Source organism: Bidens hawaiensis, unplaced genomic scaffold (genome assembly GCF_021521415.1).
Source record: "Bidens hawaiensis isolate Kalapana, Puna unplaced genomic scaffold, B.hawaiensis_p1.1 tig00014981_1, whole genome shotgun sequence".
NCBI lineage: Eukaryota > Viridiplantae > Streptophyta > Magnoliopsida > Asterales > Asteraceae > Bidens > Bidens hawaiensis.
Genome location: NW_027492330.1, coordinates 252220 through 323900, shown reverse-complemented (window position 1 = coordinate 323900; position 71681 = coordinate 252220). Strand labels below are relative to the sequence as shown.

The 71681-nt window shown below is 40.6% G+C and overlaps 4 protein-coding genes and 2 pseudogenes across 5 annotated transcripts; 3 read left to right on the top strand and 3 right to left on the bottom strand.

Moving 5' to 3' along the window:
* Positions 1-291: 291 nt before the first annotated feature.
* LOC143548238 (protein TRAUCO pseudogene) lies at positions 292-3420 on the top strand (annotated as a pseudogene). The gene is made up of 3 exons (XR_013137916.1): positions 292-303; positions 1357-2451; positions 2978-3420. The product of XR_013137916.1 is annotated as a protein TRAUCO pseudogene (transcript).
* A 22127-nt stretch (positions 3421-25547) lies between these two features.
* On the top strand, positions 25548-26506 carry LOC143548222 (glucan endo-1,3-beta-glucosidase A-like; annotated as a pseudogene).
* A 2356-nt stretch (positions 26507-28862) lies between these two features.
* On the top strand, positions 28863-30570 carry LOC143548237 (putative transcription factor PosF21). Its single transcript, XM_077039461.1, has 4 exons — positions 28863-29320; positions 29891-30023; positions 30119-30203; positions 30284-30570. The coding sequence occupies exons 1-4, from the start codon at positions 28863-28865 to the stop codon at positions 30568-30570; spliced, it is 963 nt and encodes a 320-aa protein (XP_076895576.1).
* A 175-nt stretch (positions 30571-30745) lies between these two features.
* On the bottom strand, positions 30746-35692 carry LOC143548236 (electron transfer flavoprotein-ubiquinone oxidoreductase, mitochondrial-like). The gene is made up of 17 exons (XM_077039460.1): positions 35455-35692; positions 34590-34773; positions 34375-34456; positions 33759-33867; positions 33633-33679; positions 33468-33542; positions 33272-33388; positions 33119-33187; positions 32892-32984; positions 32702-32804; positions 32499-32623; positions 32373-32422; positions 32200-32266; positions 32030-32109; positions 31817-31945; positions 31667-31733; positions 30746-30855 (listed from the first exon to the last, which is right to left on the bottom strand). The coding sequence occupies exons 1-17, from the start codon at positions 35690-35692 to the stop codon at positions 30772-30774; spliced, it is 1719 nt and encodes a 572-aa protein (XP_076895575.1). The 3' UTR covers positions 30746-30771.
* Positions 35693-39079: 3387 nt separating this feature from the next.
* Positions 39080-41648, bottom strand: LOC143548220 (protein STRICTOSIDINE SYNTHASE-LIKE 13-like). The gene is made up of 4 exons (XM_077039446.1): positions 41276-41648; positions 40904-41188; positions 40644-40811; positions 39080-39614 (listed from the first exon to the last, which is right to left on the bottom strand). The coding sequence occupies exons 1-4, from the start codon at positions 41644-41646 to the stop codon at positions 39215-39217; spliced, it is 1224 nt and encodes a 407-aa protein (XP_076895561.1). The 5' UTR covers positions 41647-41648; the 3' UTR covers positions 39080-39214.
* A 13158-nt stretch (positions 41649-54806) lies between these two features.
* Positions 54807-56158, bottom strand: LOC143548219 (B-box zinc finger protein 24-like). The gene is made up of 2 exons (XM_077039445.1): positions 55670-56158; positions 54807-55079 (listed from the first exon to the last, which is right to left on the bottom strand). Exons 1-2 carry the CDS (start codon positions 56156-56158, stop codon positions 54849-54851), a joined length of 720 nt encoding a protein of 239 aa, XP_076895560.1. The 3' UTR covers positions 54807-54848.
* Between the last annotated feature and the right edge of the window lie 15523 nt (positions 56159-71681).

Below are 71681 nucleotides of genomic sequence, written 5' to 3'. Positions count from 1 at the left end.
GTAACTGCACAACATCTGAAATCTCTGTTCATAAGACCCCCAAGAACCGGGCTATTACTTGTTCCTCTTCCTCATTGGCTCCACATCTCATTTGAAGCCGATCAAATTCTGCAATAAGTTCTTCCACTGTTAGCGATTGTTGTTTTAGATTGTGGTAGTCAAGGTAAGCATCTTGACGGTAATTAACAGGTAAAAACTTGGCTTGTAAGAGTTTCTTCATTTTCCCCCATGATTATACCTTTGACTTGCCCTCTTGGACTCTCTTTTTTCGTACATGATCCCACCATAACGATGCATATTTACGTAACTTAATGGCAACAATTTTTACCTTCATCTTGTCGGGGATGTGGCGGAGTTCAAACACCTGTTCGACAGTACTAAGCCAATCGATAAATTCATTAGGTTGAGTGTGACCTTCGAATTCTAGAATCTCCATCCGAATCCCCAGATTCCGAAGTGGACGGTTTGCTGTTGTTGTGCTTCTCGGTGGCGAGGCCGATGAGCAAAAGGGTTCCGGTTATCGATGTAACCGTCATCCTAAATGTTGGAATATGTTTCAGTTTCCGCCTGGCAATCTTCATGTTGAAATTCTAACTCTCGGATCCGTTATTGCAAACGTTCAATTTCTTCGATGTCTCGTGGATCTCGATAACGATCTTCGTTGCCTCAGTCGGCGTCTCTACGGAGATGAAAGCGATGATCTCTTCCACTACCTGCCATCGAACAACCGTGCTCTGAATACCACTTGAAACAGACTATGGTGGAGAAAACCCAAACTTGATAAAATTCAAATAAAAATCCAAAACTAATCCCCCTTCACACGATTACAATAGTTATTAAACAAAACAAAACAACCAAAAGAAAATAAAACAAACCAAGCTAAAAAGTCCACAAACTAAGGAATTCAAAATTTGAATAAAGATGACTTGATAACGTCAATCGGGTGGGTCGAGCTGGCTCACGGGTCTTCCTTTGGATCATAAGACGGATTCGGGTCAGGCTCGAGATCGGCATCAAACGTGCTTAAATGTGTGATTTCCTACCTATTCTGCATATATCTTTTGCACTACTAAAAATGCTTGAACTTCTTGCTACCCCCTTCAGGAGTTAGATCCACTCCTCATGAAAAGACAAAACAATAACCCACTATCATAAATATGGAGACTGGTTCTCGGGCTACGAAGACGTCACAAAACGCTTACCCTACAATAAATTCACCGTTACACCCCATGCTGTCTCGCCAACAATCTAACACGGACCCAAGAGGGCTCAGGTTGTGGGGTCCACCCTCTTTCAACCAATTAAGTATTTAACTTGCTGTATTTTATTTATTCATCTCCTCCACTGCAACTTTAGCCCCAAAAACCCCTTTTCCTCTTTACCCACCAAATCCACCTTCAAGCAACCTACAAAGAAGATCAAGATCAAGACGAAGATAATATTAATAATAATAATAACAACCCAACCGACCTTCAACCCGACATGTCGGATCCACAACCCGAACCCACCGTGGACGAAACCCTAATCATCCCAACAACCACCACCACATCGACAACCTCGGCAACTCCCGACACCGACTCCGGCAACCCTATTCCCTCCGAAGAACTCTCCGACGACATCGAACCAAACCCTAAAAACTCACCCAATTTCACCAAAATCATATCCTCAGACGACGATATCGAAATTGAAGATAACCCACAACCCCCATCCAAGAAGCTTAAAAGCATCTCCTCAATCGAAGAATCCCCACTACAAGCCCTCGAATCGACACCCGTCACACCGATGCCACCGCCCACCGAAAAACCCACCGGAAAAAAATCAACCAACAGCTTGAAGAAGAAGAAAACCAAAGGAAACAATGTATGGACCAAACCCACATCCCGAAAGGGGAAAAAACGCACGAAAAGCACCACCCGCCACCACCGCCCAACCCGAAGACTCGGTTTTGATCACTCCCATTCATCGGTACCCCCGATAAAACCGACGACAGTCCCGATATGACCGTCTGTCTTTCGAAGGTGTACAAGGCGGAGAAAGTTGAGTTAAGTGAGGACCGGTTGAGTGCGGGGAGTTGTAAAGGGTACCGAATGGTGAGGGCGACTCGAGGTGTGACGGACAGAGCGTGGTATTACGAAATTAAGGTTGTGCGTTTAGGGGAAACGGGGCATACGAGACTCGGCTGGTCGACGGAAAAGGGGGACTTGCAGGCGCCGGTTGGGTATGATGGGAATAGTTACGGGTACCGGGATGTTGACGGGAGTAAGGTGCATAAGGCTTTAAGGGAGAAGTATGGGGAAGAAGGGTATGCCGAAGGTGATGTTATCGGGTTTTATATTAATCTGCCAGATGGGAATTTGTATGCTCCGAAGGCACCGCAGTTGGTTTTGTATAAGGGGCAGAAGTATGCTTATGCTACCGATGCGAAAGAAGACCCTCCGAAAGTTGTTCCAGGTTTGTTGCTGTTTATCTGACTTGACTGTTTATTAATGATATATGTTTAGTGCATAGAAACTAGATGAGTTGACAATTAACATACGGAATTATCGAATAAGGTTCACGAACGTTAGGATCCTTATAATTTTAAAGGCAGGCGTGTTAGTTAAGTGCTTAACCAATCCATGTATGTGTAAAGGTTAAAGCTTTTTACTTTGGTTGTGAATGTGAACTAACATTGTATATTCAACTAGGATTTTTCATGTTTTCACGATGATTGAAACTTAATGTTAACGTGCAGTCGCACATGTAAGCTACTGTTTGTTTAGTACGGTTTTGATCATTGTATGGCTTACATATGAATTTCTACAGATGTGAACCAGTCGAGTTTATATGTTAACTAAAGTTGTGTATTCGACTAAGTGTATCATATTTGACAACAAATTAGTTACTTCCCTAGTTGCCACAATAGTTGAATTTAGAGCAAATAAGTATTACTCTTTATTACGATTATTCTGATTTATATATTATTATCGTCGTGCAGGAAGTGCAATATGCTTTTTTAAAAACGGAATATGTCAAGGGTCTGCTTTTAAGGATCTCCACGGTGGGCGTTATTACCCTGCTGCTTCAATGTATACGCTACCTCATCAGAGTAACTGTGTTGTAAAGTTCAACTTCGGTCCTGATTTTGAAGCCTTTCCACAAGACTTTGGCCAACGCTCGATCCCCAAACCAATGATTGAAGTTCCGTATCATGGCTTTGATGGCACTGTTCAAAATGGTGTGTCCAATGAAAAGCAATAGGCAATAACAATAACCACCAAGTTTACAATTGGGGTTCATTTGAGTTTTATTTTAATTGTAGTGTCGTTTCTTTTATTGGTGTACGCTTGGCAAAATTTTGAACTGCAGACTTACATAACTCATTTAATTGACCTTTCATTTGTTGTGATGCTTTTGACTTTTCAAATGCTGGCTCTTAATTCTTTTTGTGCAATGCTCATTTAGATAGTCGTAACTTTATTTATTTTATATATTTGTCATTTTTATTGTAATCTGACTGGGCAACACGGCTTCTCACACTAGTTTTTGTGATAAAGGTCGTTTTCTTATTGCAGGAAATCCTTTGGGTCCGACTGGATTGTGCCCTATGCTGAAAGTGGTTCAAGAGAATGAATCTTGACAAGACATCTAAACTGAAGTAGATGAAGTGTCAAGTGATCCTTAAGCAAGAGTTTCAGGTTGGTTACTTTAATCAATGAAAAAGATCTGTATAAAAGGTACACAATCTTGTATCCTTTATTATCATCTTCTGTTGGTGACGGACTTTTAAGGGGTGCAACTAGCTCTATGTTAGCTATATATGCGTATTATCCCCTGTATAATTAAATCTAAGTCAATGTTCTAAGATATGCCATCTTATTAAGCCCATATGTTTGCATTTGTGTGTTGCCGGAAGCTTGAAATGTCGGTTTTGGATATGGCATGTTAGGTTGGTTAAATTGAGTTAGTGGTTAATTTTTTAGTTAATGGGGTTGATGAAATCCGAGGGACTTTTTTCGAAGGAGAGATTGCTTGGCTCTTAAGTTATCAACCATTCACAGTATGGCAAGATTTACAAGTCTTGTAATGGTTTTTTAAGGTTTAGGAACAGAGCAACTTGTTTTGCAACTCTTTTGCCCAAACGTAAGTGTGACTTTGAGATTGTGGTAACCAAGAGGTGTTAAGGTATGTGTTTAATCTTTACCTTAGATGATACATGATATGAAACTCACTGAACAAGCAAGGGCTATTTGAAGAACATTTTACACGGTGTGAGATAGGGAAATAGTCAAGGTGATAACTGCTGTAATAATAGGGACTAGTCAGCTGTCAGCCCCTAGTCGACAATTGATCGTTGGTCAGCCGGTGACTTAATAGTTTTTGGGTAATCAGCCAAAATATCTGTAGTCGGACTTTAACTTCGGCTTTAATTCAGGCCGATTTCCAGAAATTACGGCAGTTTTCGGCCTCAATTTCTGGCGCCTCCAGCAGTTTTCGGCCAATTTATGTTGATTCCATATATGCATATATGCGCCAATTTATGTTGATTCCATATATGCATAAAATTGCGGGTGCGTGTGCGTGTGTGTGTATAAATTAAATATGAAAATGCATGTATATATAAAAGTTACATATAATAGTTTGTGTGTGTGTGTGTGTGTATATATATTACATATAAAATGCATGTATATATATAGAAAATAAAAAATTTATATATAAAATTCGTATCCGATTAATCCCGACTAATCTCGATTAACCACCAGTCCCCACCCCACAACCCGACTACTCGACTAGCGAGTTCTACAACACTGAATGCATCGTCAGGAGTCATGAAAACCTTAAAACTCGTGCCTGAAATTCAACATTAACATGTATACACGCACTTACACGTATACACATAAGACATTTGCATACACACACATGAACATGTATCATGCGCATGTCAAGGACTCATAACACTATTAAAGGTTAGTTAGCTAATTTAGTAACTTTTTTTTTTAACTTAAATGTTTGTGAGGACATGATAAGAGATAGGAGCTCTTGGAGATGCCAGATTAAGGTTATGTACTTTTAGTGGAGTTTATGGATCTGCTTAGTTTTGTTATGGGGTCTTGAAGTATAACTTCTACACACAGAAAACTAGACAAGCGTTTGTGTGTGTGTGTATATATATTGTTGTGCTTTTTTGAAAATCAAGTATGTTTGCATGTATCAATTTACACATGTTTATATATGCAAGTATACATGATTACCTTGTACACACAAGGACAACTAGACAAGCACTTGTATATACACACACAAATATGAGTGCGCACATATACAACAACCATATATGTATATATGTAGGTGTGTATATATAAATTTACACAGGGAGGGGCTCCGATAAGAACTAAAATATTGGTAGCAAGCATTAGAGCTAACCGGAATTTGATATTCTCATACACATCAAACCAATTCATAGTTATACATCTTCACTGAAGTGTTTGCTATATTTTTGAAACTTTGTTCATTTGGAAGTCTTTCACAAATTCACATTTTCATTTTTGTGCGTCTTGATGCCCAAAAACAATCCTGAGAATTTGTTTGTCTTGAATGCTTAAAAACATTACAAACGCTTCAACAAAGATTTAAAAGTGTGAATTGATGACTTGTAGTCTTGTATGAGTCAAGTAACAAAATTTGGTTGCTCTTGCCAATTTTAGTTTTTTAATTGATTTCAGACACATGGAGATGCATATGTACCTATCAGAGTATCTGTTTATAGGTACAACACTTATTTGTAATTTGTGTACACATTAGTATACCTATTTGTTATTTGTACATATACATTAATTAGCCGTATATATATGCACCTATAGCTATCAATATATATGGGTGTCCACCTATACGTACGTATATGTATACGTATTAGTACACATGCTCGGATATATGATGTATGTGGGTATATTTTGTTGAAAAAACGGTGTGTGTTTTGCGCTTTGCTGCTCGGCATCCTCAGTGTGTCCCTTGCTTTTTAGTGCCAAGGATGAATGGATGTGGATTGGTGGGATATACTGAGTACGATGATGATGATGATGATGATGATGATGAATGGATGTGGATATATTATTTGGATATATTCAGGATAATCTTACACATAAACGAATGGAGAGTCCGTCTGGGGACGGATTATGGCAACTTTTAAAGAATAGTGCCGGTGTGAAAACTAGAGGTGAGTGTTTCAGCCTGTTTACTTATAAACAAGCCGATTTGACTTTTGTTTATGTAAAGCTTATGAGGGCTAAACAAACTGAAAGTCGTCTGAATTACACTTTTAGTGCACACCGATTCTTAAATCCTGTTACTTTCTAAACTTAGATTATTATTGTATGTAAAGGGTTGTTTGGCAACCTCTGCATCATTAAAGTGTAAGAGTCCTGAATGGTTAAAAGACTCTAAGCCAGAGTAAGTACTGCGTTAGTGCTGAGTACGCTGATGTGGTGGTGGATCGAGGAGGAGGTGCGTGGAGGGTTATGAACACGTGTGAATGGACAAATGGGTAACATTTTCATTCAACGTCATTATAACAATGGGTAAGAAATTCTTTCGGTGAACCGAACACACTTAATTCTGACCGGTTCAGATTAGTTACATTTAAGAAAATAACATAAAGTTGTTTGTTGGTCAATGTTCTAACTCGTACGATAGTGATCCGCTTCAATTTGCTCAAACTCAAATTAGCTTTACAAATATACCCATGTACATTATCATCTTTCCAAGAGTGAAAATACTACACCCTCGACAGCTGATTACTTGTTTAACTATTTACTGAGCCGGCCTCACTAGCTGCTAGTTCACTCATCTGATCGGTTGAGCCCCTTTTAAAGTCATATGAGTGAAAATTGGTCACTTGTACAAGTTGCAACGCTGGCCCTTTAGTGCCCCTATCACATCACCATAGACACATTGAAGTTTACCTTAGAAAGATATTATACTTTAAACTAATAGTTACAATCAAGTAAACTCAATTGTGTATTCTATCCGTCACTCCTGAAATGGAATAAGCCGGTATAGGTGGATGACGTATTCTCAGTCAAATTCTGGGCTGAGCCATTAACTATGGTTGGGTTGTGGACAAGTCTGCCATACGGCCGTTTTTTAACAGTATCATGGTTTGAACTGTAAAAAAATTCAAATTTTGTTTCAAATCATTAGTTTGTATTAAAGATTTTAAAGGACTGGTTTGAAGTTAAAACCAGACAGTTAACAAACCGTCAAAAGTCAAACCTGAATGGTTTGGATCTCAACTGACCAAAGCGGACTACGTGCTTCGGTTATAACGGTTTGATCTATTCAGGTAAGTCCCTTAAGTTGAGCTTCCAAAACTGTAATTTCTATTAAGCGATGCTTTCAATAAGCATTTAAAATATTATATAAATTCTAGTGCTACATTAATTTAAGATTTACTGCTGATATTTCTACAACAGATTAATTTAACGTGGTGGAATGATCACTAAATTTAGAATGATTACATATTGCTGTTAGCAGTCTATTCTAGAAAAAAAATCTTATTGACTAACACGTTTTTTAGAATGCCTGGGGTCCTCAGATCAAGTATTATACTATACGTGCACATTTATGTATGCATGTAGAGACAGGATCATGATATAACTCATTCTGTGAGAAAATAAAAAAAAAACTAGACTAGCACGTATACGGTGTATTGCATACATGCATTGTGTACACTCAGTTATATGCATGTATGTAGTATATATACTGTTGTGTACTACATATATGTAGCATAAAGTTTTGAAGTTTTTCCCATAATCACCCCCCCCCCCCCCCTCTTCTTCTTTTGAATGCATGTGTATGTATGTCTCTATGCATGCATATCTATCTATAAGTAAATAGAAGGGGGTTAGAAAAAAGTACTAAAATTGCAAGTTTTAGAAAAGTGAGGTAACCATTTGCAATAAATTCAAAGACGGTACTAAAGTTGCGTAATTGACCAAATCATAGGTACTAAAATGACACTTAACTCATATTAACATGTGATACAATATATAGAAACAAACACATACATACTACAACTAGGAATACCATATACATGTATGTCTATATGTACTTTATGTTTAGGATATTGGTGCTTCCACTTGCCATTGAGGATTTAGATTTTTCATTCCTTCGCTTTCTAGTTTGGTGTTTCCACTTTCCATTGACCTTGGTCGTGAAGTCTTTGTGGATTCTTCACTCATTTGCTTGTATAATACTAAACTAGACGGGTGCTCGCGTGATGCGGTGTGAAAGGCAAATCTTGGTAATCACATAACACCTTGTTATAGTGGCGAATCTAGAACATAATTTTAAGGGTAGCGTAAATTTTTTTGACCGTACATTAAAGAAAAAATTGTTTTACCGTTTTGCACGTATGGGTAGCAGGTTTCTCGTTTCGCACGTATGGGGGCCCGGTAACGCGTTTCGCACTTCCCCAGTCTAGTTACGCGCTGCATGTACCGGCGTTAGATTACTTGTTTCGCATGTACTGGCCCCAGCTACCAGTTTCGTCGCGGGTCTGATAGTGCATTTTGAGTGTCCCTGCGCCCGGTGACGCGTTTCACTCATACAACCACCTTGATATGTGTTTCACACATCCCAGGCCTAGTTTAGCATTACGCACATTTCCACGCCCGGTCACATGTTTAGCGCATACAGGTGCCTGGTTATGCGTTCGTACCGGCGCACGGTAACCTGTTTCATGCCTACCTTTACCCGATTATTTAAGTTGGGCATTTAAGTTTTAATTAAATGGTAGGCTTTTAAAACTTTAAAAGGTAAAGTTTTGGGCTTTTCAAAATTGTTGAGGGGTAACGTAATACATAAAACGTAAAAATTTCCACTTTGCTGGAAAAGTTGAGGGGTAGCGTGTGCTACACCTCCTTACAAGCTACGTCCGCCACTGCCTTGTTATGATTTCTTCTATTTCTTACATCAAGATTTATCATTATGTGACCAAATTTATCATTTTCATTAATAACATCCTCTTAAGTTACTAACGTGCTCAATTGGTGCTTAGTTGTAAGTGAACATATAGATAGATTAATAATTCTTATTTTAAACTCAATATATTATCGAATCACAAACCAAACTAGAACCTAACCATTGGCAATAGCGTGGGGTGGGGGGGTGGGGGGGTTATTATATATCTTTTTGCTAACTTGGATGAATAAAATTTGATTTTTAGCGACCAGGACATGGTGAGGGTGGTAATTTTGTCTTAATTTTTTCACATTCCAATTCTTTTTATAAATTTACCGACCAGACAAATTTATAATTTTAGAGGGAATTAATTCTAATTCCATCTGAATTTCAATTCCTTTACTCTTTAAGGTAAATTTAATTTAGCCTTCCAGCATATTGTATATACCATATAATTTTCTTAAATCAAGTAAATTAATGATCCTTATATAATTTTTATATTGTGTTATTTTTTTCAATTGCAAGTGGTGCATATATGATATTGGTGCTTCCACTTGCCCTCGACCTTAAGTTGATTGACTTGTGGAAATTTTCATATCAATGTCATCTGTCATGGCCGCAAACAGTTAGGGTGGGGTGATATTGAGCAGACCGTTCTACATGTTTATCGAACGCAATTTATGTATGATTGAGTGGTAGAAACCAACCTCTCCTGCTTGTTTACATTTTGGAAAATGAAACCCATACACCACCGAATGACCTTTATGTGTGCATTATGATGTTACGGTAACGAAGGTGGTGTGCATATGTTCGAGTGAGAGCGGGAGATGGCTTATGTTTAATTAGCCTGCATCTTCAACTATCTTTCAACAAGATTGAAAAAGAGTTCCAAGTTTTATGTTTAGAAATAAACCTTGCTATATGTTCAGATAGTAAACAAAACCAATATTGGTTTATTTATTCAAGTATTAAATACGTAACTTAGGTACCATGATGTTAGATAAAACTTTGCATTTTCAAATGTTGAGAGTTCAAGTCGCATGATTGTTAAAAAAATTTAATTTAGGGGTGACATGGCGTCGTCCATCTGAGTTGGGTATCAGGCCGATAGTTTTTCCGTTTAAAGGTTAGTTCAGTCTTAAAAACCAGTCAGCATAGGAAATATGGAAGTATCAGTAGCTTGCTTCCGGTTCTACCATCCATTTTACCAAACTTTTTCTAATAAGCGCAAAGCGGGCCAGTTGGCTAACTTGTAACCAAACCTATTGACACATTGACCTTCTTCCAACAAAATTTTCTGATCATAGAGTTGAGATTTTAAAATATATAATTTGTTAATTTTTGTGAGATTCACCAAAACAGTTACTTGAAGTTTTTATCCATATAAATAATTTACCCTTCACTATTTTGAGTATAACTAGACAACTATTTGAGCCTTTTATTTTAAAGAGACAAATAGTACTAACCAACTTTTAGAATGTTCCAATTAGTTCACTTAAATTTTAAAAAGTGTTTCAATTAGGCCACTCAACTTTCATGTTTGATTAAATTAAAGGTTTTAACATGTTTTTTAGCCATTTTTTTTTCACATGGGAAATCTTTTTATTTTTTTTAAGTTGGCGGAGTGACGATGTGAATTTTATTTTTAATTTTAATATAATTAACGTTTTTTAAAATGTTTTAAATTTAACTACATATATTGCAAATTTTACACCCACATCTTATCCTTCATTTCTTTCTTGACGCACAAAAAAATCGGTGAGACTTGATTTGAAGATTTAGTGACCCGATTTGAAGTAAATATGAATCAGTAACCTAGTTTGTTACTATTATAAAAGATTTTTTTTTATTTTAAATAGCTAGACCATTCACAGCATGCCGGTGTTTGCAATGCTTCATTTTTTTTTTTTTTTTTTAAATGTTAATGCTTTCCTCCTACTATTTACAATATACCACTATTTGCAATGCTTCATGGAGCAGGAGAATGCATCTGTTGCTCCAAATATTTTTATATTAATTATTTAAATTTCAATTTTACAAATAACTTTATTATACTAATTTTTTATTTACAAATAATGCTTGTATACTATAAGTTTATTTTAAAGATAATTTTAATACTAGTTATTTGTCTTTTACTCAGGGCCGGCCCTTAGGGGTGGCAGGGTGGTCGACGGCCACAGGCCCGACACCCCGTTAGGCTCGAATTTTTTTTTTTTGAAAATTTTTTATGTATTTTTATTAAAAACAATTTGTATATTTAATGTTTAAACACATATACATGAACACTAGCTTGGTCTAGTGGCAAATAAGTATTAATTACAACTAAAAGGTTGTGGGTTCTAGCCTCATTTAAGACATGTTTAATCCTTTTATTATTCAAAAGTTTTTTACACAATCCAAATTATAACCAATTAAGCTTATATAAAAATTAAACTGTTTAAACCCAACAAACTACTCCTTTTACTTAAAGCCTAAAAATTTTTTCGCCTTCGGCCTAAAAGTTTTTTGGCTTTCTTGAAGCCGGCCCTGCTTTTACTAATAATGTTTTGTATTAGATATTTTTATATTACCAGTAGTGTAAATGTAATTTGAGTTTTACAAATAATGCTTTTATATTAGTTTTATAACTTTACAAATGACATTTTTTATGTCAGTTAGTTTTAAATTTACGAGTAATTATTTTTAGAGTTAAGTGCCTTTTTGGTACATGTGGTTTGACCAACTATATAACTTTAGTATATATATTTTATTTTATGAAAATGACTACCACAGTTTCAAAAAACTTACACTTTTAGTACTTTTTTTAGCTCCGTCTATTTTATTAGTTAAGTCAAGGGTACTTTGGTAATTTTGTAATTGTAATAATTTTTTCTTTTCTTTTAAATGCCGGCGACATTCACCCCCACCGGAAGTCCACTGCCGGAAACTACTTCAGCTCGTCAGCGAACGCACCAGGTTTGCCGGAAATGTTCGTGAACTCCATCATCGTCGTCACTTCGTATTGAACCATCATAAGCCTAATCCGTCACTGCTCGTTCTTCCAAGGTCACCAGTGATGGCGGTTAGGAAGGCCGATGGCTGCTGCCATATCTCCGGCAGTAGCAGCATCAGCGGCGACAATCTGGTTCAATTGGTGGCGATGACGATGACGATGGCGATGACTATAGCAGCTAGGGTTCCGCCACAGTATCCGACAATGGTGGAGAAGAACGAGCAGCGACGGATTAGACTTATGATGGTTCAATACGAAGCGACAACGACGATGGAGTTCACGAACATTTCTGGCAAACCTGGTGCGTTCGCTGACGAGCTGAAGTAGTTTCCGGCGGTGGACTTCCGGTGGGGGTGAACGTCGCTAGCATTTAAAACGGGGGAAGGCATTTAAAAGAAAAGAAAAAATTAAGAAAATTACAAAATTACCAAAGTACACTTGACTTAACTGATAAAATAAACAAAGTTAAAAAAAGTACTAAGAATGCAAATTTTTTTGAAACTAGGGTAGTCATTTGCATAAAATCATATAGGTACTAAAGTTGCATAGTTGGTCAAACCACATATACAAAATGACACTTAACTCTTATTTTTATTTACAGTTAATATCTTTTAATAGTAATTTTTTACAGTATTATTTTTATTTTAGTCATAACTTTTCCATTAATTATTTTTATTTAAAAAACATTATTTTTTGTATTAACTATTTTCTTTAAGTTATTATTTTTAGTGCGCTTTGTTTTACAAATAAGTTTTAATATTAAAAATAGTTTTATCTGTAGGACAGGTGTAACTGCTGCAAAACATAATATTTGTTGTTACAAATTGTAATTTTTTGTTTCAGATTGAAATATGTTGCCTTAAGAGCTTCTTCAAAGGTAGAAGGTCTCAAACAACCTAGCCAACACCATCAACTTCTCTTTCCTCTATTGAAGAAACACTAATAGGACCCCGGGCAGATTACGGGTAACCTGGGGGTTGAATAGATGTTTCCCACGAGGGGTTAGACCCGGCAAAGATGGTTCTTCTGATAACCTGCAAAACAGACACCGTGAGCTCGTCACTGAGAAGGGGGGGGGGTTCCTTCTTGTGACCACCCTCCGGCGTGAGAATCAGACTAGATTGCTCTTGAATATAAATGTATATTAAGAGATTGCTAGAGCAGATATCCGGTATAATATGTAATACGAGATAGTATATGATGATAAGATGATAAGATGAGATGATCATACCATTTGGGATAGTTATAGCCGAAGGTAGGTTTCCAAGAAGGTATGGCCGGCTGAATAGTATTCCTGTTCTACCAACTGTGGCCTACGCACGTGTCATGCTGGTAGTTGGTGGGTAGGCAGCGGCTGACAGTGACCAGGCCTGCTGTGTACTATTCCTTTTCCACCAACTGCCGGCTATGCACGTGGTATGACAGGAGTTGGTGAGTAGGCAGCGGCTAATAGTGACATACAGTACAAGAGCATGCTGCTCGCCATACTGTTGTCAATGAGCTGTCGTATCTTTGGTCAGATCTTTTGCCCATACCTCGTCAGGTACAGTACAGAAGATCTTCACGTATCGTACGGACTGGCTTATTTGGGCGGGAGTATTCCCCCTCCCGCCTTTGTGCGGGATTGTTCCCGGCTTTGCTCATTCCTTCAGGTGACAACTGAATTATTGAGAGCTAAGTGCCTTGTGCGTGTAGCCTTGCTGCGCGGGTGGCCTTCCCTGATGGCTTGTATCCGCAGCTGCGGGAACAGGCGGAATACTTCACCATTGGGAGGCATTTCCTGCGGTAACAGCTTGCGTACTGCGCGTAAGGACGTCACGTCTCTGAGCATGGTGGGTCCTGCGGATCCAGTTGGTTTCTGCGCAGACGTCTCTCTTCAAGGTGAGTCCTGCGGGTCCAACTGGGCTCTGCTGGGACCTACCTCTTCAAGTCCCCCCAGTCCAATGTTCTTCTCATGAATGTTTAATTAAGTGAGGTGAACTTTTGGACTTAAGCAAAGGGTTTTGAAAAGGGTTTAGTTTTAAGGTTTTCCATGGGGATTCTTCCCGCGGAAGTCCTTATGTCACTTGTAGAAATTCCCGACTTTCCTGCTTGATCTTTGGGTATGATGCGGGTAGGTCTGTAACCTCCTCGCAAGTCAGGAGCGTTGAGTCCCACTTGTGTGGATTCTCCATGAGGTTTTGGTAGTTTTGAACATAGTGGTCAATTATGTTAAAACCACCAATTCCATCCTGGAGCTTCGAACAATGTAGTTCTCGACGTTCCCGCTATGCGGGGATGTTATTCCCGTTTCCGCAAACATTGCCCAGAAGATCCTTCTTGGTTTCAATTCCCTGCGGAGCGCTAGGTATGTGAAGGGTTTTGCCTTAACACTGTACCCGCACTCGTCTTACGGTTACTTTACTTCCAAGGTATTCCTGGCGTCAATTCCCTGCGGGTGCTAAGTATGTGAAGGGTTTTGCCTTGACACTGTACCCGCACCCGTCTTATAGTTACTTGGTTGCCGAGGTGTTCTTGGCTTCAATTCCCTGCAGGTGCTAAGTATGTGAAGGGTTTGCCTTAACACGGTACCCGCACCTGTCTTACAGTTACTTGGTTGCCAAGGTAAGGGGTATTTTCCCGCTTACTTTTGAATCTTTTTGAAATTTTTTGAAATTCGAAGAGTTGGTGAAAGGATAAGAACAGTCCAAACTGCTGAAACGTCGTGCGACGGTTTCTTCTGACTGTGTCAGGACGTGCAGGAAGTTATGGCGACGTGACAGTACCTGGTCATTCCAGACGCTTTTTCAGGCGCGTGGGCGCGATTTTTCGGGCGCGTGGCCGCGAAATTAATGGCACGCGTCCTTTCAACAGCTGTTGCCAGCTTGCTTTTTGCCACGTGTCATAGTTTCATTGCACCTTCGATTTCTCTCTCTTCCGCATTAAATTCATCGCATTAATTGCGATTAGTATATAAAGGGGGAGAGGGTTCTTTGTAATCCACACTTTCACTTCTCTTCATCTTCAAAACAATTTCCGGCGAATAATCACCTTTTCAGTCGAGCATTCTCTTGAAATCGTTTTCTTCTTTCATATCTGCAAGATGTCGTCTCACGATCTTGAGGCTACAGCCCAGGAGGCTGGGGTGTACGCCGATGACAAGAGTACTGCTGGCGAGTGCCAGTGTGCTCTGCCTGTCGATCTATATCAGTACATCGTCAGGAAGTTCATGCTCGAGTCTCTCGAGCCTGAGTTTCCTGAACCCCATCAGACGGTGTATGATGCCCCCAGAGGCAAGATCAGGGTATATGCTGCATTCTTTGTCTATGGGAATCTTAGGTTCCCGTTGACAAAGTTTGTGTACCGTGTCCTAGAGAGGCACGGTGTACACCTGACCGAGGTGCACCCGATGGCGATCGCGAAGATTCGCCACTTCGAGTGGGTGTGCCGGATTCTGGGCATTGAGCCCTTTGTCGACCGCCTGATGACCTTCTACACTTGGAGGTGCATCCAGGGGTGGTATACCCTGATAACCCGGATCAAGGGTTTGAATATTTGCGCAACCGAGCGCAGTCTGCGTTCATGGAAGCGGGAGTTCTTTTTCATCTCCGCTCGCGCCATCCCCCTTGCCATGAAGTTCAAGAATGGGCAAGCACTTCCCAGCCTTCACGCCTCCAACTACCAGGAGGCGGAATGGTTTTCGAAGATATCCCGAGTCCAATCTCCGGTTTACCGCTTTGCGGAGTCCCGGGATGGTGATGCTCGGGATGAGCCGGGTGTGGAAGGATGCGGATGCGCAAAAGATACCGATCGTCCTCGAATACGGTTTGAACTCTGTTCCTTACGGTATGCTCTGTTTCTTTTTGTTGATTTAGAATCTCTTCTAACTTCTTTCCTGTTTATTTCAGAGGGGAACGACTTGCAGTCGCTCCTATATCCGCGGGAGGCTGACTGTCCCGCTCGGATGGGTACTCGTGCTCTAGATGAGAACGAGTTGCCCATCCTTGAACAGACGGCGGATCGGTTCGTGGAGGTCTACCCGCTAGGCCACGAGATCCTGAGCGCCAGGCGGCCAGGTAAGGCGTTATTCAACCCTCGACCCCTCAATGCTGAAACCTCTGCTGGAATTCCTCTAATCTTATGTTCTGATGAGGAATCCGCAGATGGTCCTCCGTTGGTGCGGAAGAAGAAGGCTGCCGGCGGGAAGGGGAAGGAGAAGGTGGCCTCCACTGCCGATCCGGTGCCTCGGTCTGACTCAGAGGCCGAGAGCGAGGAGGTGGCGGGGAACCCCGGTGGTGATAAGACCACTGCTCCGGAGGCTGCGACGATTGTCACCTCCGGAGGACCCAGGATGACAACGGTGAGCGGCGTGAAGAGGCCGGCTCCATCGGGTTCATCCCCGCCTGTCCGCACTTTTAGGCTTAAGAAAACCCGTAAGTACAAACTTTATTTTTAACTTCATAGTTTTCCATCATTAATACTTATCTTCTTTGTGCAGGCGTGGATGTTGACGCATTCCAGGGTGGAGCTGGGAGGAGTACCTCCCCGCCCATGACGGTAGGCTTGGTCAGCCTACCTGAGGCGACGAACCAGGCGGCTGCGCCTACGCCTGCTTCCGCTGGTTCAGTTGCTCACTCCGTTGAGCCAACTGTTCCAGCTGTGATGACATCACCGCCGGCCGTCAGTGCCATATTTACCGCATCTTTCACTGAGCCGGCGGTTACTTTTGCTGCGGACTCCGCAGCGGCGACCGCGGCGGCCTTCACCATGCCTCCTCCGTCATCGGCAACGACGGCCGATCCTTCAGGTATGCATGGGGCTTCTCGCCAACCTCTGCCTCCTTCCCATCTACCTGACCTTTTGGACGGATTTCCCTTGGGTTCAGGTGATGGGTTTGGCGGCTATCGGCCTGTTATTGACCCTACAGGTGCGTAGGGTTCTCTTGGCCTATTTTTTTTTTCTTTTTTTTTTTTCATATTTTCCTAACTGCTTTTTGTTTTTTGCAGTGTCGGATTCCAATGAAGTGTATGTTCCACGATGGAACATCCGCCGAGGAACAACCCTTCGCACACCTGTGGAGTGCGTGGAGTGGGCTCGTCACGCAGCTCCCAGTGGTGCGTTGGGGGAAGCCATGGCTAGCTACCAGGAGGGTAGGCTAACCAATGAGCTTCGGGTTCTCCTGGCCCGGAAGCAGCCGCGCGTCGAGCTGCTTTGTCGTGAAAACGACAAGTTAAAAGCGGCTCGCATTCAAGAAGTAGCTCAGGCGCGGGCTGTCCGGGAGGAGAATAGGAGGCTCTCCGCCGCGGCTGCGGAGAAGGAGAAGGCGTTCAAGGCCCTTGAATTTGAGGTTCAGGCCCGTCTCGAGGCCCGTTCCAAGGCTGCCCAAGCTGTTAACGAACAGCTTCGGCTGGCTAAGGAAACTGCTAGGAACGCAACTGAAAGGGCCACCAAGGCTGAAGCTGTTGCCGAGCCTCTACGCCTCGAGAATGAGGAACTTAAAGCTAAATTAGAGGCGCTCCAACAGGCTCATGATGCCTTGGCGATGGAGGACGCGGAGAAGCTCCAAGAGATCCTGGACCAAAGGGGCGTGCTTGACCACACTGAGCGGAAGCTAAAGGGCGTCGAAGAGGCTGCTGCAAAGGAAGTGTTGCTTGCCAACCTCAATAAAAGTGAAGCCGAACGCGCCTGTAACCAAGCTCAAGCCGCCCTCCAAGAAGCTCTGGTTGCCAAGGAATGGCTTCTTCGAGAAGCGTTGTCTCAGGTATGTTTAGCTTCATGTCTTCACGCTTTTCTTTGTAAATAGAAAAGGTTTTGATACTTGTATTTTTTTTTCTTTTTGTAGGTTGTGCATCGGGTCTTCACGGAGACGTCTTATGACGATGCTATGAGCGCAGCCCTCAACGCTTCTCATGAGGATGGGGAAAAGGCCGGTTTCCTGCTTGGTCTAGGGTTCGTTGAGAAAGGCATCCCGCCTTCCAACTTCCCTTTATTTGATGTAGATACTGAAGCTGTGTACGACCAAGCAGTGAATCAGTATGCCGCCTTCCCGCATCCGGTGGTGGAGAAGGTGAACGAAGTTGCTGCTGCTGATGATGGGCTAGCTATCCTTAAAGCTTTCATTGAACCGCCACACTCTACTGATGGTGCTGGTCCAAGTGGAAGTGGACCTGAAGCTTGATCCTGAAGATCCCTTCCCACTGCTAGGATAGATTTAGCTTGTATAGATTTATATTCTTGTAGGCGGGTAGTTACCCGGCCATTCTTGTAATGAATATTATGAAATATAAATCTTTGTGCGGGTAAGACCGCTACTTTCACTGGATTCCTTGCTTTATAAACGTTATATGACTTGCATACTTTAGTTTAAATTAGCAATTTTCCAAGTGTTTAGAATAAGTTAACCTTTGAACGTGGTAGATAATAGGTTGAAGTTTTGCTTCCTCTTTCGTGATTGTGCGGGTAGGACCGTCACTTGCACTTAGTAGGATGGCTAAACTTTACCTACATCTGACCTGCGTGGAGGTTTTCCTCATCTTTTTAGAAATTTCTAAGTGTTTAGGATAAGTTAACCTTTGAACGTGGTAGATAATAGGTTGAAGTTTTGCTTCCTCTTTCGTGATTGTGCGGGTAGGACCGTCACTTGCACTTAGTAGGATGGCTAAACTTTACCTACATCTGACCTGCGTGGAGGTTTTCCTCATCCTGTTAGAAATTTTTATAAGTATTTTGAATAAGTTAACCGTTCGACGCGCGGTTGTCAATAGGTTCGGTTTCCTCTCATGATTTGTGCGGTTAGGACCGGCACTTTCATTTAGTTGGATGACCAAAGTTTACCTATGACTGACCTACGTGAAGGTTTGCCGTTTTTTGGGTTTATGCGGGTTTTGCCACCTTCCCCACGCAACGACTTTCACACTTATGTATGCGGTGAAAACCGGCATCAGTGTTGAATAAATTAACCGTTCGACGCGCGGTTGTTAATAGGTTAGTGTTCAGTTTCCTCTATCATGATTCATGCGGATAGACCGGCACTTTCATTTGGGATGACTGAACTTTACCTTTAACTGACCTGCGTGAAGGTTTGCCATTTTTTGGGTTTATGCGGGTTTTGCCGCCTTCCCCACGCAACGACTTTCACACTTATGTATGCGGTGAAAACCGGCATCAGTGTTGGAAGTTCATAAAAGTATAAATGTAAAATCATCAGCGTCGATGTTCTAAGGAGAATCATTTCCATTAGAAGTGGCTCTGGGCCTTTTCTTTACAAATTTGGAATTGATCTACATGCAAACTGTGTAATTGAGCTCCCTTCCATGTTGTTGGGATGGGAGTGCCATCGAGCCGATATGCATCTGGTTCGGGATCTCGTTGTTTACGCAGTATGTAGTCTCCAACATTGAAGCTGTAATTTTATTCGTGTTTTCCCCAACTGGGGTTCTACACTCATCTGCTTGCTCAGCGTTCATTGCGCCACGAGGTGCGCGAGCGTCCCATCTCTGACAAATGCTTCGACCATGTCCTTTACGTCTGTGCATTCTTCAGTGTTGTGGCCTTTTGTCCTGTGAAAGTCACTGTATTTGCTCCGATCAGCATTGTGACGATGTCGGATTATTGGAGCCTTTGGCCATGGGAGCTCCTCAGTGGCGAATATCTCGGTGACGCTTTTGGTGAGCAGCGTCCATCTGGAGTTCTGGTTTGACTGTACGTTATCTCTTCCGCCTAACCGATGTTGCAAGCCGGATGAGGTGTCAAAGTTTACCCCTGACTGCCAAATTCCTAGCTTCCGCTTTTTGTTTAATCGGGCGGTAAGGACGTTGTCTTCTCTTGTTTTCTGGGTGTAGAGGTTTGTGCTCTGGGGGAGATCTCTACCCAGTTGCTTCTCCGTTTCCGCAAAGCGTTTAGCCGCTGTCATGATGGCATCCCATGTGGATGGCATGCCATCTTTACCCGTTAAGGTGCGGATGAGCTCTGGGTCGTTCGCGCCCTGGATGAAAGCAGCGCGAACAAGATCTTCGCTAATATTACCCAAACTTAGCTTCTTTGAGTTGAAGCGAGTGATGAAGTTTGGCAAAGATTCATCTTCCTCTCGAATGCATTTGAGGATTGTCCATTGTTCCTCGGTATACTTTCTTTGCTGGCTGAAGTGTTGGCTAAACTTTTGCTGGAAGTCTTCCCAACCGTAGATGTGGTGGACCGGTAGACGATCGAACCACGCTCTAGCAGCCCCAACAAGCGTCATTTGGAACATGTAACACCACGTAGGTTCCGTCCAACTACTGACGGTTGCCCCAGCTATGAACCTGTTCAAATGATCGTCTGGATCAGATATACCATCGTAAGTGCCGATGTTGGACATCTGTTTGGCACTTTTCGGGACGATTGCTTCCGCAATGTCCCTTGCAAATTTGGACGTTCCCGCATTTGCCACAGTTGGTCTGAATGTTTTGGAGAAGTCACGTGGGTTTCCACCCGCGTTTTTTGGTTTGAAGCGTTCATCCGAATTCCTCCGAATCATTGTCCCAGTACTCTCCGAATTCCTCAGGCTGTTGGAGTGAACGTAAGCGTTCATCCAACTCGGCTTGGAATTCTTTTTGACGTGCTTCCGCCCACGCTTTAACTTCATCGAGTGTTTGGCGGGGGAGCCTCGTTCGTTGTCTCTCTAACTGGGTATCGGTGAATCCCAGTGAGCGATTATTTACTGCACTTGCCCCAGCTTGGGTAACTGGGGTAGTGTTCGTAAAAACTGTGTAGTCGCCGGTATCCCCCTGAGTAGCTGGGGTTGTGGTTACCGGAGTTTCTTTAACCATCTTTCCAGAAGTTTGAAAAAACTGAAAAGAAATGAAGTTCTAGCTTTTATGCACGGATGGCGCCAATGAAGAAACACTAATCGGACCCCGGGCAGATTACGGGTAACCTGGGGGTTGAATAGATGTTTCCCACGAGGGGTTAGACCCGGCAAAGATGGTTATTCTGATAACCTGCAAAACAGACACCGTGAGCTCGTCACTGAGAAGGGGGGGGGTTCCTTCTTGTGACCACCCTCCGGCGTGAGAATCAGACTAGATTGCTCTTGAATATAAATGTATATTAAGAGATTGCTAGAGCAGATATCCGGTATAATATGTAATACGAGATAGTATATGATGATAAGATGATAAGATGAGATGATCATACCATTTGGGATAGTTATAGCCGAAGGTAGGTTTCCAAGAAGGTATGGCCGGCTGAATAGTATTCCTGTTCTACCAACTGTGGCCTACGCACGTGTCATGCTGGTAGTTGGTGGGTAGGCAGCGGCTGACAGTGACCAGGCCTGCTGTGTACTATTCCTTTTCCACCAACTGCCGGCTATGCACGTGGTATGACAGGAGTTGGTGAGTAGGCAGCGGCTAATGGTGACATACAGTACAAGAGCATGCTGCTCGCCATACTGTTGTCAATGAGCTGTCGTATCTTTGGTCAGATCTTTTGCCCATACCTCGTCAGGTACAGTACAGAAGATCTTCACGTATCGTACGGACTGGCTTATTTGGACTGGCTTATTTGGGCGGGAGTATTCCTAGCTTCCGCTTTTTGTTTAATCGGGCGGTAAGGACGTTGTCTTCTCTTGTTTTCTGGGTGTAGAGGTTTGTGCTCTGGGGGAGATCTCTACCCAGTTGCTTCTCCGTTTCCGCAAAGCGTTTAGCCGCTGTCATGATGGCATCCCATGTGGATGGCATGCCATCTTTACCCGTTAAGGTGCGGATGAGCTCTGGGTCGTTCGCGCCCTGGATGAAAGCAGCGCGAACAAAATCTTCGCTAATATTACCCAAACTTAGCTTCTTTGAGTTGAAGCGAGTGATGAAGTTTGGCAAAGATTCATCTTCCTCTCGAATGCATTTGAGGATTGTCCATTGTTCCTCGGTATACTTTCTTTGCTGGCTGAAGTGTTGGCTAAACTTTTGCTGGAAGTCTTCCCAACCGTAGATGTGGTGGACCGGTAGACGATCGAACCACGCTCTAGCAGCCCCAACAAGCGTCATTTGGAACATGTAACACCACGTAGGTTCCGTCCAACTACTGACGGTTGCCCCAGCTATGAACCTGTTCAAATGATCGTCTGGATCAGATATACCATCGTAAGTGCCGATGTTGGACATCTGTTTGGCACTTTTCGGGACGATTGCTTCCGCAATGTCCCTTGCAAATTTGGACGTTCCCGCATTTGCCACAGTTGGTCTGAATGTTTTGGAGAAGTCACGTGGGTTTCCACCCGCGTTTTTTGGTTTGAAGCGTTCATCCGAATTCCTCCGAATCATTGTCCCAGTACTCTCCGAATTCCTCAGGCTGTTGGAGTGAACGTAAGCGTTCATCCAACTCGGCTTGGAATTCTTTTTGACGTGCTTCCGCCCACGCTTTAACTTCATCGAGTGTTTGGCGGGGGAGCCTCGTTCGTTGTCTCTCTAACTGGGTATCGGTGAATCCCAGTGAGCGATTATTTACTGCACTTGCCCCAGCTTGGGTAACTGGGGTAGTGTTCGTAAAAACTGTGTAGTCGCCGGTATCCCCCTGAGTAGCTGGGGTTGTGGTTACCGGAGTTTCTTTAACCATCTTTCCAGAAGTTTGAAAAAACTGAAAAGAAATGAAATTCTAGCTTTTATGCACGGATGGCGCCAATGAAGAAACACTAATCGGACCCCGGGCAGATTACGGGTAACCTGGGGGTTGAATAGATGTTTCCCACGAGGGGTTAGACCCGGCAAAGATGGTTATTCTGATAACCTGTAAAACAGACACCGTGAGCTCGTCACTGAGAAGGGGGGGTTCCTTCTTGTGACCACCCTCCGGCGTGAGAATCAGACTAGATTGCTCTTGAATATAAATGTATATTAAGAGATTGCTAGAGCAGATATCCGGTATAATATGTAATACGAGATAGTATATGATGATAAGATGATAAGATGAGATGATCATACCATTTGGGATAGTTATAGCCGAAGGTAGGTTTCCAAGAAGGTATGGCCGGCTGAATAGTATTCCTGTTCTACCAACTGTGGCCTACGCACGTGTCATGCTGGTAGTTGGTGGGTAGGCAGCGGCTGACAGTGACCAGGCCTGCTGTGTACTATTCCTTTTCCACCAACTGCCGGCTATGCACGTGGTATGACAGGAGTTGGTGAGTAGGCAGCGGCTAATGGTGACATACAGTACAAGAGCATGCTGCTCGCCATACTGTTGTCAATGAGCTGTCGTATCTTTGGTCAGATCTTTTGCCCATACCTCGTCAGGTACAGTACAGAAGATCTTCACGTATCGTACGGACTGGCTTATTTGGGCGGGAGTATTCCCCCTCCCGCCTTTGTGCGGGATTGTTCCCGGCTTTGCTCATTCCTTCAGGTGACAACTGAATTATTGAGAGCTAAGTGCCTTGTGCGTGTAGCCTTGCTGCGCGGGTGGCCTTCCCTGATGGCTTGTATCCGCAGCTGCGGGAACAGGCGGAATACTTCACCATTGGGAGGCATTTCCTGCGGTAACAGCTTGCGTACTGCGCGTAAGGACGTCACGTCTCTGAGCATGGTGGGTCCTGCGGATCCAGTTGGTTTCTACGCAGACGTCTCTCTTCAAGGTGAGTCATGCGGGTCCAACTGGGCTCTGCTGGGACCTACCTCTTCATCTATGCAAATTTTGCTTTCACACACTCCCCGGACTGTCCGCACTCTCTCTCTCTTCCTTCCAGTGCGGGTCCAATTGTGATTGGACCATCCGCACACACACACTCTCTCTATCTCTCTCTGTTCCTTCCAGTGAGAAAATGGAAATGATGGATTACTTATTTTACCTCCTTATGACTTATACAATTATAATTTTTAATTTTATCAAACACCTTGCAACTTATAACCTATAAGCTATAAATTATAGGGAGATAAAATAAGCAATTCCAAACACCCCATAAATATACGTATCAAAAGGTGTTTAAACCTCAATTAAAAGAAAAGTAAAAAAAATCAAAGGGCGGGCATTACTCAACGAGTCTAGTGTACATGACTATTATGATAATTTCTCAATTTCATTGAAATAAATCCAATTGGATAAAAGCATGTAATCAACTTAATTTCAATGTTCCACTAAAGTTGATAATTTCTTTTTTGTTTTTCAAAATCATTCAACTTTTAATATTGTCAGTTGTTTCAATCATATGTGAGGTAACAAATGAAATATATATACATCTTACTTCTTGTTAAATGATTTCTTTTCCCAGTTAACTAGGAGCAGTAAATAACAGTTAAAAAATACTAAATAATAACTAAGTTCCATAATTGTTAAATTTAAGTAAATTAAAAATAATAATTTTTAATACTAATCAAGATCATATATATTTTATATGGGCCCATTTTTAAAACTTTAGTTTAAGATCTATAAAATAATCATATAGAATTTAACAAATAATGAAAATTAAGTTACTTTAGCTTAAAAAAAACATCGAATGAATTTAGTAAAACAGTGGGAAACATGGGTTTTTTTTTTTTGGTAACATCAAATTCACTCACGTATAAAAAATAATTAGTGCTATTTAGACAACTTTGAAAATTGATTATGGTTTCATAAAAACTTAAAACTTAAAAATTATTTTGTCACACCAATTCGTTTCTTAAGTTTATTTATTTAGCGAAACAAATTATGAAACCGTATTTGTGTTTTGTATTTGAGTTGACTGAATTGGTTCATGGTTGATTTTATTGATTATATATATGGTTTCATGTCATGAACAAATTCCATAAACTCAAACCATGGCAACAAACCTCCTACTACTTTGCTTGCTCTTTCTAGTAATTAAGCTCCTCATCTTCACAGGTCTCTCTCTCTCTCTCTCTCTATATATATATATATACATACATACATATATATATATATATATTTCATTTTATACTTCCCCTATATATATATATATATATGTGTGTGTTCTATAAATACAAATATATATCACATACTATCAAGTTTTGAGTTAATTAGTCTAAGATGTACAACATGGTAACTAATTAACAAATCGCAAACTTATTTATGAACTGGTTAGTTCGTTTAGTTACAACCTTTGGGTACTAATTCATGGGCCAATATTATATAATCTTATACCTTTGTAGTTTATTTACTAAAAATATCAAGTACGTACATGCATGTTTTAAATTATATTCGTGGCGAATTATTTTTGAAGTTTTCATAGTTGTAAGTTTAAGGACATTGGCTAAGTATTCACTTTTTAATAGCAAATCTTTTCCATGCAATTGCACGTAATTGAACCCACAACCTCACATACCGAGAGGAGACATTATACCACTAGACAAATAGATCATGGTTTAGTTAAACGTCTAGAAATATTAAAAAAAAAATCTCCTTATGTTTTTATTTACTATAATTAATTAATTAATTATTTACAAGTGTACATTTCTTACATGGTATGCTTAGAAGCATATTTTTTCTAAATTTACTTTTTTTTTTAACAGAAAGCTGAAAATTTAAATTAAAACAATCATGTTCATTGGATTATATCGAAACAGAAGGCAAGCAGGCAACATGCAATTATACACTTAGTATAATTAATTTCCAATTAGTAAAATGATTGCATCTGTAATGAAAAATGATATATCTTTCAAAACAGATCGATGCTGGATCAGTAGGTGTTTGCTACGGCCAAATCGGTTACGGTCTGCCATCCGAACAAGCTGTAGTAAACCTTTACAGGAGGAACAGGATAACGAAGATGCGAATCTACGGCCCGAATCAAGCTACATTTCGAGCACTCAGGCGAACCTGTATCCAACTCATCCTCGATGTTCCACTCAGAACATCTCGAATCTCTTACAGATCCTGATAAAGCAACCGAGTGGGTCCGAACCAACATCTTAAACTACCCGAACGTCAGATTCCGATACATAGCCGTTGGAAATGAAGTCGACCCGAATAACGAAAAGCGTGTGTTCGTCGACTTTGTACTTCCCGCAATGGAAAATATTCAGAAAGCTATCCGGGACGCCGGACTGGCCAATAGAATAAAAGTCTCTACCGCGACCTACACGGGTTTATTATCCAAATCATATCCGCCAAGTGAGGGGGTATTCGCGGACAATGTTCATTTTTCATTTATTGAGCCAATAATAAAATTCCTAGTCAAAAATAATTCGCCTATGCTAGTAAACATATACCCGTACTTCGCTTACGCGGGCGACTCAAATGTCGGTCTTGCGTATGCATTGTTTAATCCGGGAACTGTTGTGAATGATAACGATTTACAATATTCGAATCTTTTTGATGCAATGTACGATGCTCATTATGTGGCTCAGTCGCGTCTTGGCGGTGCGGATTTGGAGATTGTTGTGTCGGAGAGCGGGTGGCCGTCGGCTGGGAACAAGGGCGCGACGGTTGAAAACGCGGGAACTTATCATAGGAATCTGATTGCGCATATGAAGCGGGCGTCAGGGACGCCTGCGCGGCCTGGGAGAAATATTGAGACGTATTTGTTTGCGATGTTTGATGAAAACCGAAAAGATGGACAAGAGTCCGAGAAACATTTTGGGCTGTTTTCTCCGAATCAACAACCTAAGTACCAACTAAGCTTTAACTAGAATAGAACCATCATTGAATGGTTTTTTATTATGTAAACAATAAATAAATGATGAAATGAAAGATGTTACTATGTATCTGTGGGAGTATTAAAGTGGTTTGGTTCTATATGGTTTTCAACGTGCATAATGTTGAAAGATGATTAAAATGTGTCACACAAGTCTTTATTATTATTATTTACTTATAGTTATTAATTATTTGAATTAGTTTGTTATGCTAAGTTATATAAAGCTATCTAACTTAGAATAAGTCGGTGGTTAAGACGTCTTAGTCTTATGCTTTTATTTAAGTCGTATGAATGTCGGAGAAAATGCGACCCATTAGGGTTATTATGGGTCAAACTAAAAGAAGGATAAAGTTGGAATGAGTAAGAATGGGTCCAAGATAAATATGAGTGAAATTAGGTAGAAATATGTTTAGTCGAGTGTTGGACACACGTAACTGGACAGGAAAAAAAAAACACCAAAAGTTTCGAAACCGAACTGAAAAAATCGACCAATTAAAATGAAACCAAAAGATAGAAAAACCGAAATCTCATATATTATACACTTAATATGATTCATGCATTCATATATACATGTCTACATATTAGATCGATAGTGGTTCATGAGACTTAACCTTGGTAGTCCCCGGACTTTGGCCTCGAGTCTCCTAAGGGGTTTCTTATTGTGTGCACAACCTATCTTTAAGCTCAAGCAAACTACGACACAATGCTAACAACAAAACCACTGCACTTCAAGCTAGAAGAATAGCTTTACACGTCTATAGAGCTTTAAATCCCGTTACAAAAATCTTTACATCAACACTTGTCTTGCATTTTAGTCGATAACAATTTTAAAGCATTTCAGTCTATAAAATTTTTTAAGTTGTATTGTTTTGAGGGGATGTTTTGGTGAGCTTTTAAAATTGTTTTTTTGTTTATTTGCTTTTTGAAAAGTAAAAGCAATTTTTGAAAAGCTCCAATTTAAAGTTTTTGAAGAAGCTTTGCCAAACCCATTTTGCTTTTCAACAAACAAATAAGCAAGTTTTAAAAGCTCACCCAAACACCTTCTGAAGGGTTGGTGCATTTTTCTGGTTTTTCTTTTTGAAGGTTTGAGGTTTTTGTTTTCATTTAAGCTTTAACGTTCTTATTTTTCATTTTTGCACGAACTTTATGTTTTGTGGTCTTACATACGAGGGATTTTTTTTTCCTTTTTTTTATTTGAGGTGAAATTCTTAACCTGTTTAAGTCGTCATTGGAGCGTTCTTAGGGGTCAAAATCAATTTTGCAAAGGAATAGGGTCTAAATAGTGGGCCCGGGAAGGCCCTTTTGTTTTGGGAGGGAGGAGGAAAAGAAAAGTTATTATAACTAACGAACTTAATTAAGCTATTATAAAAGTTGCGTGCGTGTTTTTTTTTATTTTATTTCAGGGGCTTTAAAACATGGCTTGTAGGTAAAAAAAATGTATATTACTTGTTTTTTTTTAGGAAAATTAGATTTTAATAATCCTAACTTTCTGTTATTGACCGATAATAATCCTAACTTTGTTTATTCCTACCAGTGGTCCCAAATTTAAAAAAGTTTGCTCTCAATGGTCATCCGTTAAGAAAAACCTAACGGCGTTAAGTTTTTTCCGAATTTCAAACTGCTTTTTTAGGACTTTTGATCGGAAGAAGGATACGATACTTCAAACAGCTTAATTTTTGTTAATTTGAAGTTCAAACACCTGATTTGAAGCACTAATCAAGTCATTTGAAGCATTATTTCGAGCTAAGTTTTACGTTAGTCGACTCGTATCCTCCTTCCGATCAAAAGTCCTAAAAAATCAGTTTGAAATTCAGAAAAAACTTAACGCTGTTAGGTTTTTTTTTAACGGAAGACCATTGAGAGCCAACTTTTTTAAATTTGAGACCACTTGTGGAAATAAACAAAGTTAGGATTATTATCGGCCAATAACAGAAAGTTGAGATTATTAAAATCCAATTTTCCTTTTTTTTTTAATAATTCTTTATGGCTTGTAGGCAAAATAATTAAATTTTATCTAACAAGTTTATGGCATTAGGCTCTACGTTACCTCATTTCATAGGAGCCTTGCTTTCATAAGCCAACACCACATCTCCATTATGAGGTTAGAAACATTTTTATGGGTTTTCATTTGCTCTTACCCTTGATTAACATTAATATGCATGCATGATTCATCATTTCACATTTTGATTCACGTACCAAAACTTGCAATGCCTTAATATGTGTTTTCACCAGACACACGAAATCGAATTCAAGGATTTAATTGGTGTAAAATGAAGAATAAATCTCAGGACCCTAATGGGAATTTGTCACATTCTGGTTGGAATTCAGGTTTTCGGTTAAACGGTTATAAAGAAAATGCAAAACAAGAACCATCATCATTTCAGTCATGATATAAGCAAAATGCCCGATAACCCGCCCAAGTATTCGGGTCATAGACGGGCCCATTCAGAAATCGTGACTCTACCCGATGATATTAGCTTCAATAGTGATCTTGGTATTGTGGGTGACTTAATGGGTCCTGAAGAAACCGAAGAAGATTTATTTTCGATGTTCCTTGATATGGATGGAAAATCTGGTTGTGATGTTGAGGAGTCGGGTTGTTTAGAGGTCGAGAGTAACGCTACACAGCCGCTTGATGACCATGATCATGGTTCTAGTGATAGGTCCAAAGTTAAACATCAGCATAGTTTGTCCATGGATTGTTCCACTACATTTGGTCCTGAAGATATACCATTATTAATTGATACAAAGAAATCATTGTCTAATGCCAAGCTTGCTGAGCTTGCTCTTGTTGATCCAAAGCGTGCGAAAAGGTATTAAAAACACAATAAAAGATTGATTTCGAAAGTCAATGGTGGTTGGGAGGGTAAACTAGGAAACGGCCAGACGACCGTTTGAAAAGTAATGGAGGTTATGGTTTAACATCTTAACCTTCAAACGGCCGTTTGACGAATCCTCAAACAGTCATTTGAAAAGTAGAAAGCTATGATTTGACATCTTAACCTTCAAAGTGCTGTTGAAATTGGCATTAGAATGTGAATGGTGTGTGTATAGCAAACCTATTTTTTATTTAATACTAGTTTTTTTAAAACTTAAATTACTTTATATATTTAATTTTTTTTTTGTTAAAAAATATATTATGGTAGAAGATCATAATATATTTAATATTAGTTGTTTTACCATTTCAAATGTGTTGTTATACCATTATAACATAGTAATCTGCCTTATCTAGTTTACTATACTATATATGGAAAAAGAAAGTTTTTCTGAAGCCACAGGCCTCAATGGAGATTGAACAAGAACTTGCCCTCGTCACCATACCCTACTATATGAGTGAGATTTTACTAGGTACATTTGCGCTAATATTTACTTTTGGCGAATAGGATATGGGCAAATAGGCAGTCTGCTGCAAGATCAAAGGAAAGAAAGATGAGATACATAACTGGGCTTGAGAGAGAAGTCCAAATACTGCAAACAGAAGCAACATCTTTGTCTACTCAGTTGACCCTTTTGCAGGTTTGCCTATTTCATACACTGATTTGAAGAATCATTATAAACATCTTGTGTTTGACAAAAGATTTTATGTTTTGGCTTGCTTGTAATGTTTACAGAGAGATGTGCACGGTTTGACGGTCGAAAACAACAAACTCAGATTGCAGTTAAAAACCATGGAGCAACAAGTTCACTTGCAAGATGGTAAGTTGGTTCAGATGTTCAGTTAAAACATTAATTCACTTTACTAAACTGAATTAATGTTCCTTTGTTGTTGTACTTAGCTTTAACTGATGAACTGAAGAGGGAGATGCTCCATTTAAAACTACTTACAGGTCAAAACCACACAAATGGTGGACCAGTGGTCAACTTCCCTCCATTATTCCCTCCATTATTTGGACCGAACCTGCGGTTTAACCCCAACAACCAAGCCAGGCACACAATGCTGACAGCTCAACAATTTCAGCAACTCCAGGTTCAGTCCCGAAACCACCACCATCGTCCATTTCAACCACCACAACTTAGCCAGTTTCAGCACCAGCAGCACCCACAGCAACGAAATCTTGGTTAAAGTTTCAAATTAGGTCGGTCATTAGGGCGTGCATTTGGTAGTTGATAGTCCCTTGGAAATGAGTACATAGTTTGATGTTATACCAGTTGATGTGTATTTGGTTCATTTTATTAATTATGATCATTTTATTTGGCGACGGTACCCATAAAAGTCCTACAAATGTTAAACAGAAGTTCTACTGCTTTTATTGACTAAACTGGTTTACATTACTGAGTATCCGGGACCACCCCCGCCTTCTGGCACTGTCCATTCGATATTCTGCTTCGGATCTTTAATATCACAAGCCTGCAGCTCGAAAACAAATCAATAATCAATTTCAAACAAAGTGCATATCAGACCTGACCCGTAATACAAAATTATGTGTTTTGACCTGTTACCCAAACGTCTTCGGCCCGCCCCTTTTGACGTATCAATTATAAATCGGGTAATGAAAAATCGCTTGATGAGTCAAATGAGTAAAAAATATAAAGCTTAGATAAAAACAGGTCAAAGGCACTTGGTATATGCACAACCATTCTGTTCAAACAAGACTATCTATTGAAATAATACAACTTTTGTAATCAAAATGTGATGCTAAGTGTCTTAAAACTTTAAAATTTTGACTAAAATAATAATGTTTGGGTGAAACCGAAAAGTAGCCCAACCTGAACAAAAACATACGGTTGGATTTTATGTTTTCATAAAAACCAAACTTTGTTATGCATGTAATTAAAACTGAAAAAATCGATCCAAACCGAATTTATGGATTTTCATTATTAAGTTTGGATTTTAAGTAATTATAAGAATTTAATAAATAGAGTTACCAAGATATTTCGGCCCAAACATATAATAATCAATTAATGATTAAAAGATTTAGGCCCAAAATCATTATTGTGGGCCATTTTTTTTTCCGCCCAAAAATTTCAAGTCCAAATGTTAAAGCCAAAACCAAACCCAACCCAAACGGTTTCAAACTGAAACACCGAATATTCAGTTTTGGTTCGGTTTGAACCCAAAAGTCAAAACCGACCCATGTACAGCCCTAGTTTTACTCATAACAAAAATGTTACCCGACCCGCTCAATTTGAAACCACTAGTAAATAAGAATGCAGGTCACCTTGCAGTGCAAGCAATTCTGAGCATTAATCTGCAGCTTCAATTGACCATTATCATCTGAAACGTACCTGAATTTATAGAAAAAAAAAATTACAAAGTGAGAGAATAGAAAATTAAAACAAACTAAAAATACTAAGAATAACCATCTTACTCGTATACACGTGCAGGACAATATCGTGATTCTGGACCAGCATATTTTGGAAAATTTACCAGCTCGGGAACTTTAGGGTCCCTCAACCGAAGGTGAGCCGGTTGGTCATGATCATGATTTGTATTACTCCTATCCAACAAATACAAACAAAGCATTAATGCTAGGAACATAAAATATAACTTATTAAAAGTTAAAATTAAGTGTTGTTAACACCTGTACAGGGAGGTCGGTACATCAAAACTTACAATCCCATCTGGCTTTGGGTATTCAATTGGAGAGCATTGACTTGCTTCCTGTGGGAAATTTATGCATTTGATATATATTATATACTCAGCATTGACTATACAGATATTCAATATCAGATAATCATATGAACTCCTTACATGTGTTGCTTCATGATCGGGTTTTCCATGTTTTAATGTATATGGGACTCTTCCCTTTAGTAAATAACTGCCATAGTTAAAGTAGCCATGTGAATATGTATCATCACATGACAAATGCATGTAGTAAAAATGAAAAAAATAATTATCATAATAATAATATAATAAGATCTTACTGTTCCAATGCACTTATAGCCATACCAGGTAAAAGCCCATACTCAAATGCCTGCAAACATAAACCGTTATTCTCTAGAAACTGAATTACAAATGGACCAAAATAATAGTTTAAAAAAGAATATAACTGGACGATAATTCCGTGCACGGTGAAGCTCTTCCCATATCCATGAACTTTTCAAACTTTCCCAATATGATTTCATATTCGAGCCCTTGCGAAGTACTCCAAAAGCAGATTCAGCTGCTAGCATTCCTACAACAGAATAAAATGATTTTTTTTATTAAAAGGATATTTACAATTACTCTAAAACGTGCGATGTATTCATTTTACCTGATTTCATAGCTGTATGTGTGCCCTTTATTTTTGGAACATTTAAGAAGCCGGCTGAACAGCCAACAATTGCTCCCCCCGGGAACACTGGATATGGAATAGACTGAAAATTAACTAGCGTTATATTTTTACTCACTTTCATGATTAAATGTACAAAACAGTTATTTAACAATTGAATTGAAAAATGCACCTGAAAACCGCCTTCATTTAAAGTCCGGGCACCATATTGAAGAACCGTCCCATTTTCTAGAAGAGGCCTGATTGCAGGATGACGTTTGAGATTCTGCAAAAAAAAAAAAAGTGTTACATGCTTGTAGAAAATAACAAATTAAGTGAAATAAACATCCTACTTAACAAACTTAAGTTATGTTAAAACCTAAAAAACTGAAAGTCAATGAATTAGTTATAAGAAGTTACCTGAAATTCTTCATAAGGATTGAAAAAGGGATTATGATAATTCAAAGCACACACTAGTCCTATGGAAACCTGCATACATTTGACCATACAAACATTTTATTGATTTAACATCCTAAAATTTATGCCATAAAGAAACATAATAAAAATGCTGACCTGTCTGTCTTGCATATGGTATAAAAAGGATCCCCCATAAGTTTTATGATCCAAGGGCCAACCCAAGGTATGAAGAACAGCACCAGGTTTATGCTTGTCAGCGTCGATTTCCCATACCTAAAACGTTAACACGTTCAAAATTTTGTAAGAATAATTAAGTTGGAAAAAAGATAAAAACAAAAAAAGTTTATCTTGCCTCTTTAATTCCTAATGCATAAGTTTGGTGTTGACCCTCCCCTTTCTTTCTGAGATCATATTTTCTTATTATTTTCTGTAAATGTAAATACATAACATATTATAAAACAGAATAAACAAGTAAAGATTAACATGAGAAAACAAGAACTTGTTTAATTTCACAAACCTCTGACAGTGAACCTCGACATCCTTCGGCGAAAAGATTTACACGCCCTGAAAAGAAAGTGTGGGCCCGTCTTCCGGAATGCTCATAAAATAGAATAATAATACAAAGCATAAAGATAGATGGTACCTTTTAATTCTACGCCGGGCTGATAAGTATCTTTCTTGGAACCGTCTTTGCCAATTCCCATGTCGTTTGTTGCAATACCAATAACATTTTCATTTTCATCAAACAAAACCTGTATGATTACATGTAAACATACTACTGTGTCCAATATGATTACAAAAATTATATAATTTCTGTAAAAGTCTAATTTTTAAAATATGATGATTAAAAAGGTTTTACGCATTACAAATACCCTTGGATGGTTTTTCACGTTTGGTCGTTTCCTTTAAAACTATTATTTTTTAATGCCCATTTGATCCTTTAGAGAGAAAACAATCTAATTTTAGAGCATAACTATTTAGGCGGTGTTATGCATAACAAATACCATTTTGATGATTTTTGATCCATTTGGCCCGTTTCATTTTAAATTGGTCTTTTTAAATTATGCCCATTTACATTTTGGTGATAAAAACAATCTAATTTTTATATATAATGATTTAGGAAGTTCTACGTGTTAAAAGTACCCTTTGGGTGATTTTTGACCAGTTTGGCGCATTTCCTCTTAAACTTATCTTTTACAAATCATGCCCAGTTTACCCTTTGGAGATAAAACATAGCTGAATCCACCCACTACTAGTACCTCTTTAGCTGCAAACCCAGGGTATACTTCAACTCCTAATTCTTCAGCCTTCTGTCCCAACCAACGCGTAAACTGACTTAAACTGAATCAAATGTAATACATTACAAAAAAATGTATAGATAAGCACAAATTTAATTAATTCATACATGGAGTATACGATTCATCACAACTATTGCTAGAACTAACCAAGGTCATAATGGTAATAATTTAGTTACCTTATAACATAGTTTCCCTTATTATCGAAAGGATTTGGCATTGGGATGGCATGCTTTTTTGTAAGTAACAAGAACTTATCAGAAGAAACACCAACACTTATCGGTGCCTCCTCCTCTCTCCATTTTGGAATAAGTTCATTCAATGCACGAGGCTCAAATACATTTCCCGATAATATATGCGCGCCTATAAACAAGTATAACATCAAATTCAAAAATCAGAACTAGGTAATTAGTGGTTGAGGGTTTAGAAAACCAATGTGTTTGAATTTACAAGCCAAATTGAGGCAAAAACAGCTATATGATAACACGGTATGATGAAACTTTAACACAAAAACATCCATGTAATACACAAAACTTGAATTCCTAAACCAAGATTTGATTTTGTGAAGCCAAAACATTCATAATAATCACAAAATTATGGGTGCAAACGAGCCGAGCACAAGCTCGAGTTTTGTATAGGAAGATCGTTCATAAGTTTTTAACTCTTTTGTACTGATTTCACTCTACAAAGCCGAGCTCGAGCCAAGCTTTGGCTCGTTTAAGGCCCTGCTCACGAGCCTGAGCCGAGCCTAGCTCGTTTCGCAAAAACATAAATATAATTAAAACGCATATAAATTGATTATAAAAATAATAAGCAAAGCAAGCTCGAGCTTGAAAAAATGACTCACGAGCTGAGCTCGTTTACACCTGTACACAGATTAGAGGTGTTTGGGATTGGTTGCCTAAACTTTTTGAAATAATCAATAACCAGATAACCTATTTAAAGTCTGTAACAAAAGATGATAATCATGTATTTGCCAAATATTACTAACAATTAGCATGCATCTTTTTAAATATTAAATTAACAATTGTAAATGAAGCATACCAACTTCAGCCCCCTTTTCAACAACACACACAGATAAGTCCACGTCATTTTCACGGCACAATTGCTTCAATCTAATTGCCGCCGATAATCCAGCTGGCCCACCTCCGACGATAACGACGTCATAATTAATAGACTCACGAGCTGCTGCTGCTTCACTGCTGAATCTCCTCCTGGCAAACCCATTATTTTTGATAAAACTGTATTGCGTCCAATTTGACTTGGAGGCCAAAGAAATCATCTTTTTAAACATTATTATTATTATTATTCAAGAACTGTTTCAACTTTTGGAGATAAAAAGGAGAAGTTAAGATGGGCGTTTTATAAGTTTCTAAGCGAACCCAGCTTTTTGAAATTAACCAGGACGAGAGGTGTTTTGTTTATTAAATACATCCAATAGGTTAGTTTTATGAAAGACCAAGACTAACTGGATCGATTAGTTTGAAAGCCCAATTAGTCATTACAAATAGATTTTGGTCAACGACTAGTTCTTTCGGTATTACCAGTTAACTCGTCGCTATTAATTTGACTAGACAATCTAATCGTGACTACTTGTTTTAACGCTAATCTGATGTATTGAAAAATGTACGAAAATATTATGTAATCCTTTATTTTTGTGTCATTTTTTTAAATTATTATGTCATGTCCTTATTTTATGTGATTCTTTATTTTTATGTCATCTTTTATAAAAACAACTTATGTCATGTATCATATTTTTTGTGATCCCTTATTTTTATATCAGTCTCTTATAAAAATTATGACAAAAGATGATATAAAATAAGGGATCACAAAAAAATAAGATACATGACATGATAATTTTTATAAAAGATTGACATAAAAATAAGAAATTACATAATAGTTTTTCTTTTTTTAAATGACATAAAAATAAAGGATTACATAATAATTTTATATATTTTTAAATATTTTTCAAATGCATCGGCTAAAACAAGTAACCACGAGTAGATTGTAAAGTCAAACTAGTAGCAACGAGTTAACTAATAATAAACTACTCGTATTGGAATGTATACTGGAAGAACTAGTTGTTAACTAAGATCTACTTGTAATGACTAATTGAGCTTTCAAACTAACTGGTCTAACGTATTTTGTAAACAAAACACCTCGTCATGGTTAGTTTGGTAAACTGCTTGTGTCTCGAGAAGTCATAAGATCTACTCGTCTCAACTTAACAATTTATGCAGTAGTCGTGGTAGTTGATTACGGATCAGTCTCTTATAAAAATTATGACAAAAGATGATATAAAATAAGGGATCACAAAAAAATAAGATACATGACATGATAATTTTTATAAAAGATTGACATAAAAATAAGAAATTACATAATAGTTTTTCTTTTTTTAAATGACATAAAAATAAAGGATTACATAATAATTTTATATATTTTTAAATATTTTTCAAATGCATCGGCTAAAACAAGTAACCACGAGTAGATTGTAAAGTCAAACTAGTAGCAACGAGTTAACTAATAATAAACTACTCGTATTGGAATGTATACTGGAAGAACTAGTTGTTAACTAAGATCTACTTGTAATGACTAATTGAGCTTTCAAACTAACTGGTCTAACGTATTTTGTAAACAAAACACCTCGTCATGGTTAGTTTGGTAAACTGCTTGTGTCTCGAGAAGTCATAAGATCTACTCGTCTCAACTTAACAATTTATGCAGTAGTCGTGGTAGTTGATTACGAGGCATGCAACTTCATTAATCGTGGCGACTAAATAATTAGTGAGCGTCCTCGTTACGGTTAGTTTATGGCCACATGACATGTTTTAATTGGCTATGCAAACTATTCGTTTGTAAACATATTTTAGTCGTCACGACTAGTTTATAATTCCTATTTATAAAATTTTTTACAAATGATTTTTAAAACTTAGAAAAACAACTTAGAATTTTGTTTTTAAAAAACACTTTCCCTTTAAACTTTAAACTAGTTTGTTTGGCAATATGATACGAGTCATTCTCATATGGATTATGGAGTGTATTCTATCTTTCTGGATTTGTTCTCCACGTGTATCCTTATTTTGTCATCATCTATGCTAACAATTATCAAAATGGATTGTTATATATATATTTTTATTATAGTACTACTTTTTGAACCCGTGTACTACACTGGTTTTGTTAAATGATAAAGATAAATGGGGTATTTACATATTTCTCCTTCTTAAACTTTGAAATTACATATTTCCCAATACCATGCTTAAAGAGCATTGTACATTTTGAATTAAACACTTGTATTTTGAAAAAATATGTAATTTCAAAGGTTTAGGAAAGGTAAATATGTAAAAATCTCAAGATAAATAAGGTTTATTATTTCAGTTGTGATTCTCAAAATACTTGTGAATTAATTTAATATAGACTTAATAAAAAAAACAAACAGGGTTAACGAAAAATACTAAAATAGCATGATTTTAGAAACACCAGGTGTTGATTTGCAAGAAATTTAAAAAAAAAGTACTAAAGTTGTGTAGCTGGTCAAACCTTATGTACGAAAATGATAATAATGAATATAATCCACCCTATGTTATAACCCAGATAAAATGGTTTTGACCCATGACTCATGAATAGCTAGAATGGATGAGATGAAATATTAGGAATTAGGTGAAATATGGGTTTGAAATCTAAGATTCAACATTTTCTTTTATTAGTATTGGAAGGTTAATTTATTATTTAATTTAATTATTTGTACTAAATTATATTTGTTAACATTTATAGTTAGTTTCAATATATTTTGTGAGGACTTCGATCCAAAATTTAATAAAGAAAAACCATAATTGTACTCAAAATAAAAAATTATTCATATCATAGCGGCTTTTGCACGTATTTAGATCGATAACTTCAGGATAATATAATTCCCACTTCTACTATCAATTTCATAAGTGATAAACTAATTTTTTTTTTATTTAAAATTGTGATGATAAGTTTTCATATTGTTTCACATAATAAATAAATCATATCTTGATTTTCTATTTCTTCAATATCAAATAATACGATCTGCAAAAACCAAAATATAAATATAAGTATAAATATAAATTTGGTTCAGTTATAAATAATAATCACACGATATTATTATTATTATTATTATTATTATTATTATTATTATTATTATTATTATTATTATTATTATCATCCTAGTGGTTGATTTGGTTTGGTTATCGAATCTTTAATGACAAAAACGGAACATGCTTAAATTGTGTTTGGTTGTGATATCGGTAGCTTATGGTGTTATAGTCAGACTATGTGTTGGTTTAACTAAAAATTGAAAAACGCTCCACACGTTACTACCACACAAATATGTGGGGTTTCACTAATTTTTTTTTTCCTCAAAAATGCGTAATTGCTTAACTAAAAACTAATTATTATTTTAATATGTTTTTATAAAAATGTAAAATGTGTGGTTTGATTGGTTGGAATAATGGTGTTTGGCACCCTCCCATGCGAGGTGCCCCGAATTCACCTAGGTGTAATGGTGTTTGGAGCCCTCCCATGCTAATGTGGATAGGGACATTAGCCGCAACACTTAGTCTTAGTTGGTTATGGATTCGAGTCTCGTCATACACATTAAAACATGACAGTGTAGTTTATCGATTTAACTGTTTCAGAAAAACTTATAATAGTCTCCCTAGTTTTCTCTTTTCGATCTCAAATATAATCCTTAGAAATTCAATACATTTAGAGCCAAAAGACAAATACAAATCAAGGAATGCATCAAAATGGCTTATTACAATCGGCAAGTTAGGAACCCTCATCAAGGGTAAGGTAGAGTTGCAATGTGATTATGAGCCACAGTACCGATCCACAACATCCCTTTTGCTTCCCTAACTTCACTAACTAACTTCATCACGACGCCTTGTTTGTCATCAAGAACATCCAAAATTTGCCCTTTGTCGTCGAAAAGGGAAATCACCGAGTACATCTTCATTCCCATTGCCCGAGCCAAATCTTGCATCCTAAATGGTAACCGAAAATACACACTCCTCATCCAAGGGTTGTTAATCAAGACTTCTTGAGCTTTAGTCCTACAACAATCTATAGCCACCCAAAATTGACCCTTTTCGTTTATTCTAATGTTATCGGGAAACCCGGGTAGGTTTGCCACAAGCTCAACCTTTCCCTTCTTTTCGCCCTCGACCCATAGTTTCATTAGCCTAGAACAAATTCAAGAAAACTATTATTTTAAACATGATAAAATAGAGGGCTTTCAACATTAGAGATATATGTTGAAAATGGGTTATGAAAGTCGGGCATGTTGCAAATAGCAACGACCATCAACACTACCCTTTTCTAATCATCGATTGTTGACAGAAGTTATTGAAAAAAATGTGTACATGTTTTTTCGGAATTGGTTTATCCGTAGTTGATGTGTAAGGGATTAGTGGCGTATATTATAACATGTGCTTTTTTTGTGTTTAATATATTCGTCTATTCACGATGGATAGGCATGTTAGTTATCTTTTTAGTTACAATGAAAGACAATTAAAAAATCTTTCTTTGTAGCGCGGCATAAGAGATTTTAACTAGGGGTGACAAATTGACAATTTATAATACAACATGAAAATACTTATATTTTTCGATGTAATATCTAACCAGTTTAAGAAATGAGGTGTGTGGGGGTCAACATGTTTAATTAAAAGATTCATGTTTGGTTTAACCCATTTAATTAAAATATTAAATAGGTTAATGGCCCGCCAATGTGTTTAGTTAAACATTTCCACCCACTAACCATTTTATGAACCTCTTAACGTATTAAAAAAAGGGATTTCTAAATATTTTCCCTTCCTAAACCTTTGAAATTACATATTTCCCCAAAATACAAGTTTTTAATGCATAATGTAAAATAAAAAACATTGTACATTATGCATTAAAAACTTGTATTTTGGGGGAAATATGGAATTTCAAAGTTTAGAAAGGGGAAATATGTAAATGCCCCTAAAAAAAGGTCCACCAACCTGATTAACACGTTTACAGATTGATTATTATTTGGCGACCTACTTGACACATTTAAATAAACGGGTTAGCGGGTCGTGTTCGTGTTATATGATTTTAAGTGTGTACGAGTTAGGGTCGATGTTTTTTATACGAAAAATAATCTGAATCGCCTTCAGGTTGAACAATTCAACCCATCAACCTGACACGATCAACGTCTCTAATTTTATCCCGACTACTTTAAGACATACCTGCAGTTTGTAGTTTCCGTGAATAAAAGAAATGACTGGTCTTTAGACAATTGAACTCCATTTGGGAAAGCCAAGCCATCTAACACAACATGAGTTGACTTTGTAGGAGGGTCATATCTAAGTAGTCTTCCAGTTGACTCTCCTTCCAACATTATAAAAAAGTGGTTCCTAAGACAAAACAAAACCAACATCATACACAAGATTCATGGTACTTCTGCTATATATAGACAACCTTAAATTAACAGCATCATGGAACTCACACTCTATTGTACTTCATACTCGTGTCTGTAAAAAATATGGACCCATTGCTATGAATGTCAAGGTCATTTGCAAAGAGTATGGGCTTCCCATCAATCTGAGTGGTCAACGGTCGGGCCAATCCACCGTTGGGGCCCACCATCATAAGCCCGTGATACGCATCAGCTATATACAAATTTCCAGTAGTTTTGTCGAACCTCAATCCAAGTGGCCGCCCACATCGCTCCTCGTTTTTCCATTGCTTGTATGTTGTCGAGTCTTTGCCCGTCACGCATAGTTTTTCAGTCCTTTCATGTTGCAAATAAAGTTTGTTACATATGCATTTATTTTTGTTAGTAAAAGTTATGTTTTTATAATAAAAAATGAAAGCATACCACTTGCGCGAAACGAGAGCGAAAGTTTCCCACCCTCGATCTTCACCCGACCATTTGACGATCCGACCATCGGCTAAGCCGCTATACGGTCCATTTCCCAAAGGATCAAACTCCAACGACTCGGGTCCAAACACTTGATCCACATGCTCTAAGTTCCCTTGTCCTAGCCGGCTAAGATTGTCATGGGGCCAACTCCCCATCACTTGATCATAAGGCGCGATATCATGTTTCACTGGTTTAAAATCGTGCTCACCAACCGGACTCATTTTAAAGGGATCCATGATCACAAACCCTAAAACAACCGCGGAGAGAAGAATCACATGTGGGTGTAACCGACCATCCTCGTGTTCTAATCTCGTTTTCTTCTCCATAAGTGAATGAACCCGAACGAGTCGCGGTGTGCGCTTTCTAGGGAGACAAAAGGGTGAGAATGAAGGATTTGTTGAGTTTGTAAATGGTGTTAAAGCATGGATTTATGTTGTCGGGGTGACTGCATACACTTGTTGTGAAAACATAAACTGGTTGAGTTTAGGTTGTCTTCTGTTGTTCATGTGATTCACCTATGTAACTTTACAACATTTTATTAATCTTGCACGACTTCATGATTTCTTTCCTTGTTTAAACTTTAAACGGTTCATTTCTTTCATTCTTAACTTTTATTTTTATGTGCGTGTTTATTTTAAGTCAATTCTATATTTCTATGTCATTTTAAATATCTTTCTTGATATTGCATACTTAACCTCATATTATGAGATAATTATGTTTTGTGTGGTTAAAATTTACTATAGTTATCTTTTACTTAATTAAGAAAATAGGAGATGATATTTGGTTAGTTTTCTTGTTGTACTAACTTCTCATAACCAACCAACCCACCCCCCCCCCCCGGATTGGCCGAGGGACGCAGGTCGGTGAATCAGCCCCGTTCCATTTTTTTTAACAATCAGTGTGTCTTGTTGTTAACGATAAAGAAGGCGGATGTTTGGTTCGGTCTAGTAGAAGGTAGCATAGTATGAGTTCAAAGCTCCTAGGAAAACAATACTTGTGGATGTGTTGCCTTGTTGGTTAGGAATTTGTTTTACGTTTAATAACAAGAATTGGAGAAACATTACTGTCACATTAAATGATAAAAGTTAAAAACAAAATAAAAGGAGTTTTTAGTGAAAAAATTTGTATTCTATAATTGTTTATTTTATCTAATTTAAAAAATTTTGTTATTTTGCTATGGCCGTGTCTTGTGAGTTGTGAGCCATATGTTCAAATGTTTATTGAAGTATAGTGAAAATAATTGGATTGGAATTTATATATAATCTGTAATTAGATTGGAATTTACTGAAGATCATTATCCCCCAACATTACCTCTTTTTAACAATCCCACATGTTACATATCTTGAATGGCCACGTGAAGCCCTTCCGGTTGAAACGCCAACATTGGACTCCCATTAACCAAACAGAGGACCGAGCCGAATGCAGGCAAGCACTAATCCATCCTATCTATTCTGATTCAAAACCCATGAAAGACATAATTTTCTCTAAATAGTTCCAACGAAGAGAGTTTAGCCAGGCTTTCTCAAAATCAATCTTGAAAACCAATAATCTCTCATTTCTCTTTTTGAACCAATAGACTAATGTATTCAAGACCTTTGCAATAGTTTAATATTGCAAGTTGATCAGGCTTATCAGTCTTATATCGTTACCATCATTCGGGACAAATTGTCCACTTTGAGAATCAAAGATATAAAGGAAGGGTTGAATCCTTTAGGAATAACTTAATCCCTAGAAAATTTATTAACACTAGCCATGATATCGGGTTTCATGGTCTCCGAAACTTCTTAACACAAGCAAATGTAACTCATCCAGGCCCGACGACTTATTACTACAACAAGACCAAATAGCTTCGTTAACTTCAACACTAGAAAACTCAGCAAATGTAACTTGACACGAGTCGGTTCATCTAACAATTCTATGCCCACTATTATACCCGTAATAGAGTCATTTATATGTCATAAAAAACTAATATGTCATTGTTTTTTTCTAATGTTCTGCCATGAAAAATATAACTTTTGACGATGTTAGTAAGCTGGTCAAGATCAAATTTTGTCACCTTCCTCTTTGTAGTTGAAGATATGCAAAATATGGTCTTTGATTGAACAAGTCGTTGTAGAACATAGGATGATAAAGCCAAAAAAACGACAGAAATGAGATATTTGTCGCTTAAAGTTTAAACATTTTATAATATATTTTAACCTTTATACTTTGATTACATTGCATTTCGGTCTATGATGGGGATGTCCATTGAATAGACACTCTAGAATCTACATTCAAATTCATTGAATGACAATTTTTTCCTTTCTAACATATATGATGTCCATACTTAACCAACCACTAGGTTGTCAAATGGAGACTTTGGATTCAAATACATTGAATAAATTGTTTTGACCAAATAAAGATTTTGGATTCAAATACATTGAATCATTTGTTTTGAAGAGGTAGGTCCCAGCAGAGCCCAGTTGGACCCGCAGGACTCACCTTGAAGAGAGACGTCTGCGCAGAAACCAACTGGATCCGCAGGACCCACCATGCTCAGAGACGTGACGTCCTTACGCGCAGTACGCAAGCTGTTCCCGCAGGAAATGCCTCCCAATGGTGAAGTACTCCGCCTGTTCCCGCAGCCGCGGATACAAGCCATCAGGGAAGGCCACCCGCGCAGCAAGGCTACACGCACAAGGCACTTAGCTCTCAATAATTCAGTTGTCACCTGAAGGAATGAGCAAAGCCGGGAACAATCCCGCACAAAGGCGGGAGGGGGAATACTCCCGCCCAAATAAGCCAGTCCGTACGATACGGGAAGATCTTTTGTACTGTACCTGACGAGGTATGGGCAAAAGATCTAACCAAAGATACGACAGCTCATTGACAACAGTATGGCGAGCAGCATGCTCTTGTACTGTATGTCACCATTAGCCGCTGCCTACTCACCAACTCCTGTCATACCACGTGCATAGCCGGCAGTTGGTGGAAAAGGAATAGTACACAGCAGGCCTGGTGTAACACCCCGACCAAAGGCGGATTATACATCGGGGCGCCACATATTGTTTCATTACTCGTGACACTATTGGGTGTCAATATTTAATAAATACATTCGTTCACGCATGCGCAACGTATACATAAGATATAAATAAACCAACATAATCAATATATTATAAATCATAATATCCGAACAGCAATAACTTGTCTTGATACATTTTAATCTAGGTCCAAAATAAAGAAAACTTCCTATGTGTCCACAAGCTCCAAAACGGCTACTGCAAACCTGAACATGTGTTAAAATAAACGTCAAACACTTGCGTGTTGGTGAGAAATCAAGTTTAATACAATACATAGATAACCATAAATCTGCGCGCAACATGTGTATGTCTGGGTTTCAACAAGGGTGTAATCAGATCGGGACCAACTCTAAGAGACAAGACTGCCAGTGCTCACAATTGAGCTCACAAACAAGACTAACTGTGCAAGTGTAACAAAAGAGAAAATCATAAACGATAGTTCTCCCGTGTTCATCTAATGGTACCATGAAAACTGCGGAATAGACCGACAAGACGGTTAATGATCCACACATACAAATAAACAGCCAAGTCTACGTCCTCAACACATGGGATACTGCGCGACTAAAGTTCATAAACAAGTTTAAGACTCTAAGTTTGTATGAACACATGAACATCCCAAAACATTAAAAGCAAAAAGGGATTAGGTACGAGATTACTCACTTGATAAACGATGCGGTGTAAGATAAAGCAAGAACCAACTTTAAACAAGCACAAGTTAACCTATAATTAAGATTATTGTTTTAATGATTTGTTTTAAGTCTTGATTATAAGTTAGCATAATTAATAAGTAAATTATTATATATATATATTACCGGAAAAGCAGGGCAGAACAGGGAGGAAGACGGAGGCAGAGAGGGAGGCGGCAGAGAGAGCAAGGAGGAGGACAGGAGAGATCAAGTGTTTTGTGTGTGTAGTGTTAGGAAAATAATACTATTATTTATAGAGAAAACCCTAGGAGACATAATCCCTAGAAAAGGGGAAAGGATCTTAACAGGATCAAGCAAAAGATATCAAAAAGCATAAGAATCCAAAAGCAAAAGATATGGAAAGATATGGCAGCTGCAGAGGCAAGATAAAGCTGTCAGGGAACAGTAAAAAAAAAGGCATGGGCGGTTCAGAAAAAGGTACAGGTCAAGCATGGAAAAAGCAGATCTCAAAAGATTATGTCAGTCACTTTATCTGTCAACCAATGGGGTTGGTGCGCATGCTGCGCCGAAAGTAACTTTTCAGACATAAAGCAGATTAGGTCAACAGCTCAAAAGATAAGACAACACAAAAGCAAACGGCTAGATTTAAACAGAAGAAAACTCGAAGGATTCAGCGCGAGAAGGCTAAGGCGCGAAGGCAGACACAGAAGGTCAAGAGAGCGCGAGCGCGAAGGCAGACAGAAACAACCTTAACGCGTCGCGGAAAGAACTTCATTTCTAAGCGCGCCGCGGGAAGAATCACATTTCTTAGCGCGCCGCGGGAGGAACTAAAATTCCTAGCGCGCCGCGGGAAGAACTATAATTCTTCGCGCGTCGAGGGATGAACTACGATTCTTAGCGCGCTGCGAGAAGAACTACAAATCCTTAGCGCGTCGCGGGAAGAACTACCGTCCTTCGCGCGCTGCGAGAAGAATTACAATTCTTAGCGCGCTGCGAGAAGAGTTCGTCTCGCGTATCGCTGAAACAGGTGGTCTTTACGCAGGATTCCTTGTAAGGGGTCTGGCGCGTGGAGCTGCGCAGACAACCTTAGGCGGGAAGGAACAAAGGTCAGCAAAGAGTTAGAAGAAAAAGAGGGAAACAAGGCTTAAGGGCGGGACGGCGACAAGAGGGAAAAGAAGGCGGAAAGAGAGAAGGAAGAGGGAGGGGACGGCGGAAAGAAAGAGAGAGAAAGAGGCGGGAGGGAAAAGTATATTATTATTATTGAAAGTAAAATATAAGTATAAATAAATATTAAATCATAAAAGAAAGAGATCGGATAAGAGAAACGGGTACCTGGGTCGGGTCGGATCGGGTCAGATGTCACACCTGGTCACTGTCAGCCGCTGCCTACCCACCAACTACCAGCATGGCACGTGCGTAGGCCACAGTTGGTAGAACAGGAATACTATTCAGCCGGCTATACCTTCTTGGAAACCTACCTTCGGCTATAAATACCCCAAATGGTATGATCATCTCATCATCTTATCATATACTATCTCGTATTACATATTATACCTGATATCTGCTTTAGCAATCTCTTAATATACATTTATATTCAAGAGCAATCTAGTCTGATTCTCACGCCAGAGGGTGGTCACAAGGAGGAACCCCCCCTTCTCAGTGACGAGCTCACGGTGTCTGTTTTGCAGGTTATCAGAAGAACCATCTTTGCTGGGTCTAACCCCTAGTGGGAAACATCTATTTAACCCCCAGGTTATCCGTAATCTGCCCGGGGCCGATTAGTGTTTCTTCATTGGCGCCATCCGTGCATAAAAGCTAGAACTTCATTTCTTTTCAGTTTTTTCAAACTTCTGGAAAGATGGTTAAAGAAACTCTGGTAACCACAACCCCACCTACTGGGAGGAATACCGGCGACTACACAGTTTTTACGAACACTACCCCGATTACCCAAGCCGGGGCAAGTGCAGTAAATTTTACGAACACTACCCCAGTTACCCAAGCTGGGGCAAGTGCAGTAAACAACCATCCCCTGGGATTCAATAATACCCAGGCGGAAAGACAACAGACGAGACTCCCCCGCCAAACACTTGAACAAGTTAAAGCGTGGGCGGAGGCACGTCAGAAGGAATTCCAAGCTGAGTTGGACGAACGCTTGCGTTCCGTCCAACAGGCTGACGAATTCGGAGAGTACTGGGACAATGATTCGGAGGAATCCGATAGTGACGCAAACCCTCGTAATAGGGCGAAAGGTAAGCGTAAGGAAACGGACTCCCAACCGAGAAGGCATTTTGAAGAAACCTTCAAACCAAAAAACATAGGTGGAAATCCATGTGACTTCTCGAAAACATTTACACCAACTGCTGCAAAGGCGGGAACGTCCAAATTTGCAAAGGACATTGCGGAAGCAATCGTCCCGAAAAGTGCCAAACAGATGTCCAACATCGGCACTTACGATGGTATATCTGATCCAGACGATCATTTGAACAGGTTCATAGCGGGGGCAACTGTCAGTAGTTGGACGGAACCTACGTGGTGTTACATGTTCCAAATGACGCTTGTTGGGGTAGCTAGAGCGTGGTTCGATCGTCTACCGGTCCACCACATCTACGATTGGGAAGACTTCCAGCAGAAGTTTAGCCAACACTTCAGCCAACAAAGAAAGTATACCGAGGAGCAATGGACAATCCTCAATTGTATTCGAGAAAAAGATGAATCTTTGCCAGACTTCATCACTCGCTTCAACTCAAAGAAGCTAAGTCTGGGTAATATCAGCGAAGATCTTGTTCGCGCTGCTTTCATCCAGGGCGCGAACGACCCAGAGCTCATCCGCACCTTAACGGGTAAAGATGGCATGCCATCCACATGGGATGCCATCATAACAGCAGCAAAACGCTTTGCGGAAATGGAGAAGCAACTGGGTAGAGATCTCCCCCAGAGCACAAACCTCTACACCCAGAAAACAAGGAAAAACAACGTCCTTACCGCCCGACTAAACAAAAAGCGGAAGCTAGGCATTTGGCAGTCAAGGGTAAACTTTGACACCTCATCCGGCTTGCAACATCGGTTAGGCGGAATGGATAACGTACAGTCGAACCAAAACTCCAGATGGACGCCACTCACCAAGAGCGTCACCGAGATATTCGCCACTGAGGAGCTCCCATGGCCAAAGGCTCCGATAATCCGACATCGTCACAATGCTGATCGAAGCAAATACTGTGACTTTCACAGGACAAAAGGCCACAACACTGAAGAATGCACAGACGTAAAGGACATGGTCGAAGCATTTGTCAGAGATGGGACGCTCGCGCACCTCATGGCGCAATGAACGCTGAGCAGGCTGATGCGTGTAGAACCCCAGTTGGGGAAAATACGAATAAAATTGCAGCTTCAATGTTGGAGACTACATACTGCGTAAACAACGAGATCCCGAACCAGGTGCATATCGGCTCGATGGCACTCCCATCCCAACAACATGGAAGGGAGCTCAATTACACAGTTTGCATGTAGATCAATTCCAAATTTGTAAAGAAAAAGCCCAGAGCCACTTCTAATGGAAATGATTCTCCTTAAAACATCGACGCTGATGATTTTACATTTATACTTATGAACTTTCAACACTGATATGCCGGTTTTCACCGCATAATTACGTGGAAAGTCGTTGCGTGGGGAAGGCGGCAAAACCCGCATAAACCCAAAAAACGGAGACCTTCACGCAGGTCAGTTAAAGGTAAAGTTCAGTCATCCCACTAAATGAAAGTGCCGGTCCTAACCGCACGAATCATGGTAGAGGAAACTGAACACTAACCTATTAACAACCGCGCGTCGAACGGTTAATTTATTCAACACTGATGCCGGTTTTAACCACATAATTACGTGGAAAGTCGTTGCGTGGGGAAGGCGGCAAAACCCGCATAAACCCAAAAAACGGCAAACCTTCACGCAGGTCAGTCATAGGTAAACTTTGGTCATCCAACTAAATGAATGTGCCGGTCCTAACCACACAAATCATGAGAGGAAACCGAACCTATTGACAACCGCGCGTCGAACGGTTAACTTATTCAAAATACTTTAGAAAATTTCTAACAGAAGGATGAGGAAAACCTCCACGCAGGTCAGATATAGGTAAAGTTTAGCCATCCTACTAAGTGCAAGTGACGGTCCTACCCGCACAATCACGAAATAGGAAGCAAAACTTCAACCTATTATCTACCACGTTCAAAGGTTAACTTATCCTAAACACTTAGAAATTTCTAAAAAGATGAGGAAAACCTCTACGCAGGTCAGATATAGGTAAAGTTTAGCCATCCTACTAAGTGCAAGTGACGGTCCCACCCGCACAATCACGAAAGAGGAAGCAAAACTTCAACCTATTATCTATCACGTTCAAAGGTTAACTTATTCTAAACACTTGGAAAATTGCTAATTTAAACTAAAGTATGCAAGTCATATAACGTTTATAAAGCAAGGAATCCAGTGAAAATAGCGGTCTTACCCGCACAAAGATTTATATTTTATAATATTCGTTACAAGAATGGCCGGGTAACTACCCGCCTACAAGAATATAAATCTATACAAGCTAAACCTATCCTAACAGTGGGAAGGGATCTTCAGGATCAAGCTTCAGGGCCACTTCCACTTGGACCAGCACTATCATTAGAGCGTGGCGGTTCAAGAAAAGCTTTAAGGATAGCTAGCCCATCATCAGCAGCGGCAACTTCGTTTACCTTCTCCACCACCGGATGCTGGAAGGCGGCATACTGATTCACTGCTTGGTCGTATATAGCTTCAGTATCCACATCAAATAAAGGGAAGTTGGAAGGTGGGATGCCTTTCTCAACGAACCCTAGACCAAGCAGGAAGCCGGCCTTTTCCCCATCCTCATGAGAAGCGTTGAGGGCTGCGCTCATAGCATCGTCATAAGACGTATCCGTGAAGACTCGATGCACAACCTACAAAAAAAATATACAAGTATCAAAACCTTTTATATTTACAAAGAAAAGCGTGAAGACGTTATGAAGCTAAGCTTACCTGAGACAACGCTTCTCGAAGAAGCCATTCCTTGGCAACCAGAGCTTCTTGGAGGGCGGCTTGAGCTTGGTTACAGGCGCGTTCGGCTTCACTTTTATTGAGGTTGGCAAGCAACACTTCCTTTGCAGCAGCCTCTTCAACGCCCTTTAGCTTCCGCTCAGTGTGGTCAAGCACGCCCCTCTGGTCCAGGATCTCTTGGAGCTTCTTCGCGTCCTCCATCGCCAAGGCATCATGAGCCTGTTGGAGCGCCTCTAGTTTAGCTTTAAGTTCCTCATTCTCGAGGCGTAGAGGCTCAGCAACAGCTTCAGCCTTGGTGGCCCTTTCAGTTGCGTTCCGAGCAGTTTCCTTAGCCAGCCGAAGCTGTTCGTTAACAGCTTGGGCAGCCTTGGAACGGGCCTCGAGACGGGTCTGAACTTCAACTTCAAGGGCCTTGAACGCCTTCTCCTTCTCCGCAGCAGCGGCGGAGAGCCTCCTATTCTCCTCCCGGACAGCCCGCGCCTGAGCTACTTCTTGAATGCGAGCTGCTTTTAACTTGTCGTTTTCACGACAAAGCAGCTCGACGCGCGGCTGCATCCGGGCCAGGAGAACCCGAAGCTCATTGGTTAGCCTACCCTCCTGGTAGCTAGCCATGGCTTCCCCCAACGCACCACTGGGAGCTGCGTGACGAGCCCACTCCACGCACTCCACAGGTGTGCGAAGGGTTGTTCCTCGGCGGATGTTCCATCGTGGAACATACACTTCATTGGAATCCGACACTGCAAAAAACAAAAAGCAGTTAGGAAAAGATGATATATAAAAAAAAAAAAAAAAAAAAGCCAAAAGAACCCTACGCACCTGTAGGGTCGATAACAGGCCGAAAGCCGCCAAACCCATCACCTGAACCCAAGGGAAATCCATCCAAGAGGTCAGGCAGATGGGAAGGAGGCAGAGGTTGGCGAGAAGCCCCAAGCATACCTGAAGGATCGGCTGTAGCTGCCGACGTCGGAGGCATGGAGGCCGCCGCGGTAGTAGAAACCAACGGAGGTGAACTCACAACCGTGGTCGCCGCTGCGGAATGCGCATAAAAAGTAACCGCCGGCTCAGTGAAAGATTCAGTAAATATGGCACTGACAGCCGGCGGTGATGTCATCACAGTTGGAACAGTTGGCTCAACGGGGTGAGCAACTGAACCAACGGAAGCAGGCGCAGCCGCCTGGGTCGTCGCCTCAGGTAGGCTGACCAAGCCTACCGTCATGGGTCCGGAGGTACTCCTCCCCGCTCCACCCTGGAATGCGGTAGCATCCACGCCTGCGCAAAGAAAATAAGTATTAATGATGGAAAGCTACGAAGTTAAAAAAAAAAAAAAAAAAAAAAAAGAGGAAGTTTGTGCTTACGGGTTTTCTTGAGCCTAAAAGTGCGGACAGGCGGGGACGAACCCGATGGAGCCGGCCTCTTTACGCCGCTCACCGTCGCCCTCGGCTCTCCGGAGGTGACAGTCGCTGCCTCCGGAGCAGTGGTCCTATCACCACCCGGGTTCCCCGCCACCTCCTCGCTCTCGGTCTCTGAATCAGACCGAGGCACCGGATCGGCAGTGGAGACCACCTTCGCCTTTCCCTTCCCGCCGGCAGCCTTCTTCTTCCGCACCAACGGAGGACCATCTGCGGATTCCTCAGAACACAAGATCAGAGGAATTCCAGCAGAGGTTTCAGCATTGAGGGGTCGAGGGTTGAATAACGCCTTACCTGGCCGCCTGGCGCTCAGGATCTCGTGGCCTGGCGGGTAGACCTCCACGAACCGATCCGCCGTCTGTTCAAGGATGGGCAACTCGTTCTCGTCTAAAGCACGAGTACCCATCCGAGCGGGACTATCAGCCTCCCGCGGATACAGGAGCGACTGCAAGTCATTCCCCTCTGAAATAAATAGGAAAGAAGTTAGAAGACAAACCTATACAAACAAAGAAGACAAAGCATACCGTAAGGGACAGAGTTCAAACCGTATTCAAGGACGACCGGGATCTTTTGCGCCTCCGCATCCTTCCACACCCGGCTCATCCCGAGCATCACCATCCCGGACTCCGCAAACCGGTAAACCGGAGATTGGACTCGGGAAATCTTTGAAAATCATTCCGCCTCCTGGTAGTTGGAGGCGTGAAGGCTGGGGAGAGCTTGCCCATTCTTAAATTTCATGGCAAGGGGGATGGCGCGAGCGGAGATATAAAAGAACTCCCGCTTCCACGAACGAAGACTGCGCTCGGTTGCGCAAATCTTCAAACCCTTGATCCGGGTTATGAGAGTATACCGCCCCTGGATGCACCTCCAAGAGTAGAAGGTCATCAGGCGGTCGACGAAGGGCTCAACGCCCAGAATCCGGCACACCCACTCGAAGTGACGAATCTTCGCGATTGCCATCGGGTGTACCTCGGTCAGGTGTACACCGTGCCTCTCCAGGACACGATACACAAAATTTGTCAAAGGGAACCTAAGATTCCCATAGACAAAGAATGCGGCATATACCCCGATCTTGCCTCTGGGGGCATCATACACCGTCTGATGAGGTTCAGGAAACTCAGGCTCGAAAGACTCGAGCATGAACTTCCTGACGATGTACTGATATAGATCGACAGGCAGAGCACACTGGCACTCGCCAGCAGTACTCTTGTCATCGGCGTACACCCCAGCCTCCTGGGCTGTAGCCTCAAGATCGTGAGAAGACATCTTGCAGGTATGAAAGAAGAGAACGATTTCAAGAGTGCTCGGCTGAAAAGGTGAGTATTCGCCGGAAATCGTTTTGAAGATGAAGAGAAAAGTGAAAGTGTGGATTACAAAGGACCCTCTCCCCCTTTATATACTAATCGCAATTAATGCGATGAATTTAATGCGGAAAAGAGAGAAATCGCATGTGCAATGAAACTATGACACGTGGCAAAAAGCAAGCTGGCAACAGCTGTTGAAAGGACGCGTGCCATTAATTTCGCGGCCACGCGCCCGAAAAATCGCGCCCACGCGCCTGAAAAAGCGTCTGGAATGACCATGTACTGTCACGTCACCATAACTTCCTGCACGTCCTGACACAGTCAGAAGAAATCGTCGCACGACGTTTCAATAGTTTGGACTGTTCTTATCCTTTCACCAACTCTTCGAATTTCAAAAAATTCAAAAAGATTCAAAAGTAAGCGGGAAAATACCAAAGATACGACCAAAGATACGACAGCTCATTGACAACAGTATGGCGAGCAGCATGCTCTTGTACTGTATGTCACCATTGGCCGCTGCCTACTCACCAACTCCTGTCATACCACGTGCATAGCCGGCAGTTGGTGGAAAAGGAATAGTACACAGCAGGCCTGGTCACTGTCAGCCGCTGCCTACCTACCAACTACCAGCATGGCACGTGCGTAGGCCACAGTTGGTAGAACAGGAATACTATTCAGCCGGCTATACCTTCTTGGAAACCTACCTTCGGCTATAAATACCCCAAATGGTATGGTCATCTCATCATCTTATCATATACTATCTCGTATTACATATTATACCTGATATCTGCTCTAGCAATCTCTTAATATACATTTATATTCAAGAGCAATCTAGTCTGATTCTCACGCCGGAGGGTGGTCACAAGGAGGAACCCCCCCCCCCTTCTCAGTGACGAGCTCACGGTGTCTGTTTTGCAGGTTATCAGAAGAACCATCTTTGCTGGGTCTAACCCCTCGTGGGAAACATCTATTTAACCCCAGGTTATCCGTAATCTGCCCGGGGCCGATTAGTGTTTCTTCACTCAGCAAATGTAACTTGACACGAGTCGGTTCATCTAACCATTCTATGCCCACTATTATACCCGTAATAGAGTAATTTATATGTCATAAAAAACTAATATGTCATTGTTTTTTTCTAATGTTCTGCCATGAAAAATATAACTTTTGACGATGTTAGTAAGCTGGTCAAGATCAAATTTTGTCACCTTCCTCTTTGTAGTTGAAGATATGCAAAATATGGTCTTTGATTGAACAAGTCGTTGTAGAACATAGGATGATGAAGCCAAAAAAACGACAGAAATGAGATATTTGTCGCTTAAAGTTTAAACATTTTATAATATATTTTAACCTTTATACTTTGATTACATTGCATTTCGGTCTATGATGGGGATGTCCATTGAATAGACACTCTAGAATCTACATTCAAATTCATTGAATGACAATTTTTTCCTTTCTAACATATATGATGTCCATACTTAACCAACCACTAGGTTGTCAAATGGAGACTTTGGATTCAAATACATTGAATAAATTGTTTTGACTAAATAAAGATTTTGGATTCAAATACATTGAATCATTTGTTTTGACGGTGACAAGCTACACGCGTTCTGCAATTTACTTGCAATCAGGACCTATCAGGTTTACAAGAATGTTGTTACTTCATAAGCATACGCGTCCAATACTATCATACAAAACCAATATCACATGTACCATAAAAATCGAAACCGAGAAGCAACTGTTCAACTTTTTTTAATCTTGACAACAATAGTATCTCAATTTATTAAAAAAATAATAAATATAAAAGGCTCACAAGTCAGAAGCCTTCATTACAAGTAAGCATCAAAACTACGAATTTAATTAACCACCAAACTGATATAAGCAACATTGCATAAACATATACTTTATGTAACCAACAATACATGCCTAATTGTAGATTTAGAATTACTTAACTGGTCCTCATACTAGTCATAACATACATTTTCAGCCCTTAAGACTTAAAAACTATTCATAGTATCACCAACAATGAGGACCAAACAGATACTCTATTTGGCACATCTTCCAGTTTAACCAAGATCAGGCACGGTGAAATTGTGCTTATCATCGTCTTCTTCAATGTACGTTGGTAATTCATATCGCGGTTTCTTGTTATTTGACTGGTAAAACTTTGGCTGTCTGTATGAGCCGGTGTTGATCGTCTGCTGCGATGCAGGAAGTTGAGGAACTTCAGCAGCTGCATCTCCAAACACATCGTAGTCGTTCAACCACTCGAGTTCCCCAAATTCGAGATTTTCCTTCTGCAGATCAATTGAATCAAACTTCAATATTCAATTAATCAATTGTTCATAACAAATTTAGATTTAAAAACATTGATAGAGCAATTTGAGTTGATCTTTGAACAATCAATCGAATTAAATTTCAACTAAGGGTTCAAATGAGCCACACCGCTCGCGAGCTACTCAAAATCGGATAGAAAAAAAGCTCAAAATGAGCCGAGCCTCAAATAAAGCCCGCTTAGTAATCAACCCGAGTTCGACCAATGTATACTTTAAAGCTTTAATTCTTTTGTACTTATATTTATTAATTTCAAATTGCACAACCGAGCTTGAGCTGAGCTTTGGCTCGTTTAATGTACGGCACACAAGCACAGACCAAATTAGGCTCGTTTAAAGTTTTTCTCAACATATATAAATAATAAAATATGTATATAAGTTAATTAATATAATAAACAAGCCAAGCCAGATCCGAACTCCAGTTTGAAAAAATGAATCAGAAAAAGAGCTCGAAACGAGCCGAAATCAGTCAGACACCCTGAATTTCAATATTATTATTCACAACAAATTCAGGTAAAACAATCATAATTCATTAATTATCAGTTAACTATTACCTTATCAGAGGATTCAAAATCCGACAACTGTAACAAGTTATCAACCGCCCACGCCGGTGACGTGTACCCCGAAACCTGTTGCACCGGTGTCTTAACCGCAGCAATCCTAGTAGCCGCAGCCGCCGGAGGCGGCAATTCACGGTGAATCTTCTCCAGCTGAGTACCAGAAGCAAGCGCCACACGGATTCCAGTAGCCAAAAACCGCTGGTGATTGGCGGCAAGACTGCTAGCCGAATGAATCGGCTCATCACAGTCACGGCAAAACAAAGCACGATCCTCCACACAGAAAATAAACGCCGTCTTCTCCTGGCAGATGTCACACGGCGGCAGCTTATCGGATAACGTGTTTAGAAGCAGCCTCTGGTGCTTGCTAGCGAGTTTGTTAGCGGCGTGGACTTCCACGTCGCATTTAGCGCATAGTGCTGCTTCGTCTGCGCAGCAGATTAACGTGGCGGGAGACTTCTCGCACACGTCACACTGGATCTTCATGTTGACCAGATCTGTGTTCGATATGTTTGATTATCTGATAGTGATTATTGTAGTGTGTGTAGTGGAGACTATTATGGATGAGATAAGGAGTGAGATTTTGAAGACGGTAGATGGATGGTACTTGATACGCTGTGCAAGTTTGTGGCTAGGAGTCAGTCAAGTTCTGGTGGCTGTTGATTATTTTGGATTTGTTTTCTTTTATTTTAGTGGCTGAGGAAGCACCATACGTTTGATGTATCTAATATAAAATTTGCGATATTGAATTAAATTAATTTAATTTGATACACGTTATATTAGAATTTAAAAGGACGTTCGTTGTGATCTGACGGTACAGGCGTTAACGGTTAATGTGACAACGCTTTGGGTTGGCTGGCGTTCAAAACTGTGTTGTTTTGGCATTTTTAGATGTTATACCAAGGCATTGGCTTGGGTGGTAACACCGTAACGGGCTAATGAATGAAGGATTGAAGGGGGCAGTATGGGGACATGGTGGCGGCTTTTGACGTGGAGGGGGTATGGTGTTGGTTAAACGAACTCGTTCTAGTAACGGTAGTGATTCATGAGTTCGTTCTGGATTATGTGTTACGAGAGGTGGGAAATGTGAGTTTGTCACCATGCAGTGGGGTTTACACATTTCAATTTCAAAATTATAAGTGAAATATGATTGTGGGTTGAAAGCGATGAAAGATTGGTATTTAATTATTGATAAATAAATAATTAAATAAATAAATAATAAGGATTGCTATACTTCATGAACTCCATCACCCTTGGAGACTTGAGTTCCGGGGCCCTTGCTCCTTAAGTGCCATTACTTGTTAGTGTGACGGTTTATGTCGAAAAATTTTTTAAAATAGGAAAGTGGAAGAGCATAAGATGGTTTATAGGAGGGAGAAAGAATGTTGAGTGAATATAGGCCATCTGCCATTTGAAATGGCGGATGTTAGATTACACATAGGGGTTTTCAGTTTATGTCTGGTGATGTGGACGAGAATCATGTGTTCCGCCATTTGAAATGGCGGATCATGAATATTTTATTAGTGATCCGCCATTTCAAATGGCAGATGTCAATTGGAAGTTGACCGCAGGCCACCTAATATATTTGATTGACATCCGTCATTTCAAATGGCGGATGTGAACCGTAACTTGTACTTTCCCTATGACCCACCTATGTATTTTTTATTATATTTCAGTAACATTCGCCATTTGAAATGACGAATGTGAACAGTAAATCGTACCACCTATGCCCCACAAATTCTAAGTATTTTATTATATATCAGTGACATTCGTCATTTGAAATGACGGATGTGAACACTAATCTGTATGACATGACAACTCCCCCTTTATCTTTTAACATAACTTAATCTTTGAACAAAAAGGACGGGTTTTGTTTTTTTTAAACATGCCAACAGTGCTCACATGGTTGGGTGGTTGAGAAGCATCATTGACAATCTTGAAGATACGAAACTTTTAAAAATGATGTGAAACTTTTGAAAAAAACTTTAAAAAAATATTGTGTTTAATAAATGATGTGAAACTTTAAAAAAAACGTCATTTTTTTTAATGTAAAAAATAAATAAAGGGGTAAATCCATATTTATAATACAACTCTTGAGATGGTTGTGGTCCTTCAATAATTCAAGTATACATTTAAGACCGGTCTATGTGAGCACTATTTAGATGGTTGGCAAACACTGTAGGCAGTTTAAAAAAAAACCGTCCTTTTTGTTAAAAGATAAATTAAAAGGGAGTTGTCATGTCAAGTACGGATTGTTGTTGACATCCGTCATTTGAAATAACGAATGTTAATAAAATACTTAGAATCTGTGGGACATAGGAGGTACGGTTTACTGTTTACATCCGTCATTTCAAATGGCGAATGTCACTGAAATATAATAAACAAGACATAGGTGGGTCATAGGGGAAGTACAAGTTACTGTTCACATCCGCCATTTGAAATGACGGATGTCAATCAAATATATTAGGTGACCGGCAAATGGCGGATGTCAATCAAATATATTAGGTGACCGGCGGTCAGCTTCCAACTAAAATCCGCCATTTGAAATGGCGGAACACTAATAAAATATTCATGATCCGTCATTTTAAATGGCGGAACACATGGTTCTCGCTACATCACCAGACAAAAACTGACAACCCCTATGTGTAATCTGACATCCGCCATTTCAAATAGCGGATGTCCTGTATTCACTCAACATTCTTTCTCTCTCCTGTAAACCATCTTATACTCTTCCACTTTCCTATTTTAAAAATTTTTTCGGTTTATGCCACATATTTGCCAATTGCCACGATAAAAGGCTAGCCCTCTTTTGTACTATCATAGCACATGGCCGAATAAAAAGTTTTAAAATTTTATTTTTTTATTTATTTAACTTAAAAACTCTTCTTTTAATTTTCTTTACGAATGTAAAAAAAAGTTTAAAAAAATTGGAAGTTCGGCTCTCTTATTTAATTAAATGTAATTGTTTTGTAAGCATTTTTTCTTCGTGAAAATTTGTAAAGGGAAAATTCCCAAATAGCCTTTTTTTAAAGAGAGAAGTCTTAAAATAATTTTTTTTGCTGAATATTTTCAAAAATTTGTACTTGGGAGACACATTAGGAGAAGATATAAATTATGAGGGGGCTGGCCAAAGACTTAAAAATATGTAGGAAGCAGGCCTAATATGAGAAAATGTTGATAGAAAAGTCCAAATTATTTCAAAATATTGAGGGAGCAGACCATATTTTTCTTAACTCTTCTCAAAATACAGTCTCCCAAGACTTTTTTTTATGTTTCCTACATAGGCCGTACATATTTTCAAATTCTAGGAAAATGACTTTTTAAAATTTGTCTTGAGAGACGCATTTCAGAGACATTTGTTTTTAGGAGACGAGATTATTGTATTTCCTTCCTTGTTCGTTGAGATCTTATAGTTCTTCATCTTCTTCATGTATATTTTCAATCTCAATCATCAAATCATCCGATCATTTTTTTTTCTTCTAATTTGTTCTTGAATCAAAAATAATGAAGTTTAAGAGGGGAGATCATGTGGAAGTTATGAATATGGATTCCAGGTTCATTGATTCCTATTACAACGGCAACATAATCTCAAAATTCCGAAATAAGTATATTGTTCAATTCCCCTCAACATTGTGACATCTGCCCCAATCCGACCCGACCCAGGTACCCGTTTCTCTGATCCGATCTCTTTCTGTTATGATTTAATATTTATTTATACTTATATTTTACTTTTAATAATTTTTCCTTCCCGCCTCTTTCTCTCTCTTTCTTTCCGCCGTCCCGTCCCTCTTCTTCTCTCTTTCCGCCTTCTTTTCCCTCTTGTCGCCGTCCCGCCCTTAAGTCTTGAACCCCTGTCCTTTGTTCCTTCCCGCCTAAGGTTGTCTGCGCAGCTCCACGCGCCAGACTCCTTACAAGGAAGCCTGCGTGAAGACCACCTGTTACTGCGATACGCGAGACGAACTGTCCCCGCAGCGCGCTAAGGATTTTAGTTCTTCCCGCGGCGCGCTATGGATCCCGTTCTTCCCGCGACGCGCTAAGGAATATAGTTCTTCTCGCGACGCGCTTAGAATTGAAGTTCTTCCCGCGGCGCGCTTAGAAATATAGTTCTTTCCGCGGCGCGCAAAGGTTGGTTCTGTCTGCCTTCGCGCTCGCGCTCTCTTGACCTTCTGTGTCTGCCTTCGCGCTCGAAGCTTTCTCGCGCTGTCTTGTGTCCTTTCTTCTGTTTTAACTTGCTTGTTTGCTTTTGATATCTTATCTTTTGTGCTGTTGACCTAACCTGTCTTATGTCTGAAAAGCCACTTTTGGCGCAGCATGCGCACCAACCCCATTGGTTGACAGGAAAAGTGACTGACATAATCTTTTGAGATCTGCTTTTCCTTGCTTGACCAGTACCTTTATCTGACCCTCCCATGCCTGTTTACTGTTACCTGTCAGCTTTTCCTTGTTCCTTGCAGCTGCCATATCTTTTGATATCTTTTGCTTTTGGAATCTTTTACTTTTTGGAGATCTTTTCCCCTTTTCTAGGGATTGTGTTCCCTAGGGTTTCTCTATAAATAATAATGTTATTTTCCTAACACTACACACACAAAGCACTTAAACTCTCCTATTCTCTCTTGCTCCTTGCTCTCTCTGCCGTCTTCCTCTCTGCCTCCGTCTTCCTTCCTGTTCTGCCTTGCCTTTCCGGTAATATATATTATATATAATAATTTACTTATTAATTATGCTAACTTATAATCAAGACTTAAAACAAATCATTAAAACAATAATCTTATTTATAGGTTAACTTGTGCTTGTTTAAAGTTGGTTCTTGCTTTATCTTACACCGCACCGTTTATCAAGTGAGTAATCTCGTACCTAATCCCTTTTTATTTTTAATGTTTTGGGATGTTCATGTGTTCATACAAACTTAGAGTCTTAAACTTGTTTATAAACTTTAGTCGCGCAGTATCCCATGTGTTGAGGACGTTTACTTGGCTGTTTATTTGTATGTGTGTATCATTAACCGCTTTGTTCGGCCTATTCCGAAGTTTTCATGGATCCATTAGATGAACACGGGAGACCTATCGTTTACGGTTTTCTTTTGTTTACACTTGCACGGATGTTTTCTTGTTTTTGTGCTCATTTGGGAGCACGGATTGAACTATGAACTATGATCTATCTAGGCTTGATCACAATCTGATTACACCCTTGTTAAACACCAGACATACACGTGTTGCGCGCAGTGATTATTGTTATCTATTATTATCTATTAAACTTGATTTCTCACCAACACGCAAGTGTTTGACGTTTATTTTAACACATGTTCAGGTTCGCAGTAGCTGCATTTGGAGCTTGTGGACACATAGGAAGTTTTCTTTATTTTGGACCTAGATTAAAATGTATCAAGACAAGTTATTGTTGTTCTAATATTTTGCCTTATAATATATTGATTTATGTTATCTTGTGTTTACTCTGCGCGTGCGCGAATGAATATATTTATTAAATATTGACACCCAATAGTGTCACGAGTAATGAAACAATATGTGGCGCCCCGATGTATAATCCGCCTTTGGTCGGGGTGTTACAAACATAATCTCAGCTTTCTTTTAATTATTTTACACTTCAAATAGTCAGACGATCAAATGCTATTTCAAGAAACATCAACAAAGCATTTTAAACATCTAAAACTTTGCATTTAACCTAGGATTCTTAAAATTGATGACTCTAAATGTATGCATAATTACACATATATTTACACACAGATGACGATGAACAGTGGATCAATAAACCCTCAAAAAAACCCTTAAATATAAAAAATTTACACCTATTTGAAGTGTAACCTCAAAACAGCGTTCCCACATGATCTTCCCTCTTAAACTTCATTATTTTGGATTCAAGAACAAATTAGAAGAAAAGAAAGATGATCTGATGATTGAGATTGAAAATATATACGAAGAAGATGAAGAACTACAAGATCTGGACGAACAAGGAAAGAAACACAATAATCTCGTCTCCTAAGAACAAATGTCTCTGAAATACGTCTCCCAAGACGAATTTTAAAAAGCCATTTTCCTAGAATTTGAAAATATGTACGACCCAGGTATAAAACATAAAAAAAACGGTCTTTGGAGTATTTTGAGAAGAAGAGTTAAGAAAAATATGGCCTACTCCCTCAATATTTTGAAATAATTTTAAACTTTTCCATCACCATCAACATTTTCACATATTGGTCTGCTCCCTACATATTTTTAAATCTTTGGCCTGCTCCCTCATAATTTATAGCTTCTTTCAATGTGTCTTCCAAAAACAAATTCTTGAAAATAATCAACAAAAAAGGGGCTATTTTAGGACTTATTTCTTTAAAATGGGCTATTTTAGGAATTCTCTCATTTGTAAATTGTAAAATTTTAATATTGATATTAGAAAAATGCGTGGTCTATTCATGTCGGTAGATAATAGATAAATTTGTGTTTGGGTGTACGTAATTCCGTATTTATGTTGTGTCCGCATCTCTATCCTTCTAGATTTAGCTTCCGCTCATTTCTTTGCAAAATGTCTTGGCATTTAGTGGAATGAAATGATTTCAAGAATCTTAATGTTTGGTTTTAGGGATGTTTTTGGTACATTTTAACTTCTCTTGACGAGTATTGAAGCCTTAACAATGGTGTGGGCGGTGAAATCTCAAAAAAAAAATTTTTTTACGTATATTTAACCTACATATATTACGTATGTGTAAAAAATTAAAAAAAATATTGTTACTTTGAGTTTTTTCGAGTTCTTAAAACTCAAAGTGGTTCTCGTTTGAAATCTCCCATATATATATATATATATAAGGGAAGGTTCATGTACATTTTAATCTTAACATGAGAACGTAGGAAATAATACCAATATATAAAAAAACAAGAACATAAGAAACAATACCAACTAGAATACCAATCTACATAAACAATGATTTATAATAACGAAGAAAAAAACCAAAAAAGTACAACAAAAGAATCAAAATCAAGAACAAAATAACAACAGCAAATACCAGCATATACTTATAACAGCAAAAGAAAAAATCTAATAATCATAGCAAAATATAAATCAGCAAATAATTATAACGTCTCATAATAAAAAATTAACAAATATGAACAAAAAATAACAGCAAATACCTAATAATAACAGCAAATTTGTTCTCACTATTTTCATATTAAAAATAAAATGTATTTGATCATGTTTCTATTACACACACTATTATCAAAGAAAATGTGAAGTACCATGCAATTGGTATAACCCTAAAAGAGGTTAAATGAAAATGAGATATTTGTAAATTGTGTACAAAATAGTAAATATAAAACCGAATCAAAACATGTGTTAATGAAATATTTGCATATGTGAAGAAACACTAACCGGACCCCGGGCAGATTACGGGTAACCTGGGGGTTAGATGTTTCCCACGAGGGGTTAGACCCGGCAAAGATGGTTCTTCTGATAACCTGCAAAACAGACACCGTGAGCTTGTCACTGAGAAGGGGGGGGGGGTTCCTCCTTGTGACCACCCTCCGGCGTGAGAATCAGACTAGATTGCTCTTTAAATATAAATGTATATTAAGAGATTGCTAGAGCAGATATCAGGTATAATATGATGATAATGTGATAAGATATGATAAGATGAGATGGTCATACCATTTGGGGTATTTATAGCCGAAGGTAGGTTTCCAAGGAGGTGTGGCCGGCTGAATAGTATTCCTGTTCTACCAACTGTGGCCTACGCACGTGCCATGCTGGTAGTTGGTGGGTAGGCAGCGGCTGATAGTGACCAGGCCTGCTGTGTACTATTCCTTTTCCACCAACTGCCGGCTATGCACGTGGTATGACAGGAGTTGGTGAGTAGGCAGCGGCTAATAATGACATACAGTACAGGAGCATGCTGCTCGCCATACTGTTGTCAATAAGCTGTCGTATCTTTAGTCAGATCTTTTGCCCTTACCTCGTCAGGTACAGTACAGAAGATCTTCCCGTATCGTACGGACTGGCTTATGGGCGGGATTATTCCCCCTCCCGCCTTTGTGCGGGATTGTCCCCGGCTTTGCTCATTCCTTCAGGTGACACTGAGTGATTGAGAGCTAAGTGCCTTGTGCGTGTAGCCTTGCTGCGCGGGTGGCATTCCCTGATGGCTTGTATCCGAAGCTGCGGGAACAGGCGGAGTCCTTCACCATTGGGAGGCATTTCCTGCGGGAACAGCTTGCGTACTGCGCGTAAGGACGTCACGTCTCTGAGCATGGTGGGTCCTGCGAATCCAGTTGGTTTCTGCGCAGACGTCCCTCTTCAAGGTGAGTCTTGCGGGTCCAACTGGGCTCTGCTGGGACCTACCTCTTCAAGTCCCCCCAGTCCAATGTTCTTCTCATGAGTGTTTAATAAAGTGAGGTGAACTTTTGGACTTAAGCAAAGGGTTTTGAAAAGGGTTTTTTAAGGTTTTCCATGGGGATTCTTCCCGCAGAAGTCCTTGTCACTTGCAGAAATTCCCGACTTTCCTGCTTGATCTTTGGGTATGATGCGGGTAGGTCTGTAACCTCCTCGCAAGTCAGGAGCGTTGAGTCCCACTTGTGTGGATTCTCCATGAGGTTTTGGTAGTTTTGAACATAGTGATCAATTATGTTAAAACCACCAATTCCATCCTGGAGCTTCAAACAATGTAGTTCTCGACGTTCCCGCTATGCGGGGATGTTATTTCCGTTTCCGCAAGCATTGCCCAGAAGATCCTTCTTGGTTTCAATTCCCTGCGGAGCGCTAGGTATGTGAAGGGTTTTGCCTTGACACTGTACCCGCGCTCGTCTTATGGTTACTTTACTTCCAAGGTATTCCTGGCGTCAATTCCCTGCGGGTGCTAGGTATGTGAAGGGTTTTGCCTTAACACTGTACCCGCACCCGTCTTATAGTTACTTGGTTGCCGAGGTATTCTTGGCTTCAATTCCCTGCGGGTGCTAGGTATGTGAAGGGTTTTGCTTTAACACTGTACCCGCATCCGTCTTACGATTACTTGGTTGCCAAGGTATTCTTGGCTTCAATTCCCTGCGGGTGCTAGGTATGTGAAGGGTTTTGCCTTAACACTGTACCCGCATCCGTCTTACGGTTACTTGGTTGCCAAGGTATTCTTGGCTTAAATTCCCTGCGGGTGCTAGGTATGTGAAGGGTTTTGCCTTAACACTGTACCCGCATCCGTCTTACGGTTACTTGGTTGCCAAGGTATTCTTGGCTTCAATTCCCTGCGGGTGCTAGGTATGTGAAGGGTTTTGCCTTAACACTGTACCCGCATCCGTCTTACGGTTACTTGGTTGCCAAGTTATTCTTGGCTTCAATTCCCTGCGGGTGCTAGGTATGTGAAGGGTTTTGCCTTAACACTGTACCCGCATCCGTCTTACGGTTACTTGGTTGCCAAGGTAAGGGGTATTTTCCCGCTTACTTTTGAATCTTTTTGAATTTTGAAATTCGAAGAGTTGGTGAAAGGATAAGAACAGTCCAAACCTCTGAAACGTCGTGCGACGGTTTCTTCTGACTGTGTCAGGACGTGCAGGAAGTTATGGTGACGTGACAGTACATGGTCATTCCAGACGCTTTTTCAGGCGCGTGGGCGCGATTTTTCGGGCGCGTGGCCGCGAAATTAATGGTACGCGTCCTTTCAACAGCTGTTGCCAGCTTGCTTTTTGCCATGTGTCATAGTTTCATTGCACCTTCGATTTCTCTCTCTTCCGCATTAAATGCATCGCATTAATTGCGATTAGTATATAAAGGGGGAGAGGGTTCTTTGTAATTCACACTTTCACTCTTCTCTTCATCTTCTAAGCGATTTCCGGCGAATACTCACCTTTTCAGGCAAGCATTCTCTTGAAATCGTTTTCTTCTTTCATATCTGCAAGATGTCGTCTCGTGATCTCGAATCTACAGCCGATGACAAGAGTACTGCTGGCGAGTGCCAGTGTGCTTTGCCTGTCGATCTGTATCAGTACGTCGTCAGGAAGTTCATGCTCGAGTCTCTCGAGCCTGAGTTTCCTGAACCCCATCAGACGGTGTACGATGCCCCCAGAGGCAAGATCGGGGTATATGCTGCATTCTTTGTTTATAGGAATCTTAGGTTCCCATTGACAAAGTTTGTGTACCGTGTCCTGGAGAGGCACGGTGTGCACCTGACCGAGGTGCACCCGATGGCGATTGCCAAGATTCGGCACTTCGAGTGGGTGTGCCGGATTCTGGGCATTGAGCCCTATGTTGACCGCCTGATGACCTTCTACACTTGGAGGTGCATCCAGGGGTGGTATACGTTGATAACCCGGATTAAGGGTTTGAAGATTTGCGCAACCGAGCGCAGTCTTCGCTCGTGGAAGCGGGAGTTCTTCTACATCTCCGCTCGCGCCGTCCCCCTTGCCATGAAGTTCAAAAATGGGCAAGCACTTCCCCGCCTTCACGCCTCCAACTACGAGGAGGCGGAATGGTTTTCGAAGATATCCCGAGTCCAATCTCCGGTTTACCGGTTTGCGGAGTCCGAGATGGTGATGCTGGGGATGAGCCGGGTGTGGAAGGAGGCGGATGCGCAAAAGATCCCAATCGTCCTTGAATACGGTTCGAACTCTGTTCCTTACGGTATGCTTTGTTTCTTTTTGTTGATTTTGAATTTCTTCTAACTTCTTTCCTGTTTATTTCAGAGGGGAACGACCTGCAGTCGCTCCTGAACACGCGGGAGGCTGACGGTCCCGCTCGGATGGGTACTCGCGCTCTAGACGAGAACGAGTTGCCCATCCTAGAACAAACGGCGGATCGGTTCGTGGAGGTCTAACCGCTAGGCCACGAGATCCTGAGCGCCAGGCGGCCAGGTAAGGCGCTATTCAACCCTCGACCCCTCAATGTTGAAACCTCTGCTGGAATTCCTCTAATCGTATGTTCTGATGAGGAATCCGCAGATGGTCCTCCGTTGGTGCGGAAGAAAAAGGCTGCCGGCGGGAAAGGGAAGGAGAAGGTGGCCTCCACTGCCGATCCGGTGCCTCGGTCTGATTCGGAGACCGAGAGCGAAGAGGTGGCGGGGAATCCCGGTGGTGATAAGACCACCGCTCCGGAGGCTGCGACTGTCACCTCCGGAGAGCCCAAGAAGACGACGGTGAGCGGCGCAAAGAGGCCAGCTCCATCGGGTTCGTCCCCGCCTCTCCGTACCTTTAGGCTCAAGAAAACCCGTAAGTACAAACTTCCTTTATCTTTAACTTCATAGCTTAATATCATTAACACTTGTCTTCTTTGTGCAGGCGTGGATGTTGACGCATTCCAGGGTGGAGCGCAGAGGAGTACCTCTCCGCCAATGACGGTAGGCTTGGTCAGCCTACCTGAGGCGACGACCCAGGCGCCTGCGCCTGCTTCCGCTGGTTCAGTTGCTCACTCCTTTGAGCCGACTGTTCCAGCTGTGATGACGTCACCGCCGGCTGTGAGTGCTATTTTTACCGCATCTTTCACCGAGCCGGCGGTTACTCTTGCTGCGGATTCCGCAGCCGCGACCGCGGCGGTCGCGGCGGCCTTTACCATGCCTCCTCCGTCATCGGCAACGACGGCCGATCCTTCAGGTCTGCATGGGGCGTACCGCCAACCTCTGCCACCTTCCCATCTGCCTGACCTCTTGGATGGATTTCCCTTGGGTTCAGGTGATGGGTTCGGCGGCTATCGGCCTGTTATTGACCCTACAGGTGCGTAGGGTTCTTTTGGCCCTTTTCATATTTTTCAATCATCTTTTCCTAACTGCTCTTTGTTTTTTGCAGTGTCGGATTCCAATGAAGTGTATGTTCCACGATGGAACATTCGCCGAGGAACAACCCTTCGCACCCCTGTGGAGTGCGTGGAGTGGGCTCGTCACGCTGCTCCTAGTGGTGCGTTGGGGGAAGCCATGGCTAGCTACCAAGAGGGTAGGCTAAGCAATGAGCTTCGGGTTCTCCTGTCCTGGATGCAGCCGCGTGTCGAGCTGCTTTGTCGTGAAAACGACAAGTTAAAAGCAGCTCGCCTTCAGGAAGTAGCTCAGGCACGGGCTGTCCGGGAGGAGAATAGGAGGCTCTTCGCTGCGGCGGCGGAGAAGGAGAAGGCGTTCAAGGCCCTTGAAGTTGAGGTTCAGGCCCGTCTCGAGGCTCGCTCCAAGGCTGCCCAAGCTGTTAATGAACAGCTTCGGCTGGCTAAGGAAACTGCTAGGAACGCAACTGAATGGGCCACCAAGGCTGAAGCTGTTGCTGAGCCTCTACGCCTGGAGAATGAAGAGCTTAAAGCCAAATTAGAGGCTCTCCAGCAGGCTCATGATGCCTTGGCGATGGAGGACGCGAAGAAGCTTCAAGAAATCCTGGACCAGAGGGGGGTGCTTGACCATACCGAGCGTAAGCTAAAGGGCGTCGAAGAGGCTGCGGCTAAAGATGTGTTGCTTGCCAACCTCAACAAGAGTGAAGCCGAACGCGCCCGTAACGAAGCTCAAGCTGCCCTCCAAGAAGCTCTGGTTGCCAAGGAATGGCTTCTTCGAAAAGCGTTGTCTCAGGTAAGCTTTTCATGTCTTTACGCTTTTCTTTGTAAATATAAAAGGTTCTGATACTTGTATATTTTCTTTTGTAGGTTGTGCATCGAGTCTTCACTGAGACGTCTTATGACGATGCTATGAGCGCAGCTCTCAACGCTTCTCACGAGGATGGGGAAAAGGCCGGCTTCCTGCTTGGTCTAAGGTTCGTTGAGAAAGGCATCCCGCCTTCCAACTTCCATTTATTCGATGTAGATACTGAAGCTGTATACGACCAAGCAGTGAATCAATATGCCGCCTTCCCGCATCCGGTGGTGGAGAAGGTAAACGAAGTTGCTGCTGCTGATGATGGGCTAGCTATCCTTAAAGCTTTCCTTGAACTGCCACGCTCTACTGATGGTGCTGGTCCAAGTGGAAGTGGCCCTGAAGCCTGATCCTGAAGATCCCTTCCCACTGCTAGGATAGATTTAGCTTGTATAGATTTATTTTCTTGTAGGCGGGTAGTTACCCGGCCATTCTTGTAATGAATCATTGTGAAATATAAATCTTTGTGCGGGTAAGACCGCTATTTTCTCTGGATTCCTTGCTTTATAAACGTTATATGACTTGCATACTTTAGTTTAAATTAGCAATTTTCCAAGTGTTTAGAATAAGTTAACCTTTGAACGTGGTAGATAATAGGTTGAAGTTTTGCTTCCTCTTTCGTGATTGTGCGGGTAGGACCGTCACTTGCACTTAGTAGGATGGCTAAACTTTACCATCTGACCTGCGTGGAGGTTTTCCTCATCTTTTTTTGAAATTTCTAAGTCTAGGATAAGTTAACCTTTGAACGTGGTAAATAATAGGTGTGAAGTTTTGCTTCCTCTTTCGTGATTGTGCGGGTAGGACCGTCACTTGCACTTAGTAGGATGGCTAAACTTTACCTATATCTGACCTGCGTGTAGGTTTTCCTCATCCTTTTGTTAGAAATTTTCTTGAATAAGTTAACCGTTCGACGCGCGGTTGTCAATAGGTTAGTGTTCAGTTTCCTCTATCATGATTCATGCGGATAGACCGGCACTTTCATTTAATGGGATGACTGAACTTTTCCCCTTCAACTGACCTGCGTGAAGGTTTGCCGTTTTTTGGGTTTATGCGGGTTTTGCCGCCTTCCCCATGCAACGACTTTTCACGTAATTATGCGGTAAAAACCGGCATATCCGTGTTGAATAAATTAACCGTTCGACGCGCGGTTGTTAATGGGTTAGTGTTCAGTTTCCTCTATCATGATTCATGCGGATAGACCGGCACTTTCATTTAATGGGATGACTGAACTTTTCCCCTTCAACTAACCTGCGTGAAGGTTTGCCGTTTTTTGGGTTTATGCGGGTTTTGCCGCCTTCCCCACGCAACGACTTTCACACTTATGTATGCGGTGAAGACCGTCATCAGTGTTGATAGTTCATAAAGTATAAATGTAAAATCATCAGCGTCGATGTTCTAAGGAGAATCATTTCCATTAGAAGTGGCTCTTGGCCTTTTCTTTACAAATTTGGAATTTATCTACATGCAAACTGTGTAATTGAGCTCCCTTCCATGTTGTTGGGATGGGAGTGCCATCGAGCCGATACGCACCTGGTTCGGGATCTCGTTCTTTACGCAGCATGTAGTCTCCACATTGAAGCTGGAATTTTTATTCGTGTTTTCCCCAGCTGGGGTTCTACACGCATCAGCCTGCTCAGCGTTCATTGCGCCACGAGGTGCGCGAGCGTCCCATCTCTGACAAATGCTTCGACCATGTCCTTTACGTCTATGCATTCTTCAGTGTTGTGGCCTTTTGTCCTGTGAAAGTCACAGTATTTGCTCCGATCAGCATTGTGACGATGTCGGATTATTGGAGGCTTTGGCCATGGGAGCTCCTCAGTGGCGAATATCTCGGTGACGCTTTTGGTGAGTGGCGTCCATCTAGAGTTCTGGTTCGACCGTACGTTATCCCTTCCGCCTAACCGATGTTGCAAGCCGGATGAGGTGTCAAAGTTTACCCTTGACTGCCAAATGCCTAGCTTTCGCTTTTTGTTTAATCGGGCGGTAAGGACGTTGTCTTCCCTTGTTTTCTGGGTGTAGAGGTTTGTGCTCTGAGGGAGATCTCTACCCAGTTGCTTCTCCGTTTCCGCAAAGCGTTTTGCTGCTGTCATGATGGCATCCCATGTGGATGGCATGCCATCTTTACCCGTTAAGGTGCGGATGAGCTCTGGGTCGTTCGCGCCCTGAATAAAAGCAGCGCGAACAAGATCTTCGCTAATGTTACCCAGACTTAGCTTCTTCGAGTTGAAGCGAGTGATGAAGTCTAGCAAAGATTCATCTTCCTCTCGAATGCATTTGAGGATTGTCCATTGCTCATCGGTATACTTTCTTTGCTGGCTGAAGTGTTGGCTAAACTTCTGTTGAAAGTCTGCCCAGTCGTAGATGTGGTTGACCGGTAGACGATCGAACCACGCTCTAGCAGCCCCAACAAGCGTCATTTGGAACATGTAACACCACGTAGGTTCCGTCCAACTACTGACGGTTGCCCCCGCTATGAATCTGTTCAAATGATCATCTGGGTCAGATATACCATCATATGTGCCTATGCTGGACATTTGTTTGGCACTTTTTGGGGCGATTGCTTCCGCAATGTCCCTTGCAAATTTGGACGTTCCAGCATTTGCAACGTTTGGTCTGAATGTTTTGGAGAAGTCACGTGGACTTCCACCTGTGTTTTTTGGTTTGAAGGCTTCTCCAAAATGCCTTCTCGGTTGGGAGTCCATTTCCTTACGCTTCCCTTTTGCCCTATGGCGAGGGTTCGCGTCGGAGTCGGATTCCTCCGAGTCATCGTCCAAGTATTCTTCGAATTCGTCAGCCTGTTGGACGGAACGCAAGCGTTCGTCCAACTCAGCTTGGAATTCCTTCTGACGTGCCTCCGCCCATGCCTTAACTTCATCGAGTGTTTGGCGGGGGAGCCTTCGTTTCTCTAACTGGGTATCGGTGAATCCCAGTGAGCGATTATTTACTGCACTTGCCCCAGCTTGGGTAACTGGGGTAGTGTTCGTAAAATTTACTTCACTTGCCCCGGCTTGGTTAACCGGGGTAGTGTTTGTGAAAACTGTGTAGCCGGTATTCCCCCCAGTAGCTGGGGTTGTGGTTACCGGAGTTTCTTTAACCATCTTTCCAGAAGTTTGAAAAAACTGGAGAAAAATGAAGTTCTAGCTTTATGTACGGATGGCGCCAATGAAGAAACACTAACCGGACCCCGGGCAGATTACGGGTAACCTGGGGGTTAGATAGATGTTTCCCACGAGGGGTTAGACCCTTGGAAGATGGTTCTTCTGATAACCTGCAAAACAGACACCGTGAGCTTGTCACTGAGAAGGGGGGGGGGGGGTTCCTCCTTGTGACCACCCTCCGGCGTGAGAATCAGACTAGATTGCTCTTTAAATATAAATGTATATTAAGAGATTGCTAGAGCAGATATCAGGTATAATATGATGATAATGTGATAAGATA

Bases quoted from the DNA above. Each gene is read 5' to 3' on its own strand.
- LOC143548237 (XM_077039461.1), top strand. From the start codon at position 28,863: ATGCAAAACAAGAACCATCATCATTTCAGTCATGATATAAGCAAAATG. The intron at 30,024-30,118 runs GTTTGCCTATTT...TAATGTTTACAG, and splicing joins CTCAGTTGACCCTTTTGCAG to AGAGATGTGCACGGTTTGAC. The intron at 30,204-30,283 runs GTAAGTTGGTTC...TGTTGTACTTAG, and splicing joins ACAAGTTCACTTGCAAGATG to CTTTAACTGATGAACTGAAG.
- LOC143548236 (XM_077039460.1), bottom strand. From the start codon at position 35,692: ATGATTTCTTTGGCCTCCAAGTCAAATTGGACGCAATACAGTTTTATC. The intron at 33,389-33,467 runs GCAAGATAAACT...TTAACGTTTTAG, and splicing joins ATGCATTAGGAATTAAAGAG to GTATGGGAAATCGACGCTGA. The intron at 33,188-33,271 runs GTCAGCATTTTT...AAATGTATGCAG, and splicing joins ACCATATGCAAGACAGACAG to GTTTCCATAGGACTAGTGTG.
- LOC143548220 (XM_077039446.1), bottom strand. From the start codon at position 41,646: ATGGAGAAGAAAACGAGATTAGAACACGAGGATGGTCGGTTACACCCA. The intron at 41,189-41,275 runs GTATGCTTTCAT...GCAACATGAAAG, and splicing joins GCTCTCGTTTCGCGCAAGTG to GACTGAAAAACTATGCGTGA. The intron at 40,812-40,903 runs GTGAGTTCCATG...GTTTTGTCTTAG, and splicing joins AGTATGAAGTACAATAGAGT to GAACCACTTTTTTATAATGT.
- LOC143548219 (XM_077039445.1), bottom strand. From the start codon at position 56,158: ATGAAGATCCAGTGTGACGTGTGCGAGAAGTCTCCCGCCACGTTAATC. The intron at 55,080-55,669 runs GTAATAGTTAAC...ATTGATCTGCAG, and splicing joins ATTTTGAATCCTCTGATAAG to AAGGAAAATCTCGAATTTGG.